Here is a 72089-nt window from a genome sequence, read left to right as displayed (position 1 = left end):
TTTTAGCTTTCAGATAATTCTCCAAACAAATTGGCTTTGAATCTTAAGTGCAGAAGAACAGTAAAACAGTAATGTTCTAATTTAGAGTATTGATAATTTGCTCTCTGACCCTACCCAATCAGATAGCAATTTTGCTTACATTTGTATTGCAAAGTTGTTTTTTAAATACAACTAACAGCCTCCATAATCCTATACAGTAAGCCTGCATTTTGTTTACGCTGTATGCTACATGTGAAATTATAACAGCATTATAAGCTTAGTCAAATAACTATACAACATATTTAGTGGTAATTTGTCATACTAAAATTATTCATAGGTGTCTTGGGTGAGTCCTGCTRTATTTATGTGCTCTACCGTACCATGTTTTTGGCAATGGAGTTTGCTAGATTTCATAGATTTACTGTGTGTGCTTTTTTTTATGACTGACATAGCAATAACCAGATTGCAAGGATATTTATGTTGTTTGTGGCTTAGCAAGATAATTAAAGGATATAAATTAATCAAGTGCAATTAATTAGAAACTTTATGTTCACAGCAGTCCTTCTTTGCATGTATAATTTATATGTATTGATTTCTTGGCTTTCATTAGCCTATGAGATAACAGCAAAAATGCATTAGAGAAGAAAATGTACAATTAGCGTGAGAGTGAACCCTGGCATAATTGATAGATCAGCACATGTTTGGGGCAAATATAAAGCTTTGTTAACTGTCATAAGCAGTTACAATTGATAAGTGGTATTTCACTACATATCTCTCAGCTGATTAATGGTGTTTTTAAAGAGTCCCCTTAATGGGAAGCTGAAGGTTGGTTGAATTTACATTTTAATCAGAGTATTTATGATGGAGGCAGCCCTAAGAAATTCATTGGCACAGTGGTAAGGACCTTTCCCTGAGGGATTTAGGGAAAGGGAAAGCATTTTAACATGGCTACTCACCTTTCCCTTCTTTTTTCTTGTGACCTGCTGTATTTTAGTTATAATTAGACGTTATAGTTTAGTATAGATGCATCACCCTGTCTTTAGGTGTAGGATCTATCACAGTGTCTTTGCTGAAGCAGAGAACAAAGTAAATCAGCTCTTGCAGATACTTCTCCTCTTTTTTTTGTGTGGTCCTTTGCGCTGGTGTGCTTACTTTTATGTACAARAATAACATGTAAGCAAAACTGGATAACATAAGCAGCTGTGTGGAGATTTAGAAAAAGCTGAGGGAATTTCTAGATATGCGTGTAATGTTTTTTGGCAATGGAGTTTATATATGTATATATGTATGTATACATAAAATAAATCCATCTCCCAGGGAAAGGAAGATAAGTGATACATGAGAAGGTATAAATACTAGCAGGATGTACTAATGCTTCAAGTATCCCTGAATAAGAAAGCAATTAAAGCTAGACTCCCACCTTAGAATCACAGATTCAGCAAGGTTGGCAGGGACCCCTGGAGATCATCTAGTCCAACCTCCCCGCTCAGCAGGGTCWCCTAGAGCAYRTTAGACAGGGTTGCATCCAGGCAGGCCTKGAAGATCTCCAGAGAAGGAGACTCCACCACCTCTCTGGGCAACCTGGTCCAGTGCTCCGTCACTCTYACAGGGAAGAAATTCCCCCTCACGKTCAGGCRGARCTTCCTGTGCTTCAATTTCTGCCCACTGCCTCTTGTCCTGTCACACGGGACAACTTCCCGCTACTATCTCACTTCTTCTTGGAGCCGTGTGTTTGAAAGAAGGACCTTCGCCAGAAGCGGCTGGGGACTCTACATCCCGGTTGGAGGCAATGCGGGGGGTAGGAGAAGGGCTTAAGCAGAGCGTTTCCTGGTGACTGTTGAGAAAGTCTGTGCAGGAGGGCTGTSTTAGCTCCTTCAGAAGAGAACAGGAAAATCAGGCATAAGATTTGGAGCAGTGCTTTCTGCTCTTAAGCTCAGGTCCTTAAAGMGTTAAGGATTTTGATAACAAAACTCTTCTGTGAATCTAGGCTTAAGTGACATAATCAAGAATTGACCCAGAAGTCYTTGTAGACCTGAACTAAAATCAGCCAAAATAAATGGAGATACAGACTCACCTAAGCTTGGCATTGGGCCTTCACTGGAAGTACGTTAATGTGGAAAATGTCATTTCGTTTAGGTTTGCGAAATACGAATCACTGCACTGGAGCCACTGTGTGTGTTCCTGCTGCCTGCGTTGGGCCCGAGTGGGATCCGGTCTCGGGAAAGGAATGGATGTGTTCAGGTCCTGGGAGAGAGAGCAGCCTGAGGACCAGGACCGCAGGCAGCCTGAAACCAGGCTCGCTGACCCGCCTTCGTTAGAAGTCACTTGTTTACCTATATCGGTTTTTGCATAATGAGAAGCACTGTAAACTTGTCTTTTCTTTGTTTGCCACTTCTCCCTCAGCCATAACAGCTAGAAAGGTTTTTGTTTGATTCAAGTAAGCTAGACTAAAACCGCGGTAGCGTGCGTGGCTGCCGTGATGGTCGTTAGCCTTCTGTTACTGCTGAGGGTGGAGGTGCGCGAGGGTTCGTACAGACGCCGGTCCCTCTGCGGCAGAGCTCTTAGCGGAAAGCTGGGCTCTGACTGTCTGTTGAGCAAAGATTTGGAGTAGCTGGGTACGATGGACCAGTCCCGGAGAGTTTGTCCGTGTCTGTGTTCCCTGCTGCAACTGGTGTCCATCTGAAACGGCAGGCGCTTGCTCGGCCCTTTTCATACCGGTCCTTTTCTCACGTGCTTATCTCTTCTTGCCGGCTGCTGAGGATCTCGGCTGTTCCTCTGCCCACCTTTGGTGGAAGCAGGCCTCTGCCGCGGCTCCCTGAGCCCACGCTTAGTGGCCCTAAGTGCCTGTTTCTGGATGACCACGTGCTGGAGACTTTCTAATTTCTTTAATCTTAAAAGAACCGTCATATGAAATTTATGAACTGGGATACGTGAGTTATGTGTTCATTGCAGTCCAAGAAGTAACGTTAGCTTGCATCCTGCTGCAGAAACCTAGTTGCTGAGCTCAGTTCAGGCACAGACCAGCTGATACTGAACTCTGACAGTTCCACTGCTGTCTAATTTATAGTAATTTTAACACAGGCTATAGAAAGCTAAGAATGCCAGGCCTGTGTTTAAATAAATTAAATGTATACATTTTTAAGCAGATTTTAATAATTATGGAAAATAATGAGTAGGGATGGTGTATATATGCATGCTAGATTTTGAGAAATCATTTACTAGTGCGCCGGCTCCATATGTAAAAATTACTGTGGAAGTCGAATTTGAAAGAAAGAAAGAATTAAATCTGTCCATACACCTTCTAAAATGAGCAAAATGAAATACTACTTTTAGCTATGGTATCTTACGGGGATAATAAAATAAATAAATGTTTCCATGGTTCTCAGTTTACATTGAAAGCAAGATGTAGAATGGATGGCTGTTGCATAGTAGGTGTGTTGAATACATAATGATGCAATCTTGTTTGTATGATATATTCCACTCTTAAGAATAAAAATGAAATATACTCAGAAAAAAAAAAATTCCAGGATTTCTGCCAAACTATGAAGATGACAACTTTTGAAAGTGTTAAAGTGGTTGGACAGTTTGCTAACTAAAAATGCATTATTTTATTTAAAATATTAAACATGTAATATGAGTAGAATGCTTTTCGGAAATACAATTATCTATTCCTAGATACTGTGTTGTAAGTGGATTGAATAAGATTGGGATAATAACTTTATATGAACCAAATACATATCTAAAGGCCTGCCAAGTTGCTGCACATTTTCTTTAGCGTTTAACTGCAAGATCAGGTGCTTTTAATTTTATAGTTGTTCAGATTCTCTCCAGGTTAATGCCAAGAGCACTCCAAGAGTGAAAATATGTCCTTATTCCCATAGGAAAGACAGAGTGTCAGTGCTGTGATAAGGGTGTTGTATATAAACTGTTGATATGAATGTATTAAATTAGTTCATATGCACCAGGAGAAGAGTTAAGTGAACAAGGTATTACTGACTAATCACTATAAATTCTGCAGTCAGTGGGAGCCTGTCCAGGATTTTACATGTGTGGGGTGTTTTGTTTTTGTTTATTCCCCTCTGTAGGGTCCCCATCACCGGCGGACGTAAACGGAACTTTGTTCGGAGCCTGGTGCACCAAAGGTACCACGAGAATGCTGCACTAGGCTCTTTGTTCGGTACAAACAGTACCTTGAGAAATACCTCCCTGGGTGTGATAGCTATATTGCAGATTTTAGTGATTTTTGCATATAGCAAGAAGCTAAAATCTGTCTCCCACGCAGTATTCAGGAGCCTGATACTCATTTCTGAGAGGCAGGACGTTGTTCTAAAAGTTTTAATGGAATTTCAGTAGAGTATGCGTCTACTATGCCCTCTGCAAATGAATGCATTTTACTCAGAATTAACTCTCCGGTTTAATAGCTTACATAAAAACTGTGGGGAAGCCAGCATCTATCTAAAGACTGTGTTCTCTCTAAAACAAAAGATAATGAAAGCTTGTTTCTGACCACAGCTGCTTCCTGCACCTTTTATTTTTATGATAGTTGATTTAAATTCACAAGTTAATAGGAGTAACGAGGACAGAACAACTCTATTGCACGGGAAAACAGGCCATTTATTCCAAAAGGAGGGACAGTGTGTAATAAAGCCCCCGGCTTGACTGGCTGCTTACGCCAAACTTCCTAAGGTTCTGAAGTAAAACGAAAAACAAGAGTATGCAAAAGAGAGAAGTCTGCGCCTGCCTCGGAACAGGAAGGGTTGTGATGTTTCGGTTAAACTGGAACTTTACAATGCGTGCTTTAAAAACAAAAATTAAAACTCCTATTAGCAGTTTGTAAACAATCCTGTTTTATTGCCGAGTAGTTCTACAGATACTAGTGAGATGGGCCGTGGACTCTTGCTTTTATTTCTGCGCGCGAAGGTATTATATGGAAACCTGGCCACTCTCACCACGACCGAGAGCAGTCAGACGTCCCGTCTGAAAACTGTAGAATGGAGGACAAAGTGGACCTATCCTCCAAGCTGGATGTACGTGAAATGTTTTGCCACGAAACAGAAATATTATCAAAGACTTCATGTGTATATTTAGCTTGTTTTTGTCTCTCTCTGTGGGTAATGCTGGTGCACAACAGAAAGTAAGAAGTGGAGAGTGTTTACTTGAGTCATTTTGCTATTTATGAACTTACTCCCATTAAGCAAGTTCCTTAAAGGTGTCTGATGGTGCCTCAGTGTGCAAGCAGTAGTTGGATGAGTTTGAGGAAGGTACAAAATTTCTTGACTTCAGCGAACATTGCATTATCAGATGCAATACTTTTATATAAAAGTGTAACGATTTAAACCAAATTGTCAAAAATTGAGTGAGTTAGGAGTGCAAGGCGCCCTTTGATCTGAAGATGGCTAAGCATTTACTTTTGATAAAATATGTCGAGTGTGACTGCAAGAGAAGAGAATATCAAAATCTGCTTTTGCGAAGGTGAAATCCAAAATAATAAATTTGCCTTTGGAAGATGAACTCAGTTTTTGAAGAAATAGCTGAGAAATGCTTGCCTATCCTCATCAGATGTGATAATTACATCTTAATTTCTTTTTTTGCTGGGTCTTACTCCTTTAATAAGGATGGGAAAGTTGTAGCAACAGCTTTGTCTGGCTTCCTTCATTATGCTTCCATCTAATTTTGTTCCTGGATTGCACCTGCTCAGTAGTTATCTAATCTTTCTTAGAAGTTTACACTCTCTAGTAAATGCTTTGAAGTTTACACTGATTAGTGTTTTATGGCATAAAAGATTTGTATATATCCTTCTTTTGCAGTGTTAAAGCTATTATGCACCTGGTGAAAAGATAGACATTAAAGCCCAGATGACAAATCTTTAAAATATTTAGTAGATTAAAGTAAGGAGTTACTCCCCACTCCTGCTTCAAGGTCTGTAATATTATATATATATATATGTATATATATAAAAAAAAAAAAAAGCTAGTTTGGATTTTGAAGACAAGGACTTTGCATTTGTAATTGAGTTCTGGCAGACATCAGAGCTTTTGTAAAAAGGTAGCAGATAGTTATATAAAAGCCCCACTGTTTTATTAGAACTGAATTAAAATTTTGTTCATTTTAAACCTCTACCAACCAATTGTGTTTTGCATTTTTATCAATTTACATTAACATTATTCTTACGTAGGTATTTTTTGTGTTGGCAAAAAAGCACTATATTTCCACAAGAGTCTTATTGCTGTAAGATAGATCAGATAGTTTTCAGTATAAAGGTCTGTAGAAGGGAAGATGTATGTTTAAGCAGTTATTTGTATGCATGTAAGAAAAATGTCACTTGAAAACAAATCTTTTTTTCCTAATATTCAAAAGCTGCTGTATAAGATATGTAATGTCGTGGTATGTAGAAGCTTGATTTTGGTGTGTCAGGGACAAGGGAACTCCTTTTGTGGAAAACTGAATTTAATATACACATGCAAAATGAATATATTCTATATGTAAAAATTAACAAAGCGCCAGGGAGCTTAAAAAGTTGTCATTAGAATTAGAAGATGCTAGAGTACAACAAGTATACTGATTTAAAGGTACTGACTTTCAGTTTTGGAAGTCAAATTTATAGTAGTAGAATAAGAATGTAAGGAAAAAGCAAATATGTAGTACTAGGTGTCAAAAAGGTCTTGAATATGTATGAAATCAGAATTTGTTAATCACTAGAATCTGCAGGAGAAAGATAAGTAATTTAAATGTCAAAATATTCACTGTAAAGATTTTTCTTCAATTTTATTTGTATTTTAGCATAGTTACATAAGTTTGTATCTTCACACACACAAAAAAAATGACGAGAAGGCTCCAAAGAGAATGCATTTAATAAGAATGAGATGAATTCAAAAACAGATCTGTATCTATATGTAATCAAATGATTATTTAAGTGTTAGTTATCAAAGTTTAATTAGACAGCGCATAATAAAGTTGAGAATTTGAAAGATGTACACAGATCTTAAAATGCCCCTTCCATTAAGACCGACGCTTGGTAAGCCAGGCTTGACTGTACCGAGCACTTGGGGACCAGTTTTATTTTACCTTAAGCTGAACAGAGTCCCATGGCATATTTTTCTACAAAATATTTTCTTGTGCTTCTCTCTAATGCTTCCTTTAAAGGCTCACGAGCATTGATTGAAGAAAACCAGCTTGAATGTCTGCCCCCCATGCTCAACTCAATAATATTGTGTGAAACTCCTATATCAATATATTAGCTGATGCACAAATAGAAAAAATTCCTATATCTTAATTTTACTGTGCCATGTGTTAAACCCTCCTGATTTAAAGGGAAGAGCAATATTTTGCTTGCAAGTGTTGCAGTAAGTATACAAGTTTCAGGAAATTTTGATCAAAATAGGCAATGTTTTCTACTTCGCATAATTGCACTTTGTCTCTGAGACTGCTTATGCTGGTTGTGCTGCTGCTCCCATGACATGAACGTACGACTTTATTCGTGTCATCATCATATCCATATGATATATTAAATCACAGAGCAGCTTCCATGTGCTCCCAAGAGATATGTTTGCTTTGGAGGTGGGGAAAGGATTCCACCACGGTCTCCAGAAAACCTTGTGAGTGCCTTTGAGTAGAAGCAGTTTGGATATCACCTTTGCTAAATCATACTTTCTTCGTTGTGATTTTTTTTTCTTTTCCTTTTCTGCCAGATAGATAATGCTAAACTCTTTGAGGCATCTTTTCAATTAAGAAGAGTTGTTTGGAAGATTGAGCTCTGTGTGGTATTGTGGAAGCAGCTGGAAATGACAAGAACCATTTCTTTATACAACAGAGCGGCGATGAACTTCTAGTAAAGTGTGTGTGAACAATAATGATTTTGTTTGCTCTAAAACTTTCAGTTCTTTCCATCCTAAATGTGACATTTAAAACCTATATCCTTTATGCCAATACCATCCTCCTTCTGTACCTGAGGATGGATTTTTTGTTTGTTTTTTATATATGCATTTTTTGCACTTTTCCATATATCTTTTGAGAAGTAGTTTGATCAGACTGCATCAAACTGTGTTTCAGTTCCTTTTTCTAGTCCTAAATTTGAATTTACCTATACCTGACTAGGTGTTTTCAGTGCTGTACAAAGACTGTAGTTTTTTTCTGTGACTTGTTCAGTATTTTGCATAAGATATTACACTTGTTTTGCAGTGATTATATAGTCTTTTATCCAAAACGACTTTATTGTAGAGGGCAGTCAGTCACTTATGCTTGTGGTCTTTCTTATTGAAGACCTATAAAGCCCATTTTTAAAAAGAAAGGGAGCAAGTTAACAGGTCTTTGCATAATCCTGGAATCTGTGGAGGTGAAGCTTCTAGTACTTGAAGTTTTTCCTAAAAAGTGTCGTGGTAAAGCCTTTGCATTGGCAGGATAGTCACATGGGCTATAGGGTAAAGCAGATGAAAATAAACTCAGGATGTTGGTGAGAAGAGATTTTAGTACTGAAGCATTTGACGGATCAAGAAATATGGAAATGGAACAGCGTAGATAAACTTGATCAGGCTGAGGCTCTCATGACCTGGACTTTAGCAGGAGAGGAGGATGACTGGCTGGTGGACGTCAGATACTGTGGGGGGAAGCTCAGTGAAAGCCCTGGATGAAATAAGCCTAGCAGAGTGACAAAGGACAAAGTCGAACTGGAAGGTAGACACTGCTATAGGAACGCCTGTTATAAGATTAAGATGAGAAGAAACAGCTGAAAAATCTGTGAATTTTCAAGCCAGTGAGTTAGTAAAAGGTGAAATAACCAGCTTCCTCCCCCCCCCCCAAATGATAGGAACAGGCAAGGGTGGTGGGAGCAGAGGGTATGAAATGAGAAGCTTTCAGGGCGCCTGAATGAGAGATTTACCCTGGATATGGGAATTCTGAAATGTCTTTGGTAAAATCTCTCGCAGCTACTAGTAAAGATACTCTTGAGAGCAGTCTTGGGCTCCGCTGACTGGTTCAGAACTGAGGGCTGGAAGCTTCTGCCGAGTCTGGAACGCGAGCGTGCGGAGCTGGCGGGGTCGCGGGCGCTCGGGCGCGAGCAGTCCGGCGTCCTCGGCTGGGCTCGCGCGTGGTTGGCTTTCTCCACCTCTCAGGCTGGGCCGTATCAGCTTTACCGCTTCCGAGCCCCCTGCTTTTCGGGCCGAGCCTCCACCCAAGGAAGCGAGGCCGAACGGCGGGGCCTCTGGGGCAGAGCGAGATGGAGACGCTCTGGAGGCGCTGCGTTGCCGCAGCCGTCAGAAGCGGGCCGAGGGCCTGGCGCAGAACCGCTGACCGCTTCGGCGCAGACCTGGAGCGCTCTCTTGGACATGAGCAGTTTGCTTACTCACAGTATTATGGACAGTATTCCTATGATTGTTTGGGGGATTCAAGCTTTCCAGAGATGTGTCGTACCTTAGCGTGTTTTCCTCTGAATGATATTATTATTTTGCCTATTCATTTAGGATAGAAAATACCATCTAAATTTAATGATTATGTCCACAGTTGCATTTTTCTGATAGGATCAGCTGCCCTAGAGCAGTGGATACATTAGGTGACCCCACTGTTACATATATTTCAAAGGAGAGAGCGTTTGTATGGACCTAAATAAAGAATGTATTTAGGATTTTGTCGTGGAAGGCAATCTCAGTTGTCAGTTACTCACAATAGCTTGTTTATGACAGTTTTCCTGGTGTTAATTATCGTCTCTACAGTAGCCCTGGGAGAGGGTACTGTGCTTTTTATCATTGCTGAGAGTGCTCGAAATAATTACGCTCAATGGAACAGTGTTTTGAAAGCAATCTTGATAGGCTTCGACCCTTGCATGTACGCTTCCGGGGGCATGCCAGTATTTCAGGATATCTGTGATGCCCTAAGACTGGCTGAAATCTGATATTTATGTTAATGAAAGTATTCATGTACTCAAATATGAAGGACTCCAAGAATTTTGCTGAATTGAAAGGGGGGGGGGGGGAGAGGGCAGACATCACATCTACAATGTCCATGCTATTCAGTGCACTAAAGTAATCTGCTTGTTTAAAAAAAAAAAAAAACTTAAAAATTGCATGAAATATTTTGGCACATAAAATTGTGCAGGTGTCTTTAAAGACCTCTTTTTAAAAAAAAAAAAAAAAAAAAAGCCACCTGTATCCTGTATGCAGTACATAACTGACAATTGAAATAGATATTATGCAGTGTCTTTGGATGCAATTTATGTATGGATGGTAAAACAAGGACGTGTGTTTGATCACACACAATATTAGGAAAATGGGCGAAAATTATGATATAGATGAGAGAATTTGAAAAATCTAAATTTTAGATGAACCTGCATCAGTTAAGTATTTATTAGGCAAATTAAGATCTAAATGTAATAATTTCTATTTTAAGACCTTTTAAGCAATCTTTCCTTAATGAAGCTATTTAAATTCCAATGTGAAAGCATCCCAAATGCCTCGGATTAAAAGGAGGAAACAGAGCCAGTTCCCTTAAAATACAGGATTCAGGATTCCTGCCTTCTATTTTAGGGTATTAGTACTAAATGTCATTTTACATCTCATTCAATTTCTGCTAACATTAATGGAGGGAGATTTCCAGTGACTTCAGAATCTGACTGGTGCTGAGGATTCCTCCAAATTCCAATGTTTTAGGTAAGACTTCCTAGAAAGAATCTCATAAAGAAACAATTCGTTAGTGGTAATTTTGAAGGAGAATACTATTTTCTTTAATAAAATCAAGTAAGTGACAAACATGTTTGAAGGACAAAAAGTTATACCGGAGAAACTAACTTTTTCTGTTAAATTTCTGCATGTGTAATTTTTTTTGTTGTTTTTTAATAACTGATAGTGATCCCTGCAAACTGAAGTGAGGCATCTGCATTGTGCTCAGAAAAACTGCAATTTGATCTAATCGGGGCCTGGCCTAAGAATGTAATAAATTGTCAATGTTGGACTTTTGCATTCATTTACACTAATATAGAGTGTCTCATTTCTGAGAAGTAAATCACAGTGGCTTCAGTACTTTATTTTCCATCTTGTACGTAAGTAAACTGCAGGATCAACTGGAAGGTTGAATCAATCTGCTATTTATTACCTCGAAATGTGACACCCTATTTTAAGTGCCTTATTCCCTTATGATTTAGTCTGAGTAGTGCATTATGTTCAAACAATATAGAAACCAGCTTTACTGTTAGTGGATTTTTCACTTCAGACTTGATGGATTTACATTTGTAGAAAACTTTGAGTGCATTGATATGTTATTACATAAAATAGAGTTTGAAACGGAATGATATAGAGAGAACAAGGAAAATAATTTCAATCATTTTTTCCTGGCATTTAATAAGCGTTAATAATTTCAGAGTTTTCTTTTCTAGGATTTTACTTAAATATGCTTTGAAAATATACTGTTTCATTTTTATTTTTTCTCTAGAACAGTTTGATATTTCTTAGGGGATTGCTTCTTAGTAAAGCTGTTTCTTCTTGCAGAGTGTAGGACGTTTCAATCACTTTTCCCTATCAGCTTTTGTATTTTAATGTAACTTTTCTCCTTTCTTTTAAGCAAGGACAAAACTTTTTTTTTTTTTCCCTCTTTCTTTTCCATGCAGAGCACATGATGAGAATTAACACTTTCCTCTTTGTTCAGTAGCATATTCTGGGCCAAACACCATACTGTAGCCTTGGCTTTTGTTACATATTTAAACTGAATTTTCATGTATTAACATACTGTTTAAGGTATGGATGACAGCAGACAGGTGACTTTTATTCTTGCATAAAATTCTTACAGATGTAGTTAAACAGAACAATATTAAGACCCATAGTAAAGAAAATGTTTCAGGAACATTGACTTCCTGGTCCCATTACGTATGTCTTATTTGGGGTTAAAAGTGGGGGCTTCTATTCATTTTATGTCTTTCCTCTAATTTTCCACTTTTAAATTTTAGTTACGTTCCATCAGCTCAGCAATATTAACTCTTACTGACAACATATGTTTTACACTTTGAAAATATTTTTATTGAACTGATCAAATCAAAGACTTCGAGATTGGCCCATGCAGATGCAAAATTAACTTTGCTGAAACAATGTTTTGTTATTTATCTTGACATCTAATTTAGATGAGGTTTTTTATTTGACTTTTTCAAAGCTTATTTTAAAGGCATAGATATCCTGTACAGTCATGAATCTTTAAAAACTCTAAAACTTAAATCAATTAAATGTTATGAAACGCTAGTGAAACTTCATCAATTTTTTTTTTTTTTACTTTTTTACTTTCTGCTACTTAAAAAAAGTGAAAGAAATGGAAAGCAAGAGAACAAATGATATTTTATTTCCTTTGGTTATTTCCTTCAGTTATTCAGCAGTTGAGAGATACCTACTGTTTGGGAGTAGTGGATTTATTCTATAGATGACAACATGTGATTAAAATACTAGTATAGAGGATGAATGATGAGATAAATTATGCAATATTCAGACATAAAAAAAATCATAAAGATATCCTGAATGTTTACCTGGTACTTGAATCATTGCTTGCTTTGACTAGCACACAATTCTTTACCTCCCTGTTTTATTACACGCATACTGTATACTCAACAGTAAAGAGAGGGGAAAGCATATGGCCTCCTGTTTGAACTTGTGTAATTAATCCTTCCAAATACTATTTCCTTGGAAAGTTATTTTTAATTTTATTACAGTCTGTTCTTGTATTCTCCCACACAATCACTTGGGCAACATTTGTATTGATGAAAACGACATAAAGCAGCTCTTAACTAAAAGGAGACTGCTGTTTTACACAACATGTAAATGATTAAGTGATAGATTTTTATTACTGTTTGTGTGCAGAGTGCACTACAGCATTTGAGCATTAACCCTCTACCCCCTCCCTAAATGTATGCAGTCCTACAGGGTGTGTTTAGGATTGTTTGCTTTTAAATTCTTATGTCTTATTATTTAAAAAGCTTTTTTTAAAAGCTAACTATTTCTTTAGAGGAGTATTGATATTTCTGCATATATTGTGTGGGCTCTTGAAGTTCTGCAAAATAAATTCCTGCACTGAAGAACTGGCAAGAGAGACTAAATTCTGTTTATAGGTGTACTGGATGAAGGTGTATTTGGAAAGGTCGTAATGAAAGGTAGCCAGGTTGGTCCCATCCCAAAGCCTGTCAGTGGCTTGTATTTAAAAGCAAGAGCATTGTCTGTGTGTTCTTAAAGATTTCTTTGTGGCTTGCCTACTTAGAGAATTCCAGATGTGTGCACTGAGCATGGCTTGCCATTTATTGGCGAGATACTGGATACTGCAACCTTTTGAGGCAATGTATGAATAAGTTACCAGCAAGGGAGTAGCAATGCAAATGAGATGGTGTGAAAATAATGACAGCAGCAAGAATTATGCTTTCGAGTTTACTAAAAATATTTTTCAGAAGTCTATGCCGCTTAAGTAAGGTGACTCCTTTGATACTTAAAATGCATTAGAGAGCTTTCATAATCCTGATTCCAAAAGCCTACAAAGCATGCCATGATCACAAATGAATAATTTGCTTCAAAATTCTTTGCAGATATTTTCAGAGATTGTCTTTATTTGCCATTCAAGATTAAGAAACCTTTTCCCAATGTAGTCTTTTAAAAAACAGAATTATTTTAAATTCCATGCTTTTGGCAAGTTTACAATAGGCTCTGTGCCTTTAAGATGCCACTGTACGTTTGTTTTGTCTCTTCTCTCCTCATCCCTATCCACTTCTCACAAGATTAAGTACCTGGGGCTTTCTACTGCGATATTTACCTGAATGCTGTTCCTTACACAGGATATAATTGGGAGCGTAATTTCAGTTAAGAGCTCTACTAGCAAGAAATCAGACCGAGGAGAAACAGCAGACATAGAATGTGGTTTTATTCAAATAAACAAGGGGTGAAGGAGAGGTTTGAAAGATCTCTTAGCAACTTAATTCCTATTCGGAGATCATAAGATCACATTTCCACAAGTGTGATCAAGGTCTGCCTCGTATGAATGTCTAGTTACTTTTTTTTTCCCCCCATGAAACTGAAATTACTGCACTGCACAAGGAAGACAACACAGGTTTGATTTACATAGGCACAGTTCTCAATAATTCAGGGGGACTATTAGGTCAGCAGCTCTGAAAATCGTGGTTAGATAGTGCCATGCAGATTCTGTTTTTTTCTTAGAAGACACGCTGTTCAATTTTGTCATGTATGAATGCCAAGTTAAATTGAGCACTCTGTGGTTATATGAACTTGTGCTTTTACTGAATACTAACGCTTTCTGTTGGCCTACACATGTGAACGCATGCATGTGAAATGGAGCTGTCTGAAGGCCAGCTTTAAACTAAGGTGGTTATTTAATATCACTTATCAAGACTAGGTAATATAGAAAGATTTAAATATTTCAAAGCAATATTCTGTTTATCTAGGATCGCTATCTAATTGTCATACTTAATGAAGGCCTTATGTACTTCAGCGTAATTCATCCAAAAGCACGTGATCTTGTCATGGCCTGTGCTCTAACCAGAAGCATATAGCTTGTGGGTTAGTTTCTAGAATAATCAAGCTATGATAACTTTGGTACATTTCAAGCTGTCTAAAACGTTTTAAGTTTCATTAGACGTTATTTCTGTCCCTTTAAAATGAGATTCATTAGTTATAAATGACATATACTTAATAGGGGTTTTGCTTGTTGAAGAGTAAGCTAGATCTTGTTGCTCCAAGTTAAATGATCGGAGGGTGAGGAAACGTTGCAGATCCTCTGAACGATCAATTGCTACATGTCCTAGAAGAGCAAAGCACTGCTAATTCTCTGTGCTGTTAAGTAGGTTTAAAAAGCTTAAATGTGGAATTTATTGCTGCAGGATTTTGAGGATGCTAAAAGTTTACAAAAATTCAAAAGGCCAGTAGATAAATTCAGAGGAAGAAGAACGCTCCCTGCTCAGGGAGTGTTGGTGGAGTGAAACTGCTCTTGAAGATTACTGGAGTTTGGGGAATGTATCATTTTATGCTAAGAGACAACCTTCCCTGTGCATACGCTGCTGTTAACTGCTGGAGAAAGGGCCAGTCACCTTGCCCTTGGCGTGCCAAGTGCCCTTGGCATTTTGTATGTAGTGGCCAGAGTCTTTGCATGGAAGCAAAAAAAAAAAAAAAAAAAAAAAAAGAGAGAGAGAGAGATTCTTTAGCTTGTATAGGATTAGTGATTGAGGGTTATCTGCTTTTATTTGAGTGAAATAAGATATAGTAAATTAGAAAGTGTTCTCTAGTGTTAGTAAGCCCATTGTTTTTGAAGTGCAGGTGAGTTAAATATTCCTCAGCTCTGAGGCCTGACCTCAAAACTGATTTAATAACTAACCATAGCTTTATTAAATTCCATCACAGTGATCTCTGCAGCCTGGTATGTCAGAAGCAAATTTTTCTTTAGTATCTGTCCTTCAGGGCAACTTTGTCAGTGCCCTCCAAGATGCTGCTTTTTCTTAAAGTCTTCCCCCCCGCCCCCAGATTCAGTTTAACTAGGAGCTAGTTTTCATGCTGCAAGAGTAAGAAAGATTATCTTTGTATATTGGTTGCCTTCTGCAGCTTATGATTTGTTACAGAAATTAGATGAAGGATAATAAGTCTTTAGATTCAGATCTCGAGAAACTCTGCGCCCCATTCCTTACATTCATGAAGAAGTTTTTTATTTAACAGCAGGAGTGGAAGACAGCACTGCACAACTTTTCATGCATTCGCGTTTCATTTGTACACTCACAAGTCTGGTCTGCCTACAAAATAGATGATGAATCTGGCTGTAGTTACAAGTGGTGGGAGGCTTTACCTTCAGCAGGTGAGTCATTACAACACAGCATTCCTTTTTAATGCTGTTAGGCAAAATCTTTTTTGATGTTTTCTTATGATATATGGATTGTGCAAAATTTATGAAAGAAGCAATTACCTGGGTGGTACCTGTGAATCAGAGTGATATTTGAAAGCATGTTCATCTACTGGAGTAGTACTATTATTATTATTATGAGCACTCCCACCTGTAAGCCTTTAACATCTGGATAGAGGATGTTCTTTTACCCTTTAGTAGTTCTTTGCCCTTTCTGCTGGTGAATTCTCTCTTCCTAGCATAAGCTAGTGTTAGTAAAACACTGAATTCAACTGACTGTTGTAGTCTAAGACAGTTGGTGGATGAAACTTTCTTGCCTCTTTATATATTCTTTAATATGCTTAGGTTGAAGCCAGCTGGTTATAGGAAGCTGATGGATGCTCATCAGTGAGATATTTTAATAGCAAAACAGTTTCAGTGGCTTGTGAGCTTGTAAGGCATAAGGCTGTGTGCTGAATGCAAAAACGTAATCCTATATTAAAGCTTTCTGGAAACAGGATTCTTGAGGGGGTTTTGTTTGTTCGTGTGTATGTTTTGTTAAATAGCCCTAAAACCTAATGCAGTTCTAAAGGAAGACTGCTTTTTGTAAGTTGTGGGTTACACTCTACTATCCTGAAACGGTCCGTCAGCCGTGTGATACGGAAACTTAATGTCAGTCAGGTAATAGCGCTTAACTTTAATGAAAAAGACTATCCATTTTTTGAAAAGCACAATGCATTTCTTGACATCGTAGGGTAAATTATAATAAATTTTAGCTCTAGTCTGCCGAGCACGAAGATTTGTATTATGAAGTAAAACATTCCAGTTAAAATAAGGTTTGCTCATAAATGATTCATTTGGCAGTTATTAAATCACCTTCTAACTCCCACCTGCCGTACGGAGTTTATCAGAGTGCTTTAATGGCATGGCAAACAGCTGGCTGTCTATTAGCCATTTAAAGTTGGAAAGCCACTGGCCAGTTTACTATGTTAGATTTGTTCTTTACAGGGAGTTATTTTACAAGCTGGATGGTGTTGGAAGGCATTTTGTTCTTAGTTTATGAATACTTTATTTCTGTGGTAAAGGAAGGATAAACGAGGTTTGCATACCAGGAAATGTTTTAGTACCACATAACTAGATGAAGTGGCAGTTAGATGGCCAAAGGCCACTTCAGAATTAGTGAGCCATTTGCTCTTGCTGTAAACGAAAACCGAATCTGCTTGCTTTTGCAAAGCTGAGAAAATTAGCTTTCTACCTGGGAGTTCTGGACGGGTTGGGAAGATGACCGTGAGGCGGTCGTACAAGAACAGCCTCATAACTATGCGTTTCTCCTCCCTTAGCCAGGTGCGTAGGCTAAATGCCGGTTCCGTTTAGCTCCAGTGGTGATCGTATGGCTAAACTCAGCTTAAGACTTTGGCTCTCAGTTGGTTGATAACCGTATGCTTTTTATGTATAATGTCTTTTTTTATCATTGTGGGATCACCAGAAAGCTTGTCTGCATCCTCGTATAAACGTGGGACAAATCAGTTCACGTTGCCCCATGCTTGTAACTTCAGTGATACAGATGCTTATAATTTCGTAGGTATTTAAGAAATGGCAATTTCTTGATGTAATTTGCAGTTGACTTCTACTGGTCTAGAATTCAGAATATACTGCAAATAAGAAATCTAGTCTATATATGAACTCAATTCATCAGATAGTGTCTGCAAATTTGACTGAGTTGCATTGTTGGATTCTTGGGTTCAGGCAGAGCCCTTGAAGAAATTGGTAGGGCTCTGCCGGGACATGGTGTTTTCTTTGTGTAGAACTAGTTTAAAAAGTAGGTTTGCAAAAGAACTGATAAAACAGATGCTCCATAAGCTTAAAATAATAATGATAAGCTTAAAATAAAGCATGATAAATTTAAAGTATTGTAGAAATACATACATGTTTACATTCCAAATTCTGTAATATCGGTTACACAAGCACCCTGTCAAAACTACGTATTTGTATGTCAAAGATGTGGCTTTTCAACATAAAGTTTGCTAATAAATAGAACAAATACAATTAACAGTTGGGAATGGATGATTAGATACTGTCTTTTAAACACGATCCATTTCAGTTGCAATCCTTAGATAAGATGCACACTGATGTATCCGTGACTCGTCCGCTGATAAGGTGATGCCGAGAATTACACTCAGAGGGCTAGCCATGTCGCTTAAATCAGTCACTTGTTTTTAGCATAAGCTCTGCAGAAACAGAAGCAGAAGGACTCTTGCATAAGACTCAAAATGCTAAACATGGTATTTAGTTATATGTGAGGCTCATTCAGGGAAAATCTCAGGTGACAAGGAAAGATGCTTCAGAGCATTAATCCCAATATAGTAACACGCCATATAGTGACAAATATATCCAAGCTTAAGTAATTAAATCTTTTTTTTGAAGACGCACTATGATAAGGAGTAAGTGTCCTGAGAAGATTAAATTTTTTTTTCCATCACAAAGTACAATTCAGTAGGGATCATTCGAAAGATAGTATTTTCTTTTTGCTTCTTTGCCCCTGCCCTCCTCTTTCCTTATAAGATCCCTGGGGATTGCTTGAACGCTTGGAGTGCTGTGAGTGTTTAAAAGGAAAGAAAGAAAAAAAAAATACCTCTACATTCTCTGATCTCTTAAACACAAGTTTAGCATCTTTCATTACTTGTATGCCTTACTACTGCTGATATTTAACCTTGTTATCTTATTTTCCTTTGAGTACCTTCTTTAGAATGGCAGTCTAAATATACCGTTGTTATTTAAAACAAAAATGTGTCCTGTACCTTAGCTCCAAAATCTTCACTTCAAAGAAATTATTGTATCGAATGCCTCTGTTTCACAAGTGAACTGATTTCATCAGTACTTATCTTGACTATTAAGACTAGTTTCACACTCATTACACGGTTTTGTTCCTTGGAATTGGTTTTGATTTACTCTGGCGTAAGTGAGGAGGATCAAGCCCGGGTCAGTGTCGGCGCCGCGGTGCCGCCCTGGCTCTGGCTGTGTTCGCGCGTGCGTTCCAGGGCAGACTTGCTGCATCAGAGGTTTGGACTCTGCAACAACTTCTGGAAGCATCGGTGTTCGGTATTTCTAAATGCTTGTGTTCTCCCCAATCTTTAAAAGTACCAGGGAAATGGTAATGCTTTAGCGCGAGCCAACCCCTTGTCCTCCAGGCGGAAGTATAAATTTAAGGAAGCGCTTGGTGGGCGGTGTTCCCCTTCTCGGTGGTGTGACGCGCGTCCTGCCGGCTGCACCTCCTGACGTCACTGCTTCGTGAGTGGGCGCCCGGCGGAGGGAGGACGGGCTGCGTTTTGGGGGCTTTTGCGTGATGTAACAGGCTTTACGAAGGTACATAATCTTCTTGCTTTTTGGTTATTTCTATCATATGATATGTGTGATTCTGCTATGCGATACAAGTCATATATAACACTTGCCATTATTCCTACCTGTTTGGCTATGTCAGTTCTGAGACGATATTAAAATAGGGATGACCTGAGTATCTAAGGTTTTTTTCTAGACATCATGTATATGATGCTGGCTAAGGTATGACTAATAACCTTAGCTAATATGAATTAAATAATTAAATTCTACTTACTGTATTTTGTGTCAAAATTGTAATTTTAGCATATTGTTTCTGTAGCTTTCCCAGGAGACATGCTGCAGATATTTACCTTGAAATTTAGTTAGATGGTGCTAGAGTATACAACTGTAAGCTGCTGTATATATGTATCCAGCTCTTTACAGTATAGTTTTATTGTTTCTGTATTTGGAAAAAAAAAATCAGATGGACTGGGGGAAAGAAGTGTTGAGTGTTAAAAGAAAGTATATAAAAGACAGTACTGCAGTAAATACAGTTGAATGAGTTGATTTGTATTAGGAGAATGTATCACAGATGAAGACATTGATTTTTAAAGAATGGAATAGCAATGTGATTACAGCTATTCCACGCAAGAGATCAAGAACAGGCCTAGTTGAAGATCCATCACTGGATATAAGAAACAGTTTTTATTCAGTTTTAATAGCATGGAACCTAGATCATCAAAAAAGATCTTAGTCTAGACTAAAAGTAATGTATTGTCATGTTTTGAAACAGGTATGTGAGAGGACCTACTTTAAAAACCTTCTGCAATTCTGATACATTAGTACTGGTTTTAAATGCATCCTTCTTTTTTTATTCTCTTCTTCCCCTAAGATCTCATGCCTCCTAGTTGTTTGCCATGCTGCAGTCCAATGGCAGAATTTATCCAAAATTATAGATGATAAATAATTTCTTAATGTGTGACAAAACAGGTACATGACTAGCAGTGAATGGAAAAAATAAAATGTTTAATTGAATTAGTGTAGGCATTGTGTCAATGATACAGCCCTTGTGATTAATGAAGATTAATTTCCTTTGCAATGAATATTTTAAATAAGGGTCTACTCTTGTCAAAGATGAAAAATATCAATGAATTTAGATTTAGTAGAGTAAAATACAGTCCAAGTAAATTACCTGGAAGTACAAGTTATCATTTGTTATTTGTGTATTTGCTGCTTTGGTTATGTTGTGTCTTTGAACGTTCTTCTGCATGGGCTGCTGAGAGCATAGTTCTAGGTATGCAAGAAGAAATTAAGCTACTTCTCAAATTATTTCATTGTCGTCGAGCAAAATAATTGGTGAAATGGGAGGATTTGTTAACGCAAATGTATACTGCTTGTCTGAAAACTCTTCTTGCTTTTGGGAAGGCAGCCAACAGTGAGTTTCTCTGCTGAAATGAGCTATTCTACCACTGTGGATTGATTTTGAAGTCTGTTATCAGTTAGACTTAGAAAGGAGCCTTTCCCGGTTGTTGAGAAAGGAGCTTAAAAAAAAAGAAAAAAGAAAAAAGTTAAACAGTACTAAACGGAAGATATTTGCATTCACGTATTTTGCTATGGAGGTTTTTGAATGCTTTTATCAAGTGTATTTATGACAAGTAACAAGTAGCAAAAGTTCATAAAGAAACTTTTTCTTCTCTGTTCTTTTTATAATTTTAATGTCTCTTTCATGATGTCCTAATGTAGTTTACCACGTAATTATATAATAACAATAATAATGTCCTCTGCGACCTTTTTACAAACCTTTTGGGTCAATGACACTAAAATTTAATTAAGAAAACCCAATAGAATATTGTACTGTTAGGTAGAAAATACCACACATTTACTGCATTTAAATGTAATCTGTTTTATAATGTTTTTGTAGATTGCTTTTTTAAGAGCCTATCACATTCCCCAAGGTGGTACGTAACATTTTTTTTTTAATGTTATCATTTACTACTATTAATAGATACCAAAGTTTATGTCTAACAAGATGACCCACTTCTCATTCCTGCACAACAGTACTCTGTACAAATTTACAACAAAAAAACTTTCAGTATATTACTGAGTTTTACTACATTGAAGAAATCATGAGCATGTTAAGAAACTTAAAGATTTAGGATCTGTATCTTGAAATCTTTTGTTTTTCACCTAAGAGTTTCTTAATCAAATATGAAACTAATGTCTACAGTTAACTAGCTGTAGAGTGGTAGTTGCTGAAGAGCCATTAAAGGAAAGCAGCTGCTGTATTAATTTTAACTTCTTGGGTTTGTGAAAGGTAATGAGGCAGTACCAGTTCTTTCCACTAGTTTCAGCAAGAATAACTAATTATTCGGTTCTGCATTAAGAATATTATTAAATCCATTGATCCTCTTAGCATTTCAATAATCTGGATAATCATTCTAAATTTAATCTTTCGTTTAATAAAGAGATGACTAGTCTTGCTATATAATATCAGCATACCAAATTTTCTCTTTGATTTACTGATGTAATGTGCAAAGGGAAATGGATGTTTATCTTATATAACTGAAAGGATTATTTTGCTGAAAAGAAACCATTCCTCTGGGAAAATAATTAGGACTTGCTGCTGGGTATCCGTAGGGTTCCTTCCCTTTTCTCTCATTCCCCTTTATACTGTTGAAAAAAAAATCTTTTGAAACTTGGAATGCAAAGAAACCAATTGGCAAAAAATAGCCACCCCTCTTATGTTATACATGACCGTGTGCAGAAATGAGGAAATGCTTCATCTTTCATAGTAAAATACTTCATGATTATGGACATATTTTTTAAATGCTGCTAGTTACAGAAGTATTTTGAAGAAAATACTCAATACTTTGTTTTTAATGGATGAAATTTATTACTGCCATGTAAAATATGATCTTTTATCATTTTATTTTAAAAGGAATATCCATAATACCCCTACTATCTTTTATAGGTTATAGTTAGTCCAGTTTAAATTGATACAGTAATTAGAAATAACAAATAGATGAAACATTACTCATAGCACTTTTCATTGGTGTCTTAAGATACCAGAAATTACTGATGTGTGGAAGTGGGTGGCAGAAACCTAACGAGGTCTAGAATATGGCATATTCTGTTGTCTTGATTAATGTAGTGTTCTCTGGTTAAACATCCATAGATGAAATCATCCGATATGAATTAATGTATTTGACTGTTGTCCTGGCGACCCCAGGCATCCAATTGTGTGCCTCAAACAATATATTCAGTCACAGGGTTAAAAATATACTGGGATTTCTAACTCTATTTTATTGCTTAACTGTAAGAAATACCATGATTAGCTCAGGGTTTCCCTTGAAGATTCAGCGCGGTGAAGTTTTTTTTTATCTTGAAAACAGTCTCCCACTTCTGCTGTGCAAAAGGCCCAGCACCAGGCCAAAAGCAGTATTATGAGTCAAAGTATTGGGAAAATTGTATGAGAGTCAAGTTTATGCTGGTAAACATAATGTACCAAAGTGATAGGTGCTGGCCCAGATTTAGACTGCAGACCCCAGTCTACAGAAATGTGAAGGGTGTGCGGCAGCGTGGAGCAAGGGGGCAAGGTGAGAACCACGGTGTGGGTTGCTCTGGTAGAGGAGCTCCTCAGGACATCAAAACTATGCGTCAGCTTTCCAGTGGCATCGTTCCTGAGGCGTGATGGCTAGCTTGCTTGGTGTAAATCTCACTTTCGACTGTTTCCTTTGCTTCTCAGGCTGTGCTTGTCTCGTTTGAAGTATGTCTTTTTTATTAAAAAGATAAAAAACTCAGATGAGATAATGGTTCATTTCGTATGTAATTAGAAGAGGGATGAAATGCCTGTGCTTTTATCTTGAAAAAAGTTTGGCACATTTTGGTTTTGTAGCTCATCTGCAGATGCAACAAAATCCAGAGCTCAATTAAACGTTCACATTACCTTATGGAGAAAAAAAAAAAAAAAAAAATAAGATTTCTTAAATTATGCCACAAAAAAAAAAAGAAAATACAAATAAAAAATTCCCTGCGCGCCCCCCTAAGTCCCCAGCTTAGAACATTTGTCATTCTGTAAAAAAAAAAAAAAAAAAAAAAAAACATGCCTTTTTCTCTGATGGGTTAACTAGAAATATATTTTGTTGTGCAAAATCTTTCAGCGTTCAAAGGAGACTTTTTTATTTTTTTAATCCAAAGCCAGGAGTACTTTTTTTGATATTGAAAATGCTATCCAAATTACAAAACGTGGCTCCAAAAATTTCAGTTTATTTCTAATTAAGTTGTGGGTGAAAGAGAGTAATACCATGAGAAGGTTTAGAAGGTGAGAAAAGTATGTTGACATTTTCTTAGAAGGAAGAAAAAAAAAAAGTGAGAGTAAGTGAAGTTACATCAAAAAAGGCAAAAGTCCTTTCTGTACTAATTGTGTTTGGTTATTGAGAAGGAGATGGAATTTTGTGACTGTGACTTCCACTATTAGGTGAAAGGGAGCCAGAGATTTTTTCTTTTTAATAGAGACTCTCCTGTAAAGAAAGAGGGAAACAATAGCTGGCTGTCACAACAAGCTGATATATACCTTTGATCAGCCAAATGAATGTTGCAGGCATTTCTTATAGAAAGGAGATTGCTTATCGATCTATATCAAAATATGCATGCTAATCCCGGGCAGCAGAGAGTATTTTCAAGTGGAGTTAATAATCTGATTGCTGTCCTGTCTGGTGCAATTCACTGAACTCGGAGCTCTAATCAGTCTGGGGTCTTGCAGTCAAATGTATTTTGCTGTTTAAATTTGGATTTGTGACATTGATTGAGGAGTCCTTGTAAAGGTGTTGACAAATCAAATTGTTTGTTCCAGTAGTGTTTTGCTAGAGATCAAGTCCAAAGTAATAAGCAGTGAATTTGTTCATTACTAGTAGGGTGAAAGGAATGATAAAATTCACCTGCATCATTATCACAGACATAGTATCAATAAAAGGTATATTTTGAGTGAAGAAAATGTAGTAGTATTTGTGGGTGAAGGTGAGTGGCGAGAATTAAAATACAAAGCTATAATGCAAGTGTTATTAAATAATAGTTGGAAGGAAAATGATATATTTTTAAATCATAGCAGCTTTACAAAGGAGGAGAAAGGATGAGGAAAAGGCAAATTTAAAAAAAAATTTTTTGTTCTCATTTTAAATGGATTTAAAATACATAAGTGGACTATACTAACTTTCACAATGCAGGTGGTTGAATTCCTCACTTTAAAGTGAGGTCACTGTGGATATTCTCCATGCAAGTTGATTTTAGTTTAGTTTAAATACTATTCAAGTGAGATATGCACACCTGTGTGCATTCAGAAATTAGTTTACTCAGTATTTTTTGAAATAAGATGTTGGAACACTCAAGAACAACTTTGTCCTTTTTGCTAAATATTCAAGTGGAATTTCTGAAATAATGCACTATTCAGTTGATTTGTAGAGCATTAACTGTTCTTTGTTGTGATTTGATGATTGTCTAGAGTAGTTTTTCTTGAGGTCCTCGCAACTTGCACGCTCTGCTGCAAACATTATTCTTGTGGTTATTAAATTTTTCTATACTGTCTAAAACCTGATATCTTCCTGAAAGAAGAGAAACTTTAAATGTTTCGTGCCTTCCCTGTGTATGTGGCAAATACTCTGATTCTTGTATTTGAGGTATGTGAATTGATGTTGCGTGTAGCTCTTCCACGTTGTTCTGCTTTGAGTTTCAAACCAGTGAATCTGGTCAGCATGACAGAATTGCTGATGCTGTATTGTGAACTTAAGCATCAGTCGTGAGTGCAGGACCAGCTTCACGTTTCCAATACTTGTTCCAACTATTAGTAATACCTTGTGCGTAGAAGTTCAGTTTGTGTAATATTGCAAAACGCATCAGCCAAACGCTTTTCTGCTGGTGGTTGTGCGCTATTGTGCATTCTCCCAAACGTCCTTTTTTCCCCCAACCCAGAAATTTGGGCAGGACTGACAGTATTTGAAGTGACCAGATCTGGAGCCATCCAGAAACAGGGTTGAAGCAGTAATTCTCACTGTATTACTGGATTCTTGTCTGTCTGAAAAACCTATAAAAAAGGCCACTTGCACGTGTGTTGTTCAACTCTCCATTGTGCATGTGTCCTTGAGCCTCCTACGTTTGTGTTCTGGATTTCTTGTGTGGAGCGTGCCTGTATCTTCATGCATTAGAATTAAAATGTAGGTTGTTTGACAGACTTACAGCTAATCAAGTATTTCATTCTAGTACAGTCTAGATTAAAAAAAAAGGGGGGGGGGGAGGGAGGTTCCCAACAGTGAAATAAAACATTTATTTTCCTTGGTGAAATTGTTATTTTAGCCAAGGAAGAAAAAGATTAATTTTGGTGGGGGGGAAAGATGTGTAAGTGTTTAAAATAGAAAGAATTGCTATTTAAATGGCTCGGTAAGTTTTGATCTTTTACACTAAGTAGCACATTGCTATAGAGATGTTAACTAAAGTAAGTTACTAAAACATTACTAAGCTTTACCGCTAATTTTTAAAATGTTGTTTTTCAATTGACTTTCAAAATTGTTTTCAAAACAATTTTGAATCTTTAATGTTTCACAGTGTTGGAACAAAACTAAATTCTAATTTTGGAGTTTTTTGAATAACCCTTTCGCTTTACATATTCCTAATGCTGCTGTTTTGACAACTCTGCTATTGATTGGAGGGGAGGGGATGTTCCATATAATATCATTGACTCTTTTAAAATTTTGGAATTGTTCAGATAGCATACCTTTTGGTAGACCTGGAAGTATTGAGGTTTATTTATGTTCTGCATCAAAATAAATTCAAAATATTAAAACTAAACGTATGGTAATGTAAAGGATTAGTGCTTTGGAGATACGGGAAGCCAAACTCTGTTTGATTTACTATAGGAAAGGCTCTTATTACTGATTCAGATTGGGAAGGATTTAAGCCTAGGGTCCTGCTCACCTCTGGCCAGCTTCTTGGTGAGTCAATCTCTCTTTCTCTCTCTCCTATGAAACTCTTAGCTAGACATATTGTCAAAATATCTGCAAAATACTCCTGATGAAACAAATTAGTACATTTTGGCATCTTTTAATCAGAATTTTCATCCATGTTTGTTTATTGTCCAGTCAGCGGTCCACTGATGCTGTCTTTTAACCATCAGTCACAAAAGTAGACTGACTTAAAAATGAATGTTCCTGGGAACTTCTGTGGTTTCCAAGTCATGGTCATTCAGGTTGGAAGGGACTTTAGGGGGTCTCTAGTCCACCCGCCTGTTCAAAGCAGGGTCAGCCACAAGGTCAGACCAGGTTGCTCAGAGCTTTGTCCAGTTGAGTCTTGAAAACCTCTAGGGATGGAGAATGGACAACCTGTCTCAGCAACTGTCTCTCGGCTTGACTGTTTTCATGGGGAAAAATGTTTTCTTTAAATCTAATCAATGCCTCCTCTGATTTAATTCATGTTCATTGTCTCTCTCTCTTCCACCACATGCCTCAGTAAAGAGCCTAGGTCTACAATCTCAATAATCTCCAACAACAGACTTGCTATAATCTCTCATTGGTATCAGATAGGGTGGTCAAATGGTTGACATGCAGCTGTAAAGGAGGGCTATATCATGTGCTGGCAGCAAGTTTGTGCTGGGGGAAGACTGCTCCTTTCTGCTTAAATCCAAGGCCAGGAAGTTGGTCATCCCAATCCCAGAGGCTTTCCAAGGTCTCAATGGCCTTCTCTCTAAAGACAATGTGCTGGAAATACTTTTTTTTATAAAAAAGAAAAGTTGCTTCAAAGCAGGAGGTTATGACAGAAAATGGAGTGGCAAACTTCAAATTTCAAAGTACCTTTATTAGTTATATGTATTTTTGTATTTTCTAATTCTTCCCTTATTTGGGCTTTGAATCCTTTTAATATTTGGGCCTTCCTCCTACTTTGATTTTAGTGACTGCTCAAACATTATCAAACAATTTTGCTCTTTGCATATGAATATATTCTCAGTTTGATAGACTGACCTTTTTCTTTTTTTTCTTCTTGATAGGATGAATTACATACCTATCAAATATATTTCTTCTAATGTTTCTGCATTTCTTTCTCTTCCCATGTTTGTGTCTAGGGCCCCCTTCTGTTTCAAAGGAAGGTAGTGAAATGCCTAAGACTGTGCAGTCTGGAAGCTTTTTTTTTTTTTTTTTTTTTTTTCCCCCCCCGCTTGCAGTGGTAACTTTTCTTTTCCTTTTTAACTAAAATATTTCTCTTTTCTTGTGAGAAGGTCTCCCAGATTCACTGATGTGGATAATTCTGCTTTCTTTTTGTATCCTCAAGTAGTCCCTCTCTCTCTCCCACCCACATACCCCTTGGGTTTTCTGCAGGAGTTTTGTGTCTGAGAACCATGTCACATCCCACACAGTCCTTTATGAAAAAGAAAAAATGTAAACTATATAACCCTTCCAGAACATGTTTCGAAACCACAGCAGCCATCTGGTTTTCCAGAAGGCCTGCTGTTCTTTTCATGTTTGGAGGAATAGTTTGATAACAAACTTGTCTAATAAATACAGAGCTGAAAGACAACAAATAAGTGTTCGCTGTCTCCTGACATTTTTGATGTTTTCCTAATTTATAACATTAAAAATGGTTAAAACAGATGGGATTTAATATATTCTCCTGTACAAACACATGGCTTAAGTTGTGTACAATATCAACGTGTTAGATTATGCATACTTTATCAGATTTCTCATCATCCATTTATCCTGAGTTTCTCTGCAAGAACAATGTTTAACTACTAATAAGCATGATTTTTTTGTAAAGGTAATTTGTTAACAGTCATAAACCAAGTTAAATTTGCACATAATACAGCATAATATTTAATGATCTGTGTAAACAATTGTTTTATTTTATGATTGAATTAAGCCATAGAAGATAACTTTGATAAAGTGACAAGCTTTTACTTGACCACATTTTGTATTATCTGGATTTTAGGACCTTCTTCTTCATCCCAGCATTGTTCAAACTGATTAAATGTCTAGCTGAAATTTGTCTTGAAATAAACAATAGTGTACTAATTTGAAAGTACCTGTCAGGACCTGGGGAGGAGGGATATGTGAAAGGATGTAGCTGATTCAGTATTGGTGGATTGATCTGGCACATATTCCAGATTAGCGTTCTCAACTTCAGCTCATTGAATGCATACATTTAATAATGGTTTACCAAATGTTGGAATGAGAAGAGTTGTCATTTATTTGGCTGAATGAAACCTGTTGTCAGAGATAAAGGGAAAAGAGTAGGTGTTATGAAATAAGATTCAAACAAATAACCCATCCACTCATTAAGCTAATAGCACATACCTATGTTGTTATGGAAAGCTCCACTCGTATAATACTGTTACTCATAATGGTCCTAAACAAAGTTTGAGATCAGTAGTGGAACTCAAAAAAGTATGTCTCCCACAGCAATTTGTGTTAAGGCTGTGGGAGGCTCTCCCGATTTGAAAATGTCACCATGTAGAAGCACGCTGTAGTTAATTCCATTGCTTTTGTTCAGGAAAAAATCACTAAGTCTTGTATATATTCCCTTTTGAGTTTCTTTACCATTGCAGAACATCTTAAGCTACTTCTTTGCCAAAGGAAATCTCTTAAATTGTGTAAATCTGAACTTTTCCATTGCTCTTCTCTCCTCCTCCATTTTTTGGGGGGCTTGCTCTCTAAGGTGCTGAAAATTCTGGCTCTTATCCAGCAAGACAGTTAAATAACCTGCTTAACTGCTTGTATGCCTAATTTTAATTAAGTATTGAGTAAGTTTGAGACCTGAGCAGTGAGCATCTTTCACGACTTAGTTTCAAATAAGGAGCTTTGTCTAGTTTAAATTAACAAATAATCTAGTCGGATTTTTCAGAAAGATGTGCTCTGGGTTGATTTTGCAAAAACTGGCAACATATAAAATCGCTGTTTATTCTACTTAAAATGAGGTTTTCAAACAATTTGCTATCTTCATTTTAGCAGTTTGACTCTTTTGTGTGCTAACAAAAAGAAACATGCAAATGAACTACCACTGTGCTTTGTAGCAAAATATCTTTCTGTGCAAACACTTGACTTTATAATATACTTTGCAGTTCGTTCCTGTAATTACACGTTAAAACTCCATTTTGCTTTGACTTAATTGTTGGGTTGTGAGGCCATTTATACTTGCATTTCACCTTTCTCTAGTTTTCTGTCCATCTAGATATTGATTACTGTATTTTACATTTGCTTGCTTTGGTTTATGGTATAAGAAGTTTATATGTACATGCGTTTGTATGTGTGTGAGAATATATATATTTGTGTATATGTGTGTGTGTGTATATATTTGTATGTGTATAAATACTGCACTTCTAGTACCTTGAAATATCTTTCAGGACAGATGCTCTTTTGTAGAGTACCTAGTGAGAATTTTTCCTAAATACAGCCTAAATTTTAAGGAACTTCTCTGCTTTCCAAAGTAGAAGGAGAATAGCTAGGACTGCATTTGCTATGCGTTTCTCATCTATTTGTCTTTCTATGTGGAAGGCCTGAGTTAAAGAAAGGGCTTAAATGCGTGTAATAATCCCCAAGGGCCTGCATGGCGCTTTGTTGGACCAAAGTCCATCTGATGGACGTAATGTCAGTATTCTGCTCGATTGCAGCTCTAGCACAGTGGACTGAACTGAACCTGTGAAGGGAAAATGTCCCTCAGCCTGTGCCCATGCAAAATTCCAGTAAGGCTCGAAAGGAAGTTTTTTGTGAGCTGCAAGTTTTGCGATTTTAAATAACTTTATTTTGTTTCCTTGCTGTTATACTCTCTGAAAAAGACAAAGGCTTTTTGAAATATTGAAATTGTGATTTCAGGTTGAAGCTGTGCAAGCTTTGAAATCTTGTGATTTGCTTTGGTTTGTAATCTTGCCTGTTGTAATGTTAAGTTTTATGTTATACCACTGAACTTCATCTCTAGTCATATCAGGAAATCTAAATTAAGATTAAATTTTTGATTCTGGGTGTTTTGAAACAGCTTATACTTTCTTAGAATTTCATTTTAATTGGAGAGTTTTTATTTTCTTATAAGTGTGTGTGTGTGAGCACACACGTGTGTGGTTTTTGGGGGGGGGTGTTTTGTTTTTGTTTTTCATTTCCTGTCAATTTGAAATACTGTCAATTGTGCAGCCCAATGTTTAAAGTTATGCTGTGGATAAAACCTTTTGTTTCCTACACTTAATGTGACTATATTCCTGTTTGTGTGTTTTTGTGCTTTCTCACATTTCTGTGAGAAAATACGTGCAATTATCAAACCATAGCTAGCATATATTGTTTCCTAAAAAACGTGATTTTGGTCTTTAAATAATGTTCCTAGTTTTCATAGTTTACATTGAAACAATGTATGACTATTTCTCTCAAATACTACTTTTTAGCTGACTACAAAAATGTAACTGTTCTTGTATGTGCAACAACAAATCCATAAGCTATAGGCTGACTCAGCTGAGGTTTACATTATGGACCACCAGGAAATGTAATTGTATGCTGTACACTTGATGAAAAGTGCAATATATATCCTCTCAGTAAGGGTTCTCTATTATAAAAGAGCTAGGTATTGCTTGGGTATTAACTATACTGTACTAAAACCTATAAACACCTTTTTACACATAGAGTGCACACTTCAATGCAACAATCAAATGCTTTTCTATAAATAACAAACTTATGGAAAAGGAGGCCTTTGATTGCTTTCCAAGAATTCATTGAAACCTTAGAGGGACTTTATTTGATTCCAGGAGTTGCATGCTTGTATCAATATCAGACGTCTCGTAATTATGAAGTAAGATTTCATTTTAGTATTTAAGTCTATATTACTTGCAAATGTGGGTGTACCGTGCTCTGCTATATTTCAAATATTTTCAGGTAATGCTGTGAATACTTTAACATAGCTACAGGCACAGTAGGCAGGTTTTTTGGAAAATGCAGTATACCTGCCAAACACACAATTAGAAATAGTGTGCAGAATGAGTGGGTGGGATGGAGGGGCAAATTTCCTTTGGGGGCTGCTTGGAGTCACCTCTGTGCTGAGCTTTGGGTGAAGTGTCAGACTTTCTCTCTACAAATAATCACTGCTTAAAAAAAAAAAAAAAAAAAAAAAAGCCCGTTTTGCTTTATGCTTGGAACAGGTGAAGACTAACTGCTAAATGCACATTTGGTTGAACGTTAGGTGGGGGCCGCGCATGACATCAATCATCTAATTTCTCTGTCAGTCCGTGCGTAAACAGCAGTTGTTTCGTCTGAAGGTGGGATTGAGTTATGTGTGGCCTAACTGCGTGGCAGATGGGACGTGGATGCTGCTATGTACGAACAGCATCGTCTAGCTATTAACATACATAGTACAGATGGTAATTTGTAACCTAGTACGTAAAGCTGAAGACTACGGCGGCGTAGTGTAATTCATGAAGAGCAGTTTGCTTGTCTTACAGTGCCTTACCTATCTACCTATAGAAGAAAGATGGCTTAGCAATGATATCTTTCTTTATGGGATTTCTTACTCAAACACTAAAACTGAACCAAAATGCTGTAATTATTGCTTTAAAGGAGGTGTGGAAATCTTCTCAGTAGTAAAATTTAAAGTATTTATTTGTCTGCAAGAGCTCACCTTTTTGACAGAGCATCTGTTTTTCCTTGAAAATGTCTTTTTGCCTAACTGTACATCTGGGAAGCTTGAGGCACAAGGAAGTTAGCTACCTGCGCAAGAGGACAGTTGGACTTGGGTTAGGGACCTTCACCTCCGAGTCTTGGTGGTTTGCTCTGGTTAGTAAATCATATTGCTTGCTTCTACTTTTGTAAGGCATACAGTTAAGAAATTGATTATCCTTTTGTGTCCTTAACTCTGATTTTAATAAGGGTACCGCTGACTGGAAGAAGCAGTAGCTTTGCTAGCTGATTTTTGTTTTATGTGAACATACTAGTTTCCATGTACTCTTGCTTAAAAACGGGAAAACTTCAGCCTCCCAGTGGCTGGCTTGGTGGGTGAAGGAAGCATCAGCTCCTCTGCCTTTTCCCTGAGGAGTGACTTGGAGCACGATAGGTGGGATTTTTGTTTTCTGTGTTCTTTGAATTTCTCGGGTCCTTGCTGTATTGTCAATACTGGCATAGGCTTTTGGGGATATGCAACTATATGAATGCCTGGAAATACGTAGTTTCCCAAACTGATTCAAGGTAGTAATTAGCTTCCTAACAGCTCCAATGAGCAGTCATTGTAAAGAGCTACCTCCCCAGGGGCGCCAGATGTTGACAAAAATAGAATCAATTTATTTTCTTGTAAGAGTGATTTCATTTGCAAAGAGGTAACCACTTTTTTCTTTTGCTCACCAGTACTTTGTTACAATTGGTACAGTAATCCATTCCTCAGGGAATTTTTTTCCTTAAGGTTTTTGTAGTTTCAAAACTTTGCCAGATGTATGACACTTTGGTTAAGATGTTTGATTAGATGCTTCATTTGCAGGGAATACTACTGGCTTGTGGTATGGCTTTGGCCAAGTCACTTTTTCTTTCTATCTCAGGTTTATACTTATAAAATTATGATAGTCTTTCCTTTCACTATCTTTTCTTTTGCATAGTGAGATTGTAAACTCCGTAAGGGATAATGAGCTCTTACATTAACTCTGTTCTTGACCAGGACATTTAAATGTTCACTCTACTTTTTTATTATAGGAAATCTTTTTAGAACCAAAATTCTGCCCTCAGGTCCATGGACTTCCATGGAAAGATTTTCTTTCTATGGCCATGCAGGTAAGGACTTAAACCTGCAGGGTCTGGAACTTTTACTCTCAAGTTATTTGAGAGCTACCATATGGGTTATTTATAAAGGCTCAGATGAAAAAAAACCCAGTTTTCTGTCAAGGGACTTGCATTCATAACCATGAGGTTACCATAAGTGAAGTCTGAAAATACAATGCAAAACCGAAAATTACTACTCGATAGATACATGTCCAAAATCAGTCTTAATATCCCTGAACGAACATAAGGAGAGTGGAAAGAAATTATCTCTCAGATGTCTCACAGTCTTTGAAATGATAATAGTGTTTTTAATAAATGCAAGTGTTTTTCCAGTCCTGTTTCTTCCTTGATAACTGAGTGGAATCATGGATTTATAGACAAACGTGCACACACACGTATGCATGCCCACAGGTTAAACATGACAAAATTTCGTATGTACGTATTTGTGTTTTGTATTTGTTTCTCATAATGACAAAAAGAAATTAGTTTTCACACACTGCAATACTATTTGTTGTAAGCAGGTCAGGGAGGAGCTTGCTGATTATTTTTCAGTTTTATACTACTGTAAATATTTAATCGAGCTTTAAACATTGAAGGAACGCTTGGGCTTTTCTTGTGCTCTTTTCCCAGTAGTGTTGTAGATCTTATTAAAAACATTCATTATGTCGGTAGGGTAGTTTTAAATGAATCAAGCTTAATACTCTGGTTCTTCACCTCTGGAGGCATGGGTTCAAAAGTCTGGCTCAGGTCACAAGTTAAATTAGCTTGGTAACCCTAGCATACCCCCTTGTGGATGGACATACTGCTCCTTGCAATGCTCAAAAAAAAGTGTTGAGATTAATTTTAATGAGCACTGTCATCCTGTTACCTTTTACTCTATTGTCCACAGTAGTGTCCACTTGTCATCCTTGAAGTTTAAAAGCCTTCACAGGGAGGAGACTTTCTCTTTGCATGTTTGTACAGTGCTGAGTGCATGTGAGTTCTTGCCTGTAGATTCTGCTGTAGTTTTATCCATTATAAATGGATATTATAAATGTTTTATCCATTTAAAGCTTTCTTCTTGTAAGTTAGCGTAAATGTGAATTAGTATTACAGATTCTTGATCTTAGTATCTAGTCATGAACTTGAGAAAAATATGGAGAAAACTTAGACACACCTGCAAAATTGTGCCAATAATAACAGACAAATTAAACTGAGAAGATTCATCTGCAGTTTTTTAAATCTATTTGAAGTTCTTAATTTTATTTAATTGGTAGAAAGAGTAATTTTTTCCTTTTCCAAACATGCTCTTGAAAGAATGCAGAAGAAAGAATTACCTGGTGTCTATTTTGTACTAGCAAAATTACAACAGAATCTGGTAGTATTCACAACCAATAAATAATGCAAAAGCTGGCAGACTGTACAATCTTGCTTAACAATGAAAGACTTTAACGAAGGAACTTAAGATTCTATGTGCTTTCCCATTTTTGACATTGATTTGTCATTAAGAAATATATTAGTTAATTGATCTGGAACATTCATTAATATAGATGATAGATTCCATTTTTTGGTTTTATTTTGTATAACTTGCTTTATCTCAAGCTAAGCAATGCAGAAAAATCTAATCGTACAGAATATTTTCCGTGAATAAATTTGTGCTCTGAAAATAGAGTTGGTGATCTAGAGTGACAGGTGCATACCAGTTTACAGTAGGGTTGCTACTAATGAGGTCAGATGTGGTTGACATCATCCATCTATAAAATGGATTCAACACTACTTGCTAACACATACCAGAACATATTCACAAGTATGTCCAGAATATTAATAACTCTCAAATGCATAGAGGTATTTGGATGGGCCATTTCTTCTCACCCTTTCTGATATCTCACATAGGTTTAATCATACTGTTGCTTATCCATATAGTTTGCGCCAGCTGGAATTGCTTTGTGTTCTCCACATGGTTGAGAATCTTCAAAAATTCTTAGTTTGGGTGTGGGTATTTTTTACAGTTGAAAGCACTTCTAGAGCTACCGCTTCCCCAGGGAGGATTTCTTTTTCTGTTCCTTCACTGAACTCCTCCTCTACTCTTCCTTCGAATAAACGATCATGCTGGATTCAGCATGGAAATCAAGGTGGGAGAAGCATTCTTACTTCAACCCCAGGCAGGTTGTGCTTGTCAGCCACATGATGGGGATGATGATATCTTTGTTGCTATTAACTGCTGTTCTTGGTAAGCAGAGCTAGTGCTAGTTTGAGTGCTATTTAAGAGCTGTGTCTTATCCATTCTCTATTATCCATATTCAGTGGCATGTTAAACACTTCATTCATTGTTTTATGGTTTTCTTAGTGTATAAATCTTCATTTAGTAGGAGGCTGCTTGAGGTATGGCCGATTATTCTACAGTAAGTCTCTTGGCAGTATTTCATATGTATATGTGTGTGTGTAAGGTGAGCATTCTGTAGAAAATATTCCTCCTTAAAACAAAATATTATATTAAAAAAGACAAAACCTGCAAATCCTACCAGGTTTCTTCTAGTGTCTACATATTGAACATTAGCTTGGTTAGAAACAACCACTTATTTCCTGCTGTGCTTTAGCAACGAAGCACTATAACTGCAAATAGCTTCCCTTAACCCATATCTTAGTGTCTCCAGGATACAGCCTTGAGTTTTGGACTGTGATCCCTCACAGGTGCTAAACCAAACGTTCTGAACCATGTTCTAAGCAGTGGTGATAGGACTTTCTCACTATGGAGGATAGTCGTGCGGTGTCAAAATTTGCAGATGTTTCATTGTATTTCATGACATCTGGGCCTAAAAAGCTCTCAAACTTTGTATTTCTTATTTTTCCTTATATCTCAAACTTCCTCAGATCTGGAGACGAACAAGTGTGTCTATTCAGATTCCTCGCTGTCAGCTAGGACGTGGAAGGAGGAACACTCAGTAAGTCTAGGCTTCTTTCTGACATTCATCAGCTACAGTTATAGTAAGACTAGAAGCATGATATATTGTCTATAATGCATAATAACGTATCAACTTTGAAATTAATTTTGGCGCCATTAAGGCTGTTCATACATTTGGCATATGCATAAGTTCTTTCCTCAGTGAGTGCTTTTGATATTGCAAAGGTAGACAGGGAAAAAGGTTATAGAGAAATAAAAAAAAGGCAGAGGAAGAAGCGGTCTGTCAAAACAATATAGCTCTTTAGCTGCTTATAGCAAAAATAAGCTTAATCTGTTGCATTTTCATTAATATACAAAGATGTAGAAATTTGTTTAATATTGACTAAGTAGATGTTACTGTATTTGTGTCAAAACTTGTTGCATTGTAATAGAGTTAGTAGAAACTATCACTTATACTTGGAAAGTGACCACATTTCCTAATTAAATAATTATTTTTCTATATCATGTACACAAACAGTATCCTACAGTTTTGGAATAAAATAGTTGTCAGATTTCAAGTAGATTTTTTTCAAAAAAAAAAAAAAAAGTACTAATGCCAAAATATGATTAAGCCTATATCTGAAATTTGTTTTGTCCTTAGCATCAAACTTGTAAAAATGTTGGTACTGCTTTTTAATTACTTACTATATCCATTGTCTTTTATTCAAAGCAGTGATACATATCTCCGCGAGTTACAAGTATAGTTTTATATCTTTCTTATTTTCAGGATAGAATTAGCTATTTTTAAGAACCAATGATGCCTAGGGAAAATACAGTATCTCCCCCATTCTCTCATCAGCTGTTATTGATGGTTCTAATTGGAGAATTATTTCTCTGGATTTATTTTATATCCATGAGTAAAGCTGAGGTCATAAGCAACAAGACTATAGAAAAGAGGAAGCAACTCTGACCTGTGCAGCCAGCTTTGAGAAAGAACAGTATAGGTCCATATCCTTGTCTGTGTAGGACTGATATCAGTCCAGGGTTGATGTTGCTAATGATCAAGACTACTAAAGAACACTGCGTGCACCTTAATGATAGACTTTTAGTTGTGCAGTATGTGAATAAAGAGACAGTATGGTAGAAAAGTCGGTCTGTATTCCCTAACCTGACTTCTATGGGTTTTCTGATGTGATTTTGTGTGTATGTGTGCGTTCCTTTTGACCAAAAAAAACCTATGACTATCTGAAAGGCATTTTATCTGCTTTTTGATAGTCAATATGATGCATGTAGATAGATTGTTAAAATATTTGAAAAAAATAATAATCTATGAATTACATTGGAATTTATAAATTCTCCTCTCACTCCCAAGGTGTTTTTTGTTGCGTGTTGCCTGGAACATGCTATTTCTAGTCCGACCAGCAAAATGTCCTAGAGACTTTAAGTTTTTAATTATGAGTTAGAGGGGACACTACAAAGTACATATTTTAAATGTCAGGCCTACAAGCCAAGAAGAACAGTAATTAACTTCAGACATTCACCTGATACTGTCTGCTTCTGCATGTTCTGGAAAACAGCTATTCTTACTGAGTTTTCCAGTGAACACAATTTCACCTGTGTACAAATGCATTCCCTCGAAAAGGAGAATCTCGCAACCCACTTAATGCACAAATTATCAGGCTTTGGCCAGATGTGACATCTTTTGGCTTCATGGGGACAGGGTGTGAAAGAAGCTGAAACTTCAACTTATTGTCTAGAGCCATGGTGTGACTCAATTGGTGTGACTCAACAGCAAGGAGGAGGGAGGAAAAGGGCATGTTAAATATAAACTGCAGTTTTATGGAAGTATGTTTTATTTTTGCCTGAAACAGAAGATTGAAAGTGTTAAGAAACTACTTTTCTGCATCACTAAAGAGCACTTTAATCATCCACTTGCAAAGGAAAATTCTGATATTGGTGGATAGATACCCAAACCAGTATTTTGTTTCTGTAAGATTTCTGTGTCTTCAATTTGAATAAAATAATCAATAGTTTTATCTATCTATCTATCTATATAACACATATATAAAAGCTGTTCAGGTAAGTGAATGAGATGGAGTAAATGTATAAAGGCCATTTCGGATGGCCTTTAAAGGAGCATGTGTATTTATTTATTTATTTATTCATGTGTATAGAGGACTTCTTGATGTTGAAAAAAGTTCCCAGTAGATTTTTAAGGTGTTAGGAAACACCTGTAAAGGCAGCCATTGCATAGTAAAAGCTATGGATGACATTTCCCAACATCAAAAAGCTTTCATAAGGCAGATCTTTCATATACTTCTGAAATGAAATAATTAAAATGCATCTCACTTCATTCTGTTACCATTTTATTTTAAATCAAAGAATGTCATATTGACACTTGATGATTTTTTTTAATAATCTACCATATATAATGACCATGTTTAATTGCTCTAATTTAGAAAGGCGCTATCTGATTACATTTTTTGTTACATGCATGCAGGCAATTGTCTTGTGCAATCCACTGAATAGATTTGAGAATCTTCAATAACAAAATTACATTAATAGCATATGCTATTAAAGATGATTGATGGCAAAATTGGAAGCATACTGGTTTTACACCACACAAAAGCATACTGTGCTTTGAAGATGGTTCTGAGAGTGTCAACAACAGTACAGAAGAAAAACGGTGTAATACTGAAGTCCTACTTTAAAAGAAATAGATTCAGTAATGATGTAGATCAAATTTTTTGCTTCACATAAATATTTCTTTTCTGATTTTTTTGTTATGTGTGAATATATACTTCAATATGTATTGTTTAAACCTGTTCAAAGACTTCCTTTACTTCACAGAAGAAGAACAAACGTATAGCCAGGTTTTCAGAGTGCTGTAATCGGGGATTTCCCAGATCTTTTAGCCAATGCATTTTGTTGATTGTACATGGACATAAAAATCCAAAGACAGAAGATGTTGGAAATCTCAATTCCAAATTACCTCTCAGTTAGTTTAACTCATCTTTTAACTGCATTTCCTCCTGGGAACATAAAGGAACATGAATTCAGTTAATCCACATGCAACATTCTGTGCTTTGCAAGTTTGGTTATGATTTTAGAAGAAATCAAAACTCTGCAGAAAAATGAATGAGGAAAATGGCGAGAAACAAATTTCTAATGCCCTAGTTGCTTTGAGAATAGCCTCTGTGTTTATTGGTAACATGGTTCTTATGTGAAGGGCTAAGATGCCAAGGTCTAATAGGCAAAATTTTAATACATGTATTAGTTCTGCAAAGATACGAGTATAAATTGTATCTATCCTACTGCGGTTTCACATTATACTTCTTTTTTAAAGTAGTTCCTTAAAAGTTCTCATAGGTTTCTTTGTCATTCTGTGATTTACAGTGCAAGTTTTTAAGGACATTTGATACCATCAATCCTCTAAACATTAGTATGTTTTCATTTGTATGCCTATCTAAAGTAATTTTTTGAAATGGAGGTGGATTATTTTGCCTTCTGTACCACCTTGCTTAGTAACAGTGTGTTCATACACACCACAATTTTGTGAATGAGTTTCTCTGTAACCTCAGTTATTCTTATATTGTTCAGTCTTCAAGTCAACAAGTTATCGTGAAGTAGACTTGATCTGTCTTTTGTTGCTGTAAAATGAATTGTGTATTGTACATGAATGTGCTTGAATGTGTAAAGAGCGGGGAAAAAACTCACCCTCATTTTAGAGAATAACAAAAATGCTCAAATATTTTATATAAAAATATCTTAGCTTAGCTCTCATATAATACCTATACTAGTGAAACATCCCTTTGCTACTCACGCGTTGGTATCCGCATGAATGGTAGCAGTTATATAAAGCCAGTTTGAAAAAGAAGCATCAATCTGATACAATATCTGTGTGATAGTTTTTGAGGTTTTTATATTTTGATGCCCGCTACAAATATTTTGTGTTCACGATTACTGGAGGAAGTATGTAGGGTTTCTATCTCTCACGCAACAGTTGTGGTAGGAGGGAATACAGGTCTTCAGTACGGCTAGCTCTTCAAAACGGCCTCCCAGGTCCTCCTGGCAGGAGCGCATCGACTGTCAGCCCTGCAGACACCCTTCCTGCCTGCCCACCTCTCGCGGCGTGGAGATCTGCAGGGCGCAGAAGTTGCCCTGTCCCCTTGGCGCTCTCCGTTGCGGTGAAGCCCAGCCTCGGACCGCTTTCTGCCTCTGACTGCTTGAACCGCTCAGCGGCTCTCCAGATGCACACGGTTAGGTGCTCTCAGGGCACGTAGCTCCTGCGCTCCCTTAGAACGTGCGTTGCGTGCCGTAATGTAGTTTCAAAATCCAGACGTTTTGTTTCTTTACTACAACTTTCTTAGGTAAACAAATGCAGAAATTAGGTTTGCTGTGCTCAGATTGCTTTTTATATGATAATTCCCACAGCGTAGTATTTCACGTGAACTTTAAATCTGAAATGCAGTCACGGTAGTTTTTTTGACAGCTTCAAGTTAATGCAATGTTGTGACAAACATCTGATTAAGAATGTAACTTTTCTTATATATAATGTGTAGCATTACACTATGTAAACAGACACACTATTTGGAAAATTGTTTAAACTAATAATTGATGGGGTGTTTTTTATTTTGGAGAATATTTCCAGAAGCACAAGTTTAAAGTGCACACATGTTGTCTCTGTGTTTGCGAGTATTTTTCTCTTCTGTTGCTTTGTTTTATTCCTTACATTTTTGGATGGTTGTCTGTGAACCATATTTTGTGTGTAACCGTTCAGAACGTTTATGAATATCATGGCTAGTTTATCAGAGGCCAAGCCCAAGCTGCCAGTGTTCTCTAGTCTGCCCTTTGCCCAGTTGCTTGCAAAACGAGTAAACGTTCCTCCTCCTCTCCATGTGATTTGGATTCTTTGGTTTTGTACTTTGTTTTTTTTTCCCTCCCCTCTTACGTGACAGTATAATGAAAACAGTTTGGGGGGATTTGGTCGACATTGTTACATCACTCATTGAATATTGTTAATATATCTTCAAGAGGATTTTCTGTCCATAGCAATTACTACTGAAAAATATTATTTTTGGTTTGATCAAAAAGTTATTTAGTATTGTAAAAGATCGTTACTGGAAATATTAGACACAGAATCCTTCCAGCTTGCTTATACTGTTGTAGTTGTGCTTTTAATACCTCGTTAAAAGATTTTAAATATTTTGAAATGGAGGATTTTTCTTTTTCTGGCAGGCAGGTGGAGGGGTACTGCCTGCAGGACCCACTTTGCCAGCATGAAACCAGTCTCATAAATTTTTATTGAAATGAGCTCATTACTTTTAATTTTTACCGGCTCTTTGGTGATTGAAGGACCAGTTTTCAACTTTTGAAAAATAACCAATCAATTACTTAAATACATGCGTTATTTGGGGGCATGTGTGTTGGCCTTTCCAAGGATGCTGTTGCACAAAAATATTGTTGTTGACATTTGGGCTGTTGTCGGCATGCTGTTTCTGTGGCTAATGAGGAGCAGGAGCTCGTGGCTGTGTTTGGTGTCCCGACTGGCTCGCTGCTGCCTCCTCCAGCCTGCTTCCTGCAACCAGAAACCTTGCTCAGGCCGTTCTGAGCATCTCTTGTCTGTAATTAGCATTTCGCTGAATGTAACTGCCTCAGTTATCAGCTTTGAGGAAATAGCCCTKCAGGTGGAAGCGTTCATTAAATGTGCAACTTTTCTCGTGGCTGCACGGTATAAAGGGTTCTTTTCCAGTGACACGGTGAGAAAAGTACTTTTATAACAGTAACTCGCTGACAAYATTTGAAGTGAAAATTGCCAGAGTTCTCGAATCTTTACACATTTCCGTGACTGATCATCATTTCCTTAGAATTCCAGAGGCTTGTGTGAATCATGCCTACAGGGTACATATGTTAGATGTTAACGAGAAAATACTTCCCAGAAATCAAATGTAAGATTCTTAAGGAAAGCTTTTGATGTGTACCTACAAAGTTGAATGATTAGAGCCTTGTAGAATAGAATGAAGAAATAATTCATTTGTGGGTGAAAGAAGTCAGAATGACATAAAAAGATGTTTGCTATTTGTCAAATAATATAATTTTTACKGCGTAAATGTAAATCTATTTTAGGTGCGGTAAGTGCTGCAGAAATGCTTAGACATGCTAATGTATAGAACTGATCCCTGATGATAGGTCTTTTCACTAATTTACACCGATACAGCTCTCGTATCCTTTTAAATGCAGTGTAGCATAATATATGTATGTAATGGTTACGCAACCAGAAGAGTCGCAATTTCAGGCATTCATCTGAACACATTAGTGAGATGAAGGACTAATTTTTACATTCAGTGCAGATGACTCACATCCTATTGTACGTATCATTGCGTTCCTCCCAGCTACAAGCACTCTTATAACCTCGTCAGCTGTAAATATTATTATAAATTTCTTTGACACTATAGTCTAGTCTCCTAATATTTTAATGGTTTGTCCTATGTTAATATTGATCATAACTTTTTTGCAGTAGGATTCAGCATAAAGTCCTTCAAACTTTCAAGCAGACCACTGAAATTGAAACAAAAAATCCCCTAGTAAAGCATATGTTCATACATGTATGTGAAATTAGATTTTATTATACTACCAATTTGTGCATTATGTTAGACTTTAAAGTAGGCCTGGTCCTTACCCAGGGCTATAYTGCTGCCCTTAATCATGCTATGTAGGACTTTTTTCCACAAGTGATCTAATTAAAATCAATACACAAAAGAATTTACCTCATTAGTAAGAGTGACAGAATAGAGCACTACCTTGTTACTTCCAGCGTAGGTATTTAGCAGATGTACAAGATTTGACCCAACGCCGTGCTTACGGTGCATTCACCCTAAGTGTTACTACTAGATACGGTTAAACTGTTTTGTCACTGCTAACAATAAAAGAAGAAAATACAGTAGTAAGGACCTTGTGGTCACTTTAAAATGTACCTGTATGTTTTCAGGATCCTACCGAGTTTTTGTACAATGCACTGCTTGTTAGAGTGGTCTTGCATAAGTTTTGTGAAAACTTAAAAATATGCTAAGACAAGGTGTTAAATACTAAGTGGATTTAAATATAGATGCAGTTGGAAACAGAAAGCAGAATTGTAATCTTGTTGAAAGGACATGGTTGCTTAAGTTTTTCAAACTGCCTCTGGTTGTGTCGGTACTTGCCTATGGAGCTATCTTAGCCCAAATTTTGGAAGAATGCTCAGCATGCACTTAAAGTTCAGTCTTTTCAAGTGGCATTGAGAGAATCTGCAAGGCATTAAGAGATTTTTGCAGTTAGATTAATTGAAGGTTGGGGCTTAGTTTTTGATAYATAAAAATAGGTAGCTGGTCAGGATATTTTTCCCTTTAACGTGAATGATTAGGGAATCATATAAAGTTTTAATGGAAATCTCTGACTTGGGAAAAGTGAGGCCTTCAGCTAGTCTGATTATTTTTCTTAACAGAAACACTGAAGTACTAATAATCAGGATGTATTTATCTAAAGACTGGAGTAAAACTACTATGATAATCTAATCTAGTACTCAATTTCAAATGTGTGTTTTTGATTGAGAACAGAAGAAGACTTTGTAGCAATTGTAGTCTGTGGATTGAATAGTCTCTTCTGCATTATTTTCAAAACATAGTGTTCTTATTCGTATGCATGTTTTTTAAAAAAAAATTATCTAAATCTTTTTTTTCCCACAAAGTTAATGCTGCTTTAAGAACCTCACATAGCTGAAGGATGTTCTGAATCTAGATATTCGATGTACTTGATCAGGTTATGATGTGCTGATGCCTTTTGTCCTTAAGTAGTGCTTTTAGAGTCAACCAGTTGCTTGCCAGTGAAAATATATGATGTTCTGGTTACTCTTGTTAAGGGTCCAAGATGAGTATCTTAGATGATGTCTATCTTCGGCATAGGGATTATGAATGGGTACAGAARAGCCGGTTACAGCTGTATACTTGCTTTGTGTTCTTCATGTTTAAACCAACTCCAAAACTAGTTTTGAATCACTTCATTACCAAATTGTTTGCTTAAAAAAAAAAGAGGGGGAATAAATTCTGTAATCTTTTATCTTGGTTTTAACATTCTCGTGATGAGAAGCATCTGTATCCTGGTTGCTACTATGGATTGTTAAGCTTGATTAGGTGTCATGGGCATAGTAATTGCTACTAAAATGTTGGATCAAATTTTAAGGCTGCTGGTAATATCTAGATTTTTAAAATTTCTCACCATGCTTAGCAGACTACTGAACTAAGTTAAGAACAGAGAATCCAATATTTATGTATATACAGAAAAAAAAGTTTCAAATGGTCCTGATTTTCATTTCTTATAAATATTAATGCCTCGGGGTGTTTGTATATTACAGGATTATGTTACAATTAACAAAGTCATTTTTCTTTACCARAAAATTCATAGTTTTGCTAAAATATTTTGTGAAAACCCTTTCCCCACTTTGTCTTCCTCCCTCCCTCTGCCCCCAACTTTTGCAAAATTATCTGACTAACGTCCTTGTTGCACAACTTCTTTGAATGTAGTAGAAATGTAGCTATGTGCCATATCGACTAGTTTATTTTACCACCAGAACTCAATTTAAAATATTTCCACTGAAGGTGAAAAATAGAAGTTACTTTTGTTAATTAAAAAAAANAAAAAAAAAAAAAAAAAAAAAAAAAAGAACAAAATCCCTTAATCTATGGATAAGATAAAATTGTCAACTTTTATGAAAAGATATAAACCACTTGTCTTTAATATGAGGCAATATGGTATTAACAAGATACAGTAAAATTAATTTTATATTGTGTTGCCAGGCACTGCTATAATACAGTGTTTATGTAAGGGATAATAGCGCTTCCAGTGTGCAGTAATAAAGATCTGGAGTGTGGCTTTCTCCAGTTAGGAGTTTACAGAATTTTGCTCTTTTGCCCGTAGTCTGCGTGAGACAGATACATGCGTCTTTATGGCCATGCATGTTTCGCCTAAAATAAATGTTATGTTAGCATGTCACCTTGTAGCACAGGAGGGTAGTGAAGGGCCTTTTCCAGTTACTACTTTTGCCATGCTCTTATTCTTAAGAATATTTAGTGAACAATTTTGTTTCTGCTTGGGCGAAACTTGGCAAATGTACTTTGTTCTAATGTACTGTTCTTCAGCACAGAAACTGAAAACCAAAAATCTTACTTCCTCGTTCCAGAATTTTTAATCAGGTCCAATAAATTGTTTTGAAAGCACTACTGAAAGACTTCTAAACAGATTTCTTCTGTTCCTAAACAAACCAAAATACTCCTGTATTTACTCTTATTCTTATGCATTTAGTAAAATAAGTTGTACTAGCTAAGAATGTCTTTGAGTGATTCATAAAGTTTGAAAACTGTTATCAGACTGATCCCTGTATCTATCATCTGGGAGAGCAACTATTTGTTTACTTATATTTTTAGACATTTTTATTATTATAGACWTTAAGGAGAAAGTACATAATTGGCATTAAATCAGCGCATATCAGGATCTGAGTCACTGAAACAATGTCATGTTATACAGTCTGGCCTCTAGGCAGATTTTTGAATTTGATGTTAGCATCTATTTTTATTTCAAGACTTTGGCCTTCTATTAAATCTTGAAAGTTTGGCAGCATACCACTGGTAAATGTCCATAAATTCCCTATCAGCAATCATCCACTGCTGTAAGAGTAAATTCTTGTAAAATACTTAAACTGCCCAGATAGTTGTAAGGTAGCAAGAGCCTCTGTAGAAGGAAGCTGTAACACAGTCATTTTGGAAGATAGGGCTTGGACACTTGCCATTACCTGTTGAAGAACACCTGGGAATGGCCTTTGGAAGGGAGTAGTGTGGGCTCACCTTATACAAAAAAAMCCCTGTGTGTGCTATACTGAAATATGAATGTTTTTAATAGAATGAGCTTTGCAAAAATCTTTTTTCAAATGACTAAGGAGCAAGATGTCCCAGTGTTTGTGAATAAAACAATATGCTCTTTCATTATATCGTGCATAAGTTGTAAATACCAAAGAACTGTCTTGGGACTAATTTGATGATCTTTTCTACATTTTATTAGGTCTATTTGCTTAAATCCCTCTGTAAGCACGAGTAATAGTGTTGCAACTTCAAAGTCTAGTCTCTTCATCTTCGTATTTCAAGTCTGAAGTATGGGATCTTTCCTTCTCGCTGGGACTTACGTCTTTGGGGTCTTTGAGAGCAGGGCTGCAGAGCTGCTAGCTTCTGTCCTAACGCTCTAAATCACGTAAAGCTCCATGTGGCGCGGAGGGGACTCTAGGTTATCTCAGCCTTTCTCCTTTGTGGTGGAAAGGGAAGGGAGAACGATTGATGGATTTCGATCTCACTTTTTTCAGGAAGATAAATATTTTTTTTCCAGCTTCAACCATTCTGTGAGTCTGTGATATGGGTAATAGTCTGATTTCTTCCCTTCCAGGAGACTGGAACGTGAGATCAAATGACAGGCTTGACTGAATGACTTAAAAATCACCRAGGTATAATAAACTTTGTTAGGATTTACCATGAAGATTAGTTCATTAAGAAACAGTTCTACTGAAAATACTATGTAGTGAGGTGTGGATGGTCTTCGTTATGCTTAATCAAAGTGTTCTTTCTTTCCTAAAAGTCTAAGATTCCCTATGCAAGCAGTGGAGGCTGCTCTTGCACGTTCAAAATCCACCACCATCCTTTTAGAGGGCTCGAAATCCTGTGCTGAGTGTATAAATGAAACAACTGTGATGGCTGGATGAAATATTAGAACTATCTGAAGAGTGAGATTTTCATTCTTAAAATCAGATTTAGCACTGGTTTCTACTTTTGACATGTTTCAATACCTGCTCTTTTAGGCTGCAATATGCAGAAAAGTATTACACTCCATCACTGTGTGCTTGAGTATCATTTTTATACATTTAGAACATTTTTGTGCCATTTGAGTTTTTCTTTTTTTTACAACTGGAAGTAGAAGTTAAACCTGTTTTTAGATGTCAGAAATGAATATTTAGTCTTTAAATTATCTTTATTTTACAAATTATTCAGAGCTATGATAATACAAGCCATATGGTCTTAGTGTTTTGAAAYTTCACCTTACAAATGCACTTCTGCTTGTTCTGTTTTTTTCATGTGTTTCCTAAACATGTGATTGCTTAGGATTATGATAGAGCAACTTAAAAGCTGTCTTCAGTTTCTATAGCTGCCACTGCTGTCAAGGGACTTTTAAAACACTCAGAAATTGTTGAGCTTATTTCAGTATTTGTATATCAACACTTGTCTGGGATTGGGATGCATCAAGAGAAAAAAAACAAAAAGAAAGAAAAAAACAGTGTTTTAGTGATTGTAAGTTTTGAACTCCTTAGTGACTGTAGAAAAAGTACCAGGCAGGGACACTTATATTTCACACCTTCTGTCAAGCATGTGCTTTGGAAAGCCACAAGATACTTGTGTGCATGATCASTGGGCTGAGAATGTAAGAAGAAAATAAATCTTAAATATATATTTTATTTTGCTCACAGATCATTTCAAATATTTTTTTAATAGTGCAATTGTTGGTAATCTGATCAAAGCAGATTCAAAAACGTAAGGAGCTATAAGAAATATGTATATGCTTAAAGAGTCTGCAAAGTTGTTTAACTGAATAAATCCAACATTTCATTTCATTACATTTAACCAGCTGTTAGGCACAGTCAGGGTGCCAATATAAAATCAACATATGTAATTCTGGCCAAGTTGGGTTTTTTTCCCTCAAAGAGGATATTTGTGCCAACAGCATATGCTGCAAAAGGGCTAGAGTACAGTCCCATTACCACTGCAGGATACATAATTATGTGAATTTACCTAAATACGGAAAAATTGTAACAAATAGGGAAGACTTGGCAGATATTTTAGTTTTACATTTGGTATTTGGCATAATAGTGTCCTGTTTAATTCCCATTGCTGCTACTTAGTGTTTCCTTTAATTGTGGAGCACATGGCAGCTCTTGTTCTATTTAATTTTCTCAGAGCTGGACTCACGTTTTGGCTTCGGGCACAGAACATGAAAAAGCACATAAGTATAGATTATACTGTACTACACCCTGAGGGGAGAGTGTACAAAAATAGTTATTTCTGATGCATTAAAACCTTCTAACATATAGAAGCTGATCAGTGTTTTATAAAATAAAAACAAAACACGATTCATATGTACGCCTGCATTCAGAATAGTTCTAGTGTCCCGCATTGGCAAGGGGAAAGGAGGGAGGGAGAAGATCAGTTCTCAGCCTCGATTAGTAGCATTTGGACTGTTTGGCATCCTTTTGCATTCTGACTGGGGACTAATGTTGCTGCTTTTTCTCTAACAAAGCCACTATTGCTGCTTTTTACTGCATTTGAATTCATGTGTTTTACACTATTAAAGAAAATCCTTAAATGTCTTAAGATTTTTGTGGACCTGATCAGTGTAGGGTCARGGATGTGGTTTAGATTAAGGAAGAAAATTAAAAATGTAGATTAGTACTGCACTCAGTTAAAGCATGTGTGTTGTCTGTTATGAGCTGAAACTTTTGATTTAAAGAAGTACTATATAAATAAATCTATATAGAGAAATCTTGCATGTTGCATTAATCTTTTTTTTTTTTTTTTTTTTTACTTTTTCCCAGTGATTGATACAGAAAAGGTTTTATGCCAGTTCATTGTCTCTTTTTCTAACTCTGTGCGTTAGTTCCATGCAATCCTGGTAAAAACTTGTGCTGTAGCAGAGTTTTCACTTTCAGGGATGCAACACAGAAGACTTGATTCTCAGGTGTAGAGCTCTGCAGGCCCTCGTTGATAACATTACCATTATACTGGTGTAATAAGTAAAAGATTTGTTATAAAGTCATATTAAATTATTCAGAGGAAGTTCTTGCTTTGTACCTCTATAGAAACTTAGTGGAGAAGTTGTCCTGCGTTAACCTTACTATGGCTGATGCTGCGATCCCCTAAGTAACCCCCTAATACAGGCTGGGAGTAATGAGAGGTTGATAGCTTGAAACAGTACCTTGCAAGCCTTCAAGTATTTGATTTTTGTAATTAAAAAATAAATATCTTGTTACAGTGCTAGMTACATTGATCATGGCACATTTAAAAAAAGATAACAGAAAGCTACAGAATTGAAAATGTGTTGTTATTGTGAATTTCCTGTGTTAAACTGATCAGAACATTTATGCAGTGGAAAGAGTTGAGAGACATCTGCAGTAGTCGCATGTATTAGACTTCTTTTACTCGCACCCGAGAAGGCCTGCGGCAGGCTGTCGTGGAAGAGCAYTGCGGTGCTGCTGAATTCAGCGCCCAGTGGGCCTGTCCTGTACGAAGCCTGGGCAGAACGAGTGTGAAATATGCACAATAATCGCGTAATTATGACACCAGTTCCTCCAGCACCTCTTCRGGAAATTAACTGAAGAAATAGCAGGTTCAAAGACGTGTTAGCACTCCAGCAGCATATTTAATTGAAATATGAGGTGGAGGAAGGGTAATGGAGATGAAATGGAGCTCTCAGATAATCATTTGACACACAGGTAATGGAGCCGCTATCCAAAGCACCAGTGAGCTCTTGTAACGAAATGTGTTGGTTGCTATGTGGGATATTTTACTCCACAAGGAAAGGGAGGGRGGTTGTTTGTTTGCTTTTTTGCAGCTATTCAGAGTCTGTAGTCTCAAATTCATATGAGTAATTGGAAAATGAAAGGATTAAAAAAAATAGGAGAAATAATTCTCAATGTAATGCCATACTTACTGGTAAATGGAAAGAATCTCRCATGGATTTCGTCCTATCGATAGCCTAGCCTGAGTGTTACARTGTGTAAGTACTCACATTCACTCTGAGATGGCTTGTCAAGTAGAATGTGTTAAGAAATTACCAGTCAAGTTCCATGTGTACTAACAGCAACTTAATCCAAAGGAGCCAAACTAATTTTTTATTCTTTGTTATATTTCTCTAAATAGCTTGTAAGCATATTTASTGATTTTATTTGGAAAATGTCTGCATGTGCATCTCTTCAGCATGCAAGAATGGCTATCAGAAATATGGAAGTATATGCAACCTATGGAAAAAAACAGTCAACTTCATTAAGAAAGGTTATTGCACCTATAACAACTTCTCTCAGTGCTCATTGATTAGAGATTAAACATTATCCTTTGTGCTATTCAGATTGGGATTTTTAATTAGGATGTCATTATTACACAGATATACTAAATGCTAAATTGAGTTTTGAGACCTTTTGAAATAATGGCACTACTTCTGCAAAATGAAAATCATAATAGATTATTGACTTATGCTTGGCTTTTGGTCCAAGGGCACGTCCCCAATGTCAACATTTTCAATATTTTCAGTTTCATGCAAAGAGACACTCATAATTAGGCTTATATTAAAAGCTTGTGCCTATTGACTCATTTTTTATTAATGGCAATAGTATAGCATTGATTGTCCTTGAATTATAACAGCAAGCAATGATGTCTGTTGACGTGTAAGCACAACGTAATCGTTCTACTTGTTTAGTATATTTTATTTTATTTAAGAGTTCACTGATTACGTGAGTTGAGACAGTACATGTTGTGATGGCAGATATCCTACAAATGATAAAAGTAGAAAAGTGCAAGAGGGAAAAAATTGTATTATGAGTATCTTAATTAAAGATACGTAAATTACAGTCAATAGAATTGTATTTAGTAGAAAAAATACGTATTAATAGATGTGGGTGACGGGATCGAGAGAACCAGAGGAGGATATTGGAAGACATAAGACAAAAAGGAGGGGAAAAGGTAGTTGAGAGCAGGTACTCTAAGAAACCCTGGGAGCCTGCTAATAAGTTATGAGAGATCCCAGTCCCCCCYCTTGCTGACGTACTAGAGGAAATAAGAATGTTATCACTACTAAACATAGCTAGGGTGGCACTGCAGTGTTTCAAAACTTTCTTTGCAGTGATGTTTCAAACATAATCAAGAACTTGTTTTGAGAATGAAAGATCAAATTTTTCCTCTTGAAGTTAGTCTTCTATTAAATCTCTTTCAAACTTTGGTGAACAAATGTACATTCCTTGTCACACAATTACAAAGCCAAATGAAGAGATAGYGTTGACAAACTTGCATGCTGAGTTTGGAAATACTTGGAACCTGGGTTCCCTACTAGGTTGCAATGGTGGTTTGGTGTACTTTGAAGTTTCATGACAGGGCTCTCCAGCATCATCCTTGAAAAGGGACAAATGGTGCGTGGTGGGACATAGAAGACAGAGATGCATGTTGCCTAAACTTAACTTCTCTGTCTGTGCTTGTTCAAAGCTGTCTATTCTGACTTCCACAGCTTTTAACTGTGAAATGTTTATCCCTCTCAGGGTATTCTTCCCCTGTCTCCAGAAGGCCTTCAGATTCAGTTTGCTAAGTATTCATTTGTCCTTTCTATTTAAACTATCCAGCGGCCTCCATTTTACACTCTGGGAATCCCTACAACCTGAATCTCTCCAGGAGAGATGAAACTTTTCTTCCTTTGAGAAAGCATGTTGCAGGAATGATAGGGGAGTTACTGCGTGTGCTTGCCTGGTTTGTACTTTTTCCCTATGATCGCTCCTAGAGACAGTGTACTGGGTGGTGGATGTCTGACCTGACCCAGCGCAAGTGTTCCCATGTAGATATATTTAACTTGTAGCTGTCAGACCTGGAAAAATAACCAGTGAAACCCTAAAAATCTTGAAACATTATGTAACACACGATATTATATATAATACCTAAAAGGTTCTTGTTGGCCTTTTTGTGTTGAAGCTGTTTTCTCTTGATGACAGCAAATAAGAAAAGTACGTCAAAATGGGTAAAAACAAATAAAAATTTATGGTATGCTGTCAGCAGAGGGGAAATTACTGTATTCAAACATGAAGGCATCAAATACCATTTTATAAGGTTGAYTTCCTACATCAGAACAGATTTGGAAAATTATTCTCACATCTAGTGCAATTGTTGGTAGTTAAAATCCAAGTCATCTCAGACCCCGTGAAGTGAGGTTGCAGAATGGTTTTACTGCTAAGTCTGTTAACTTACCCCTGTCAGTTTTATGGGTGGTAATGCTTCCTAGCAAACTGTTTGGTCAGAATCCTGAAGAATGGGTTTTTGTTTGCTGCTACTATTCCATGCAGGATCACCATAAAATATGGCATCAGAAAAGTGCTAATAATTGATTCCACCTATACTTAGAAAGAAAACGCAGTGAGGGAGACGAGAAGTAGGTTTTATCAACAGTTAGTAGTTAATTGCCTTCCTTCCCTCACCTTTAGTTAAAATTTTAAAAGGGCTTCAAAAGATCTATTCAGACTTCTAGGGATGTAGGTGAGGGTAGAAAATTACTTTTGTCAGTGTTACTATTAGTCATTGACAGAGAMACAAACAATACAAATTTTACTAAGTATAACATCCAGTGAGATACCTAACAGCTCCTCTTAAAAAGTGATCTTCTTCTTCTTAAGAAGTGATAAGAACATGGGAGAACACTGATACTAATTACTTTTACTGTGCGAATTAGCTTTTTYCCCCTCCAATTCCACTGCAAATTTCTAGGTATTCCACCTTTTTTTCTTCTATTATTTTTGTCAGTGCTTAGGTGAGAATGTGTGTACTGTCACTGTTTGACCTGGTCCAGAGCCAGGGAATATCCCTTCTATAACTAAAAATAGAACATAGTGCATTTAAAATGCATAGCAATGGTATCCTTCACRTGAAACGATGTGTGCCAGTCCTTTGCCAGTCAAAAAATACACCAGAACAAGAAGTAAAATCTGACTTGGAAACAAAACCAGAAAGAGCATTTTCATCCTGCCTGTCTTCTAGGGAAGCACTAGTCAAATTCGTTTCTAACAGACATTTGAAGCTTGAATTCGCAGCCCATTGATTTCTGACATATAGTTGTCTAGAAAGTGAATCCAGATCTGTCGTCATTTGAAGGCTCATGTGGCAGTGGTTTGAAGRTAATGTGAGAAAGTACGTATTTCCTAATACTAGTATAGCTGCGTTCTATATTTATTTTAATTGGAGTATATTAAAGTAAAATGATGGTCTAGGAAAGAATGGAAAGTTTTCTGTTTTTTTTTTTTAAGCAATTAGCCAATAAGCATACGTTTTATGGGCAGTAATTTTTTTTGTGTGTGTTGTCTGCTCTGTGATTCAAGTAACATCAAATAGTTGACATGTATTTTAGAAATAGAAACATTTATGATAACTTTGAGCAAAGTAGGTGAGTGTTCTTGAATAATGCTGTTTCATTTGTCAGGGATAGATTAAAACTTGGATTAGSCACAGGACTTTTAGGAGAGCTGCCTATTTACATATTCCTTTACAGTACATATTTCTTGTAGCTATTTAGACGCATTTTGTATGTTACTTATCCTGAAATAACTACAAAAATATGCAACATTTTTTGCCTGTTTTTTTAAATGTGTCCCTACTTGGTAATGGGAGTTGATGTGACTTCATGAGACAAAAGTGGAAAAGATCCCAAAATACAAACCACAGAATCATAAACTAAAATGGGAGTATTATGTACAGTGCTGTCGCTGTTTTCTTCGATGACTGGTAGTCATCTGGAAGAAAACTGTTGTCCTTATCGACTGTCATAATTTTGTCAGTGGGATATGTTTTATCTCCTTGGTAGATGCCTCTAACATAAGTGAAAGTATTTCATAGCAGCTGCATTTGCCTGAAATAAAAGTACGTAAAGCTGTCCATTTGAATTTATTAACTGACAAAGACATACATTACCTTTATCCAGATTAAATCCATCTTTTTTCAATAAATATACGGAATTATTTATSCATTTTATAAATATATAAGATTACAGAATATGCCCATCAGCATATATCTATAAATATATACATRTATTCCTCAAATTAGATGTTTGCCATGGTATTTTAATACCAACATCACCAAGGATTTAAGCAATGATCCTGTGTGCAKTCTTATCTGTTACTTTTTTTGTCCTTGCATTATGCACGCATGAAATTACGGAACGGGAGAGCACTAAAAGCACAGCTGAGGCATTTTTGGCTGTATACTCAGAGGCCTCAAGGCACACAGCTAAGATACTACAACTTTTTTAGAAGGTTCTGAAGAGGAATCTCCTGTAGTATTGTACTGAATGACAGACACCTCTTATTTTAAAGATATACACAAAAAAAAGATTGAAAGTATCAAAATTCAAGGAATATTTGGGAAGAAGGCCTGACTAACAATAGAAATGAAGGGATACAACAGTTCTTCCCAGGCTGAGAAACCAGTCGTGGATGAGTAGAATAAAAACTCCCCAAATAACAGCCTCCATGGCTGCAAAACTTTCACGTCCTCTGTCAGCTGACGGTGAAGAGGGACGCAGCCGGTCCGGTGCCTGAAGTCGAGCCTTAGCAGCAGGTTCAGCAATGTAAGAAACCATTAACTGCTCCAAAACTAGTACCTGCGAAGATCAGACGTGTCAATTGGTTGATAACAGGTTAGAGGAGGTTGTGGTTAGGATGAAAGTGATGTTGTGTAAATATTCATGTTTATTTRGGACTGTTCATAAGTACTTACCTAAATCAATCCTCTTGTTTCAAATAACAAATTTATTTAAAAAAATAGGTGAATATTCATTTTTCTAGTTGGTGAACTTTGAATACGGAGGTGCAGTTTCATAAAGAATTATGAGACATTATCATTGTATGAAAAGGTTTTGTGGAAATGTTTCATTAATTCTTCTAAAGAAACCCTTTTCCTTAATTTTTTTTCATTAACTTCAGCATTTACTTGCAATTATGGTTGTTCAGTGAATACAATGGCAGAAATTAATAATTCATGGCTTTTGTCAAAGAACACAAAAAGGGATGTTTATCCTTTCAAATACAGATTTAAATGCACTATCTTCAGTTGAACAAGTGTGGAAGTATAAATAGTGAGGTCTGTTTATTTTACTTCTTGAAATGTTTTTTTTTCTTTACCACGTTGTTTGAATTTTATACATATGAATGCAAAGCCCAGGAATCAGTGYGTTGCCCACCTATAAGTTTGGAGCATGTGAAAAAACACTTCACATAGAGATTTTCTCACTCAATGTGCATGAAAGATTTCCTCAGCTCATGCTGCTATCACTAATTTCTTATTTTGATTTGAACTTTTGATTGCCAAGGGACAAAAATCCAAAAATGTATTTAGACATCTAGCCCCTGCCTATAGGTCTGGCTTTTTTGTCCATTTTGTCTGCTTTTGCTGCCTTTCAACAGTTTTGTGCACACCTGTGCAGGGTAGTCTCCTCCCGTTCAGGGCTAGATGTCTCAAAATCAGCCTTAGGCGGAGTCTGTATGCACTCGGTGGGAGCTAGGAGTCAAAATACTCATATGCCAGCTTCCCACGAGTTTGCATTCTTTAAAAGCAAGATGATAGACAAWTTTTTCCAAGCTGCTGTTGATTTTATTTAGCCAATCTGACCAGCCTGAATGGGTCTAGCTCCAAAGGCACTGCTCTTCTCTACCGGATGCTTTTACTTCAGAAAACTATTTTGTGCATTTTTTTTTTTTTTTTAAACAAATGCAGTTATTTGTATAAAGTAATTTGAAGCCTACTTTGTGGAAAGGGTTTGCTATACTTTCAAAAGAATTAAGGCACAGTACTATAGGAACTATATATTTTATTTAATTCTAAAATATATAGCTGATTCTCACATTTTTTGTCAGAGTTAAGCTAAAAGATTAAATGTAATTCATAGGCAAAGAGCCTAGATTTGAAATTCTTGGGAAAATGCTTCTGTAAATCTCTTTGAGCTAAATTTAAAAAGTTTTTCTCAAATGTATTAGCTCTATGACTTAAAATTTTGAATGAAATTTAGTTGGAGGGAAAGAAAATCTGCCTCAGCTCTATTTTAGAGAATGTGAAGAAGGATATATCACAATTTGTTTTCCCCAGATCTTTGGTTATATGTACTCAATTTATGCTGAATTTTGAGATGCGTTTGGGATCAATATAAAATATAAAAATATAAAATATAAAAMTGCATGTATAGAGAGTTACCTGCAGGACAGGACTCTTATTTGACATAAGCTTGCTTACTTAGGTGACAGACTATGAAAAAAAAAATATATATATATTTAAAAAAGTGAGAATGCAAACGTTGGAGAAGAGATAAATAAATGTTCAGGAAGTCCATTTTACTGAAACTAGTTTTAAGTACTCTGAACAGGAAACCATTTACCTTGGACGTTAGATCTTTCTAATGACTGCCTAACTAGAAACAGGCTATCTTAATTCTCAGCCCGAAGCAAGCACAAATGGCTTTGCTTCCAGACTTCATTACAATATTTATTGCGATTTGGATGGAAGACTTTTGACACCGTAGTCATAAAAATTACAGGGGACCACTTATCTGTGTTTGATATGAGACAGAACGTAAACCTGAAAGTTCCAGTCTCCAGCAGGCTTTAACATTWCTCTTTAATGGTTTTGAAGGCCAAAGACCTCTCCCATTCAAAAGCTAGTGGTGGTCCAGCAAATTTCCTTCAAATGTATGTCTCTTCTATTATTCTGAAAAAAACTAAATTGTGTTTTGCTCCTGTGGATAGCAAGAAACCTATTACTGAGTTTAAGCATAAATAAGCAGGCAGTGTTAGTGATACTGTTTGTAGTTCCAGTCCTAATGCATTTCTGTAATATTTGTTGCATATTTGTTATGCAATCCCATAAAATGTAGCTGAGTGTTATAACTTGTCCTAAAAAACAGGGTTACAAGTGTTCTTTCACCAGCTTTAAGAGATTCCTGGATTTGTGCTGTCTTTAGGTGTGCCCACACACCTTCTCTTGAAGGACTTGGGTATGGCGGAATCTGTTCCAAACAGTAAAAATGTTAATGTTCTGAGGATCACATTAAATTTGACATCTTCCAGTCAAACTGTGTGAACTAATACAAGTTAGCATATGCAAATAGACTGAGGTGAAAAGAGAAGAATGACATTGCATTTTCTGGAAAATAGTAATTTCCAAATCTATCCTCTTTAGCGATTGTTACTGGAATACAATTTTTCACATTGTGCTCTCAGATTTAAAACTGAGCCCTTGTCGGCGATGAAGGGAAGCAGCTTCCATCCACTGGGTTTGCAAAAGCATTTATGGGATGAGTTTCTTCTGGTCTCTTTCATAGACAAAAATCATCATCATCATCTTGGAGCTTGCTTTGCTCCCGGCAGGCAAATTGAATAGATTTGAACAGAACTGCCGAGATTCATCCTGTCGGCCTCACAGCTGTGGCATGTTTTCAAGGTGCCTGGCGTCGGCAGCCTGGAACCTCGCTTCGTGACTAATCAGTGCCTAATATGCAGCTTTTGGTAAATTCGGCATCTTTAAGGTACCTAATTCAGCGGAATTAAGTTTCTTTTCATATCATTCTTTTTTATGCTGCTTAAATAAGTCTGTGCTAGAAGTGTACAACAGTATTATCAAGGTCTGTTCTCCTGGGCATCTTGTAGATATGCAGTGAGAAACGTTCATTCTACACGACGCCAAGACACGAGTTAATGTTCTGTTTTACAGATAGCATAATCGGAAGCAGTGTTACTTAATGTCACTGTACTTGGATTCTCAGAGAAACAGAAATTTAGTGTTGTCCTGGCATGAATTTTCCATCTTTGCACTTTAATGAGAACGGCCATGTGAGTGGCAATACATATATACAATATCGTTCCCTAAAAGTTTTTCTTTTCCCTGGAATTTAGTGTGGTGCATCTCCTGTCCTTAGTCTTCTAGTTCAAGAGGATGCACCCATCTTAGTTTAGATATGTCTGTATAGCTATATTTGTATGTTCTTTTGTATTAAAGCATGCAGTAGTAACAGTGTGGGGGCGAGGTGTTTTGGGAAGCATAGTATGCGTAGGATTTTCACTGTATCCTGTCAGATTGCTAATTTCCAAGGTCCTTGGAAATTTTTTCCCATTCTGCTGTTTTGAAGATTCTTATTGAGTTAAAGGTATCATTTACCAGGAACAAATGTTACTTTCAAAGATTTCATACACAATGTTTTAATTTTCTATATGTACTTCAAGATATGTGCTTCCTAATAACATTGTAGTCTCTTAAATACTTAAACTAATAGAATACTTAGACAAATATTTTAAAACTTTAAAAATTGCTGCTGCCATGGATCACAGAGTAAGCTAATGTAATGCTGGAACACGATACAGGACAGTTCTCAAGACAGTTTTAAGTTTCACTTCAAGTATTCTGTCTTTTTCTTTTTTTCTTCTTTTTTTCCCCCCCTATTAGCTGCTACTTTGTTATAAGAGGAGAACTGTTTATAACAGTTTGCATGCCGTTTGGATCAGTTAAAGACATGGATGTTATTTTTCAAGACTACTTAGAATTTTCAAATTTTAGAAAAAATGAGAAGCACTTCCTTGTTTTCAAACATAAGAGTCCTAAGTGTTATCTGGGGAGTTGTTGTGGACTGGCCACTTGTTTATTACTGCCAGAATTTAGTTTTCTGTTTTGAGTACTTTATTGTTTATCACTACAATATAGAAATTATTTGCATTACTCTGTTTTTTGCAGGTACAAAAATTAGTTTTCAGCAATACCTTGTCTGCAGTTCCATTTGTACTATAAATTCTGATAGGATTTTGTGCAGGGAATAGTTTTGTTAAGCTTCCATGGGAATAATCTGAGTTACCTAAGCAGCTTTTCAAATTTGTAAATATATGCCAGATCTTATATGAAATATTGCATAAAGCAATACATTATTCTTATGATAAAGAACTGATCATTAGTGCAAAGGATGATTTTGTTGTTGTTAAAATTCAATTATATAAGAATTAGGATAGGCTTAAATTACTCATTTAATCCTATCTCGTGTTTTTATACCAACAAAGACTAGAGGTGGTATCTGCTCAATATCCCCCAGTTCATCAGTGTTCAAAACATTAAAAATAGGAAGGCTACTCTAAGTCTGCTTGTCTTCTAGTTTAGGCTGTTCTAAAGGCTACTTTGATGCAATCAATATCATACTGTTTCTCAAAGCATGAACCAGTAATTCTGGTACTGTTTCTAAAAATCCCTGTTATCAGCAGCCCCCAAAGTAGTAAATCTTTAAGAAACTATAACATCAATAGAGAAAGCACAAACAAATGTTGTAAGTAGTAATAGATTTGCTTTCCTATTGTTTTCTTGTCTCAGACTTTCTTCYCTCTGTTACTTCATTTCTTTTAGTAAAGTGTTTGGAAGATATTGCTAATAGGAACATTAATGTAATGATAATTTAACATGATTTAATCAGGTACTGTTGTCAAAACCAATTTTGGAGACATTCTGTATGAAATCACCCAGACCCTTACAATTATTGTTCACATATAGTTCAGATTAATATTTTTTTGCTCTTCAGATGACCTAGTTTAACAGTGATTGCAAACTTGATTAAGAGCATATGTGATCAATTTCTAATTCAAGTCTGTACATCACCAGTAAATGTTCCATATGTACATAGAGTATATATTTATTTGCTTGTATTAATGGCTATTAAATGTGCTCTAAATAAAGAGGAGGCTGAGCCAGAACGTTGTGTCCACTGGCTTCCTGAAGCTGAAAGGTTAAATTCTAAATTTTGGTCCATGTGAGATTAGTATTGCAAAGTTTGAAGTTGTCGGACTTGGYGCTTGTCCCACTGATCCATCCCTAGTTCGTCCAAACATGCCTCGTGCTGATCAGTAACGCAAGAAGCCGTTTTAGATCGTTGAACAATGGAAAGCAAATTATTTCATCCTTCATCTCTGAAAGGATGTTTAGTCAAATTCCCAAGTTAATTCTCGTTTGAAAAACCAGCTAGCTGGGCAGTTGATGGTATGTAGACTAGGCTGAGCTTTTATTCCAGAAACATCTTTGGAAGCTTGTAATGCTTCATTTATACTTTAAATTTGATGTTTACGTGTCTCCAATGCACTGTTTTGCTGTTTCTATTTTTTTTAAAGCTACCATTGATGCCTTAAACTTACTTAACAAGCATTTTATTTAATCACTAAGGCTGATTTTAACTTTTATTTTGATTATAAGGAGCTTTTATGTAGTGTTTTCTGTTAACAGATCTCAGACTGATTTACAAAGGAAAGTTTGTATTCTTTCTTCCACCTGGAGAAACTGAAGCAAAGGAGGAGGAAGTGGCATTGAAGGAATTTAGGAGTAGAGCTGAGTTCTAATTAATTCATGTAGTTAAATTAGGAACTTAAAAATACTGTAAGAAGTTTAATGAGGGGCAAGAAATGCTCTTTAAAGTGGGCATAAATAAGGTAGTTGTTTCAACYAAGTTAAACATGATTAAAATGATTCTGATAATCAGCAAAAATCAGTGCATGGCATCAGCTGCAGGCAAGCTCCAGAATTTCAGAGATTTAAATAGGAAATCTAAGTTAGTGTAATTTATAGTCTTATATAGTAGAAAATTATAGTAGAAAATTAGGTCACCCAGCATCCAAAGTAGAGAATCCTTTTATTCAAAAATAGGCATTAATTTAACAATGCGGTTTTCTTGCAAGAAATCTGCTGCTTGGGCTTGATTAGGATTTTAAAACTACTTTTTCACATTGTTCTGTTTGGGACTGATCTTTCTTTTTCCCTTTTACATGACTTGGAGAAATGGTCAAGAATTTGTCACTAAAGAAATATTTTCATCACGTTAATCACCAATTAACATTAACATTTTATAGCATTGGCCATATTTATTATTACAGTCAGCAACAGGACTATTATTTTTACTTGCTCTAAGATGCATTTTAGTTAATTGGTCAGTAGGATTAAAAACATTCTGATGTAGTGAATGCATTTAATGGCCTCACACCTCACTTCCCATAAAGCTGTATTTCTATTCCTGTTCTGTGTCCTTTTAGAGCACTTGCCCAGAAATTTACTGATGTAACCAATTAGACTACAAAAGAGGTGCGATTTCAGAAGCTGTTTGAGAACTGCTGGCCGCTTTCAGATCTACAGCAAAGGAAACTTGCTTACAATTTTAATTATTATTACCTTATTATGTCGTTTAAAAGTTTGCATTAAAATATAATTTCATTTGCAGTAATTTATTTCAAGATGAAAGTTTAAGTGGAGAGGCACATGGAGTTTTGCCTAGACTTTTTGAACAGGATTGAGTGTGACCCATGGTAACAGTTATCTTAGACTTAAACAACGAGTAGAGAGAGGAAGACCTTTTGTAGCTGGAATAAGCCATCAGAGGAGACATCGGTGTTGGTGTTATTTCCAGTGATCGCTCTCACTTTTGTCCTTGATATCATTGGTTACCAGATTATCAACTGCTTAAAGGAATTTCTTAATGTCTTTTATGCTGAAATCTTCTAATACACCTTTCAGCTATACCAAACTTCTAAAAAGTACGATGTAATATCAGTATCATCATCCCTAGTTTCCGGGGTGAGTGGAAACTCCTCGTTTCCTGAAAGGGAAGGATTCTTCTTTTAGGACTTGAATATATAAGAGAGATTTTATCTTCCACTGATCCAGTTGCTTTCTTAGGTTTTAATGCTGAAGTCCCTTGAAGTACCTGTTGTGTTATAGACTAAGCATTGTAATAGTGTTTTGAGTAAGTGGCTAGATACGTGGTAGATRAATACTGAATCTTCTCTGTGCTTTTAATATATCACTGTTGAGATACACTTGTTGCARTGTGTGCTTTCTTTAGATACATTTATTGTTAAATTGTGTGCTGTTCCATACAGATAAGATTTGAGTTAGATTTTTAGTAACGTATTTCCCTCTATACTCTGCTATGCTCACCTCTCATCTTATACATATGTTAACTTTGAAATAAGATATAAAACTTTTTCTTGACTAAAACAGGGAAACAATTCTAGGAAAAATGTTTGCTAAATACAATGCAGCAGAAGGAAAGGATTTATATTGCTATTTTTCCCTGTTGCTTGCATTAAAAATAAAAACTTTGTATTAATTACACTTAAGCTGACTTCAGGATTATATCTCAGAAGAATTTTAAGGACCAACATAAAGAGAAGATCCTTTCTAATAGCCTGGGAAAGTAAAGTAAATGCAGGTGATTGAGTGATCGTATTTCACTAATTCATTTTAAACTGCTGAATAATATAGTATGAAGAAAATTATTTTCTGTAAAGAGAATTTTGAATGAAATATGAACATCCTATTGCACATTAAAACAAATGAACCTGAGATGCTCTAAGTTACATAATCTACACCTTTTCTCCTTTCTGCTTACTCATTAAAGGTCGTTGATTCACAAGGGGACAAAATCAGTTGTTTTCATGCTGCAATAAGCTGTTTGTTTAATTTTGACTGACAAATCCAATACAAAATTTGTAAAGTTATACTAATAAAAGTAGGCCGTAAAGAGCACCTCGCAACAAGATGTTCTAAAGGCTTCTGATTACTAAGCTCGCAGCTGCCTATCCTGCTACGCCTGCATCAGCTCAGGCTGTCTGTGGAGCATTCTGGCAGGGCAAACAGTATCGGGGCCTCACCRTAGTTAAGTGGTGGATAGCTGACACCCTGTTAGCTTCTAGTCTTGTGTTCAGCAATATAAGAGTAAAACTGGAATTATAATGACTTTTCAGATTAGCTACAGGCAAAATTACCTGAATATTTATTTTGGATACAGTTACAGGTTGTTGATTGTTCCCACCCATCATGCTTCGTCTTTGACTTGTGCTTCCCTGTGGCTGGTCTGTGTGTATTTTTATCATATGTTTTTCTCTTAAATCACATGAAATCTATACTGAAATTTTAATGAGGTAGAGTGGGGAACAAGTGTAATATCAGCAGGAATTTTAAAGTGCTTTTTTTTTTTTTTATGGATGCAATTTTGGGAAGGCACTAGATGCATAACATCTTGCTAATGTGGGAGGACCTCCAGCTGTCTTTTCCTTTGAGTAACTTGATTGTTAACATACACATCTTTTGGATGATCTTTCTTGTACTGCGGACATGAACAGTCTCTAGGTATTCTCCAGATATGTCAGTTCTTTTTTTTTTTTCTCAACTACAATTCTGTCAAATCCAATAACATTTCAGTTTTTAATCAAACTGATGTGAATTCTGTATAGACAAAATTACCATTTAATGAACTGACACTGCATGTAGAGAGTTTCTTAGTCTCGAGTTCTGCAGTGTTGCACCAACAGGTTTCAAATAGTCATAAAAGCCAGGGAAATCTCTGGCTTTTTATTAAAATGGAAGAGAAAYGGTTCTTAAATATTAAAAATCACATCCTACCATTCTTAAGTCAATAGGTTTACTATGTGCTGCGTTTCCCAGGCAAAAATTGTATGTTTGTCTAAAAATGAGTCTGAGATATTGTCTTTATCTTGAAGAAGAAACATCATTTTGTACCTGTATTGTTTAACCCGAATGGTTTTATCCTTAGCATTTGCTACAGGCCAGTGTTGAGGCAGGATGTTTGGAGCTAGGTAGGTCTCTGATCTGGATTAGCATTGCAATTTTTATATTTATTAATATTAATGAGGTATTTTCCTTCAACCAGTCTTCAAGTGCATTTCATCTGAAACCTCTGTTTGTCGTACATAGTACTTTCCCCTTCAAATATTTCTCAAGTTTTGTATTATTTTAGCTTGTTCCTGTCTGTTGTCAGTCTTGGCTGTATCTAAGCCTGTGCTTGGAAGGTATTGATCAAAGTGTACATGCAGGAACTGAAACAAATGCTTTACTGCATTTTAATGCATCTATCACCCATCAAGATCACATTAATATACTACACCCTTCATAAACAAATTGTGGAGAGAAGTTTTGTAAATAAGAACACGTATTAGTATACCAGTAATTTAAAACCTGTGAATAAACTCATATACTCTTAAGCCATGTGTAATTGTATACAATTTCTGTATAATAAATTGTGGTAATACAGCTGAGTCTTCCAGAGAATTTTTCTCCAAGTTCAGTCATAAGCCAACTTTCTGACTCTTGAAAATGTGCCAAATTCAAAGAATAAATGTCACTTCTGATGTGATAGTTAAGGTCTGTCATGAAGCAGAAACCTGTAAGTAGTGATTCAGTTCCATGTTTTCTTTTCTTTTCATTCTCCAAACAGCCTCTGTTTCTAGTGGCAGATTTAATGGTATGATTTACAGCTCTAAAAGACCTTTATCAGGGCCAGAAAAATGACAAACAATAAATATATGGAGCATTATGTTAACAGCCACCACACAATACCTTGTCAGTTACAGCTTGATAGTGATACATTTTAATTTTGTCTTTCATAAAAAATCTTGGCATGTGTGCCTCATTTGAACACAGACTTGGAAGTCAAGTGTGTCATCCAACCATGCAGTTTATCACCCTCTATATTTTTTGTCCTTTTCACTTAATGTCATCTCTATGGCAACAGGCATCGCCCTGGTAATCATTTTCAAAACAGCTTATTTGTTTGAGGAGGGCTGACTGAAGTTCAAATATGTTTGGATTAGAGGACCAGGTTTAGTTTATGTTTCATAATAATTCTGAACAGTTTTCTGTAAGCAGTATCATGCTAGATATAGAGATTAGAAGGATTTCCTTGGCAATAGGATGAATGTTTTGGTGTGCTGTAGAAACTAATAGCAAGAAGAACCGTTTGAACTTGTTGTTGTCCCTAAGTGGATGTCCCTCTGAACAGACTAACACACTTTTATGGGCACTGAGACTGTTGGCAGACTGTTAAAGAGCTGCTCCTTACTTGGAAAAGGAGCGTACTTTACACTGGAATTCTATATATATGGCCCCTGATCAGAAGTTTACAGAGAGCTACATACTGTTTGGACTATGTTACTTCGGAAATAYGGTTGGGCTTGATTGTGTTGGTGTTAGGTATTTTGATTGATATGGGCCATATATCCAGCACATAACCAGAAGAGAAATAAATGAGCCACAATAATTCATGTCATACTTACTGAACTTCATAGATTTTCTTCAAAGTGACAGGATTTTTACCAGACATGTTAGGATTGTACAAGGGATGCTGAGTTTGGTGGATCAGATGATAGGGGTGGGCTTGTGGCAAGGGAGATGCATGTGAGTCTGGGCTCCTGCTGGGAAGTGGAGGTTCCTCTGGTCCCATGGACATACAACCGGTGCAGATTGTATTAGGAGCTGTGCTGGAGAAGGGATCGTTGCGCTGCRGATGTTTAGGTTGAGTTCATAGGAGTCACCAGTGAGCCATCTACAGAAGACTTAATATATTTAAATTTTGTAAAAAATAGAATTACATAAATTGTTCCAAGCTATGGACTGAACCGATGATAGGGTGAAAAACACTATGCTTTTAATTATTCTTTTTTCTGAAAGCTTCGTACTTTAGATTGGAATCTAAGACAAGTTTAAGAACAGGTAAATAGGTCCTTACCTACAAAATTCTAATTGTTCCCCCCCCCCCATCTTCTTTTGCATATTACTATGAAATAAAGTTAATCGGGAAAATAAAGCTCTTTTTTTTTTTTCCTACAGACAAGGTATTTTTGTTAACATAAGACTCTCAGCTTAGACTATGTCCCAAGCCTGAACATAGGAACATGCATGATTTTAGTTGAATTAAACAGCCCATGATTTATAGATGATTTATAGTATTTCTTTTTTTGTTTATGATATATTGAACATTTCATTCACTTTAGGGTAAATTATACTCGCTTCCCTCTCAGGCTTCTGTTACTTGTTCTTCTCCATAATCTGCTTAGTTACCGATGTGATTTCTAGCCTGGCCCTGGACATGGTAATTTGTTTGCAAATTTCATTTGCATACGSCTTTAAATAAGGAAACTCCACCTTAAGCTCAGGGTGGCTTTGTTAGCTTTAAGGAAAATGGTGGTTTGCTCTATATTTAGGAGACTTAATTTATTGAAATTCTTTTCGCTTTCTCTATGCTCCTTTGCAGCCAAGTGGCGCTCACAGGGCAGTGCGGTGTGAGCAATGCTTGCCATCTGCAACGTAACACTGAAGTCTTGTAAAGTATCAGATGTGCGTAGTCATGGTTATGAGCACCTGAAGAAACCATTAATACTTCGAAATGTTATAGTTAAAAAGTCCTAAGAAACCCCAAGCCAATCCCATTATTGATATTCCCAGGCATAAACAAAACAGCAAGAACAGCCCCTCCCCACACATGCATAATGTTCTGCAGAACAAAAGTTGGTTTTCAAAACTCATTAGAGATGCTGCTCCACAGTTCAGTGGAAGAGGTCTGTAATTCTCTTGCCAGTACTGAGTAGGTCACTGCTCACAAAAACAAGTTTCAATTTCTTAGCACCTGGTGAATGAAACTTGCCTTCAAACTATCTAATCCACGAATTCAGGAATACAACAGATGGAAGAAATTAGAGCAGCTTTCCACATCGTGTGGGTTGATGGCCGTCACTGCTAGGAGTTTGCTGTGGGGAGCTAGCGCAAGGAAGGGATTAGGTGGCAAATGGACTAGTGAAAGATATGATAAATGTAACCCCAAGGGAAAATCTCCTTTTTGGTATCTTGCCATTATGTTAAGTAGTGGAGTTTTACGGTTTTCTGTCCTTCACCGTAAACACATACACACGCGTGCACATATATTCATACTTCTAAAGGAGGAGGAGGGGAAGTAACAGTCATCTTTGCAATAATTCAGAGCATATGGTAAAAAAAAATGTTTGTTATGGCTCATGGGCTTATGATGTTTAAATTAAAATAGATTTTCCTAAATAAAAATAGTCTTTATGACATATGGCTATTAAAATGGTACCATTCTGTTTCTCGGCATTGTTAAAAAGTAATGTTTTTTAAATGTTTTATACCACCTTGGCTTTTTGGCTGGTGTTCAACAGAACTGAAATTTGTCATTCAGAAATAAAAAAAGCATATGTGATAGGGTATCTCTAGCCAATTATAGCTTCTCAGTCTCTTTATTCTGTGCATTTTTCTACTTTCTATATAATTTCTTAGAAGTTACTTTTAAAAATTTTTCTTTGCCRAAAAGTTTTAGCTCAATTCTTAAGTGAAATTAGTGAAGAACAGCCAGTTGTGAAATGATGGCAGGGAGCGTTCCTGATGATGTCAATTCTCGTTAAAATTGAACAGATTGTTTCCACAGCAAATATCTAATAAGCAGAAGGCCAGGTGCTTTCTCTCTTCCCACTCACCTCCCCTTTTTATTTCTAAGGTCAGTTTTACTTTCCCTAGAAATACAAATTTTTCCTTCATTAATTTGGAGAATTTCTAAGAATTTGATGGGTAYGTTAAGCTTACTATGTACTTTAGAAGAATACAGTAAACAGTTTTGTAAGATTTTTGTCCCCTTATTAACAACAGTATGTGCAATAAAGGACAATAAATAATGACTATAACCACTTTCAACATTCTCAGGGCCAAAATTTCAGGTAAGTTTAATACCTGAAGTTCTCACTAGTTTTAACARGTGTTGTATGTGCAAAACCTTTCTGTTAAACAGATGCAGCTTTTAAGTATTTGTGTTAATCCAGTTTATTAAACTTGCTTTCTCTTTGTAAGCAGAATACTGAACATAAGGTTAATTGATTTCTTAGCTTTATTTGAATAATGAGAAGATAATTCAAGTCTTGCATTTTATATTCATCATATACTTAGAAGAAACTTAATACTTTGCAGTTTTTACCTGGCTAACTGTAAAAAGGAGACTAGGCAGCAATAAAAAGATGGTATACTTTTAATATGTTGCATTTACGAAGCTGCAGTACAGCTAAGAACTCTGGCTAGAAGCTGTGGTGCTTGTGAAATGGTTTCTTATTAGAATAAGGTAGAAAATAAGAGTGGATGTCGGGATCTCAAAGTTGTCGCTAGTTCCCGTTCCCCTGACTAACTGAAGCACAGGCTCTCCTTTCCCGATGGAAACGTGTCGGTGCTGGGGCGCAGAAGCAATAGTTTGCAACGTACTCACCTCCCTGACGGGAAATGCACAAACCGTACCGGGGCTTGCTTTTTTTGGTGCAATAGTCCCCGTGACACCTGAGAAATATTCAGGTGAATTAAAGCTTTGCATGAGGGGCGTTTTTGCTTTGTGCTCTCTCCCCGAAGGCSGTCTGCGTGCGAGCTAGGTGCTGCCGGACAAACCCCGGTAACTCTTGGCTGCTTTCTGTCTTTATTCAGACAGATGCAAGCTCTGATAGAGGGATAAACCGAGGCCAGTCGGCCAAACACAGCCTTGGGAAAGCCATCTCTCTTGGTCCGTCAAGTGAGGTATTACAGCTTCTCAGCCTCAGGTTTGGCAGGCGTATTGGCCTATATAAAATCTAATGTTCATTCAAATGGATTTATAACAAATGTTTGCTCTGCTCCTGCCTTTCTCGTTCTTCAGTGTGGGAAAGCATTTTAAGAGCTTAAAGCAAGTTGGTCTTCAAAGCTAATAATTATTAGCATGCTGCTSTAAGCGTTGCAACTACAGTTTGCTATAGACAGGTGAGGTTAAAGACTAATCCCAAATAATGCCCCCAGCAAATTTTCTCTGAATCTCTGATATGTTCTTGAAGTGTGAGCGCAAACAGATCTGCTCCTCAATTTTGCGAGCGCAGTTTGTCTAAGTRCAAAACGATGCAGCAAAACCGTACCAGTAAAAAGGGAAGGGAGGATATCGCCGTGCTGAAAGTGTAGACTGAGAATTTAATCGATGGCTAAATAGGAAGAGGTGAAACTCTCAGCGTATGCTTCCATCTCTCTTTTCTCATGTGAAGTCACCGTCAAAGGCTTCTCAAGTACGTAACAGTGGCTGCGGCAGTGGCTACACTCTCTAGAGAGAATAAAGCTTGTTGGAATCTCAGCAATTCTGTCTCTAAAAGAGACAGCTCTGGGCCGAAAATAAATAGTCTGGAATCTCTCTGAGAGGGGGCGAGACTGCTTCGTGAACTAAAAAAATGAGATGAGTATGTGATATAGCAAACAAGAGGAGGCGCAGGGTATATTCTTTTAAGTAACGACAAACATACCATAACCTAAAGAAAGTTAACATGTTTTTAAAGCAGGTAATTTTTTTAAAAAATAAAAATAAAAATAAAAAGTTGTCAGTCACACCAAAATAAGGAAAACATGACTTTTTTTTATTTTTAAAAAGATTTTGTGGTATGATTTTCATTTAAAAGCAGCAAATTATATTTTAAAGAATAATATCAATATAATTTTGTAGAGAAAATTGCACATAGCATAGGTTATATTTTAGACTCTTAACAGTAGAATATTTTTAATTTCAACCTGCTGACTGCTGTGAGGGCTATTTGCCTACCCCATCACTGTCTGCTGGAATTAAGCACAGCTCTTTAAATAATATGAATCTAAGGTCAAAATATTCAAAAGGCTAATTATGGTTTTAATCACAATGAGCTTGAGCACTCATTCACGATGGTTTTCTGTTAATCATTTCTTTCCCTTAAAAGTAGCCTATCTTTCCATGAAGAAGTTAGTTCTGAAGTTAGTCAAAACAGTAGTTTTCTTTTCCTTCACTGGAAAAGGATGGCCAGCTTAAAGATGTGGTATGTACCATGGATCCTCCCAGGAAGGAAAACGTCATGTTAGCCCTAGTTTTGTTTACATAAATACTCTGGGAAAATCAGGGACGTTGGTCTGTTTTGACAGAAAGGATATAAAACATACTATTTTTTAAAAAAGTTTTGTAAATAAATAATCCTTTCCTTTCTCAATTAGGTCTCGTTTAAAATTTATTACTGATATAGGACATCTACAGTCTCTTTTCCAACATAAATTTTTGCTTCTTTCTAAGTCTTATAACATTATAACAGATATTCTACTTCAAAAAATGGATTTATTGGTAAAAATGTGTTGTGCATCTCGTTGCTTGCACTTTCAGTACTACTGGTAGGAAACTCTCTCAAATGAATAAAACAGAAATAACAAACAATAGCAAATTGTTCTATTAATCCCTTAAACCTCCAAAAGTATTAGGATTAAAAATTCAGTCAGGTGAAAAGGCTAATCAGACATTCCTGTTTCAACAGATGCTTTTCTCTTTTCTTTTCTTTTCTTTTTTGCCAGACAAGCGTATAGTATTGCAAGTCTGAAGTTGATGGCAATGCAAAATCATTTTTCAAGTATTTGTATATCAAAGTCGATTTGCGTTTTTGGTGATGGATTACTTTAGGACTTCTTAATTAGTACTTATTTTTGTATTCTACAGCTAAGAGCATGTTATATAACTAAGGGACACCACTATAGAATAGATAGAAAGTATTTCTTAAAAAAAGAAAAAAACTATATTTGCCTGTTTGCTTTTGCAAAAAACATTTAGTATGTCCAGAGACTTTATGAATGAATTTGGTGAATAGTTAGCTTGCCAAGAGTTTTTTCGCATAGGCTGTTATCTTTGTATATATTATATATGTTATAGCTATGTTTAGATCTTCTTGCATTTGATGTGTGTATAAGCTTTTGTGGGTGCGTGCATATTGGTAGTTTTGGCATAAAAAATTTTGCATACAGAATTTTTCATGGGAGAATCTGCAGGGTTTTCATTGTGTGCATGAAYAGCAGCTGTTCTTTATGTATCTTAAAGGAAAATATAAATTTACATAGATGTAAACCATAGGAACAGATTTACGTTGATATCTTAATTCTTCTTGAAGTCGAAGCTGCTTTGCACAGATTCAGTTCCTGCTGTGGATGTAACTGAGCGACTGAAACGATTTACGTGGCGCTCCACCCCGATGCATGGGGTGCTGGCACGGGGAGGRCAGCTGGTGAGAAAAGGGCGTAGCTAGGACTTGCTCTCAATCGTGGGAGCCTGCTGTAGTGGTACTTTGGTGGCTTCTCTAYACTGGGAGGTAACCCAAATTTGTGGGCAAACAGGTGAACAAATAGCATCTTTGTGCAATTTATCCTTTTCTGTTGAGTCATGTCTAACTTTTCCTCATGTGTAGAGTGGACCTGGGAAGTTCTGGAATGATTTAGATGAAATAAAATCTTTAATTTTAAATAGAATCTCCTTGGTTCTATGTTCTCTCTCTCTCTCTCTCTCTCTCATGATAAAATCAAAGCTAAAGAGTACATCATCTTTGGGAGCTGACAGGGGAAAAGACTAAGCATTCTCTCTATTTAATTGATTGTACTCCCCCTGGATTTTGCTCATCAGTAATATTTCTGAAATACTGTGCAAAGTTTTGGTTAGTCTTTAGGTTTAGTCTTATGACAATCCTGAACAATTGTAATTTGGCAGACTGCTTGAGAAAACACAAAGAATAAATTATTTCCATGGCATTTTTTTCCTTCCTTTTGCTTATTTCTGTCTATAAAATAAGGTCTACAAAGTTGCATCAGAATATCATTTCATAATGTAGTGTATTAGTTGTAATTTGCCTGTGTTTTCATGGTTTTCATTATTTAATTCACAGCAGTGAAACATCATTAACCTCAAGACTTCCTATCAGTACTTGGACTTGCGGAAGTTTCCATCATAAAAATATGATTGCTATTAATGGAAGTTTGGGATATCACACAAGTGATTTCTTTCACTGTCATTTGAGTATTTCGTATAAAACGTAGTAAACCAAAGCGTGTAGCAGTAGATGCGGTAACAGATCAGTATTTGGCCATCAAAGTWGTTCAGTATAGCAAGTTCCAGAATAGTATGCTTACGTTATATTGCTAATGTGTCTGTTGCAGCAAGTTCTTCAGGCAGCTGTTGAGAGTGAAAGAAAATTGCTCTTTGTTAGTGTATCCAGAGGATTTGTTTTAGCAGCCTCTGCCTCTGTGCAGCAGGAAGGATATAATAGGCATCGAATGCCTGTGCAGTGTAGAGTTCTGAATAACCTAGTAAACTAGGTCTGGGGACCACGTACACGATACCGCAGCAGTGCGTTTCTAGTACCTAAGTTAGCTCAAGTATCTCTGTCCAGTATTGTCTTGTGCTAGGTACACAAAATCATCCTAAGGCAACGTACAGCTCCTCTAAATATTTGAATGGTTTATGAACGTGGGAATCTAGATCCCAATTTGGAAATTTTCTGATATGAAGAGGTCTTGTTTTGATTTGAAAGACTTCTGACATTTACTGAAATGTGCTTTGAAGTAAACAAATTGCTTTGCAAAGTTGATAAATTAAAATTCAGGTTAGAAGGTGAAATAGGAACTTCTCATTGTCCTCAGTGGAAAAAGAAGGGCAAAATATTCTCTTCATCTTAGCCCTGTGCCAGAGGCACAAAAGGTTTTCAGTAGGATTCTTTCACCTCCAATTTTTAGTAAAACTGCTAGTTTTACTAGCAGTGTAAAGAACAGGGCTCTGTAATCATGGTATCACTGTCTATGGTGAAGTCCCCGGAGRCTGCTAAGCATGGGCTGGATGGCTGCTTCCTGTTGCTTGTTTAGAGCATGCTTTGCAGTGACCAT

Source organism: Rhea americana, unplaced genomic scaffold, assembly GCF_003343005.1.
Source record: "Rhea americana isolate MKP2758 unplaced genomic scaffold, rheAme1 scaffold_20, whole genome shotgun sequence".
Lineage (NCBI taxonomy): Eukaryota > Metazoa > Chordata > Aves > Rheiformes > Rheidae > Rhea > Rhea americana.
The sequence above is the reverse complement of the archived record's forward strand: the minus strand, read 5'-3'. Positions refer to the sequence as shown.